The following is a 69,985-nucleotide window of genomic DNA, read 5'->3' on the forward strand; positions in this document are numbered from 1 at the left end:
AAATGACACAAAAGGAACCCAGCACAGGGCCCTTGCCCTCCAAGTCTTCACAAGCACCGGGAGGAGATAAGTCATGGCAACCCAGACCAGTGGGAGATAAAGGGGGTGGAGGAGGCGTCAGCTCAGGGCTGTGTCCCTGGAGGAAGAGTCCTCAGCCTGGGACAGCTGGTGGACCAGGGAGGCCCTTGAGCAAGGTCTTGAAGGACAAGTGTGTGGTCACCACTCGGAAAGCATTGACACTCAATTTCTAACCAAAAATAGCCTGTCATCCATGCTTCCTGCTACCATGGACTCCTAGGCCTCACTGCCTCCCCCAGTAGGGAGGACCCTACTGCTCAGCTGAACTTGCTCCTCAGCCGAAAAGGACGGGCTCAGAGAAGTTAAGGAACTTGCCAGATATCACACAGCCAGGAGCAGTGGGGCTGAGTCCTCTTACACCAGTTTTCCAAAAAGACCATCCAGAAACTAGAAGCTCACTGGCAGCTGCAGCTGTGTGCAGTCAGGCAGCAAGAAGTTCCTGAGCACAGGCTATCGGTGTCTGGCCAGTGGTAGGGAAGGGAGAAATAAAAGTTGTGTCCAGGCCAGGCGCAGTGACTCACGTCTGTAATCCCAGCACTTTGGGAGGCCAGGGCAGGCGGATCACCTGAGGTCGGGAGTTCGAGACCAGCCTAACCAACATGGAGAAACCCTGTCTCTATTAAAAAATACAAAATTAGCTGGGCGTGGTGGTACATGCCTGTAATCCCAGCTGCTCAGGAGGCTGAGGCAGGAGAATCTCTTGAACCCAGGAGGCAGAGGTTGCTGTGAGCCGAGATCGCGTCATTGCACTCCAGCCTGGGCAACAAGAGCGAAACTCCATGTCAAAAAAAAAAAAGTTGTGTCCTCTGCCCACAAGCCACTGCCCTCCTCAGCCTCCCTCCCTCTATCCCCCTCTGCCTGCTACATCCCAAGCCTGACAGCCTTGACCACAGACCCTTGGCTGAAGGCAGCTGAGGAGTAGGAGACAGTCAGCCTGGATGACCCAGGCCCTGATCTTGGACTTACAGGTCTGTCCTCAGCTCACTGTGTGACCCAGGACGAGTGTCTTGCCCTATCTGAGCTTCAGTCTCCACCTCTCTACAGCCACCAAATTGGACAAGACAGTCAGAGCCATTCCCTAGGACTCTCTGAGCCCAGCTTCTCATACCAGCTGCCCTGAAGCTTGCCAAGATTCCCCTCCCCTCCATGCCGCAGGTCCTGAGCTCACCTGTCTGTGCCCCAGGGCTCTTCTCTCAAGTTCCCCTCAAGTGCAGGGCACAGGCCTAATGGGGCGTAGCGGACAGTCCCTGCACTCATGGCCAGGAACACGGGGCATGTCCCTCGGGCGGGGCACCTGGTGTGCTCCTCAGAAGAGTCCATGCTTGGAAGGCCAGACTGAGGGTCCCTCTGGAGGGTGCTGGGAAGGGAGGTAGCAGGAGCCTTCTTCCCCCCACTAGGCTGAGCCTCATACTAACCTTTGCTATCTCCCCAGAGCAGCAGCCTGGGAGGGAGGCACCACCTCCCAAGACAGCCGCTATCTCCTTCAACCCCGTAATTATTAACTCCTGTGGCTCCTCAGGCAGCAGAAGACACTGGGCCCTCCTTCCTGGGCTCTGGGCCAGGGGAGATGAGACACCTCAAGACGAGGCCCCTTGTTTCAGCCAGGCTCCCACATGGTCTGCTTGTCCCCTTGCCACACAGGCTGGGGCGTTGGAAAGTGCCTGTCCAGCCTTGACCCTGTCATAGCTGTCATAGCTGCCTGTGGAGCCCTAGATAGGCCCTACTGCCTGTGACCACAAGCCTGAATATCCCCTTAAAACTTTGTTATTGGCCGGGCACGGAGACTCACGCCTGTAATCCCAGCACTTTGGGAGGCCGAGGCGGGCAGATCACCTGAAGTCAGCAGTTCAAGACCAGCCTGACCAACATGGTGAAACCCCGTCTCTACTAAAAATACAAAATTAACCAGGCATGGTGGCGCATGCCTGTAATCCCAGCTACTCGGGAGCCTGAGGCAGAAGAATTGCTTGAACCTGGGAGGCGGAGGTTGCGGTTAGCCGAGATCGCACCATTGCATTCCAGCCTAGGCAACAAGAGCAAAACTCCGTCTCAAAAAACAAAACAAACAAACAAACAAAACTGTTATTTTTTTATTTTTAAATTCTTTTTCTTAGATTTGAGATTTCTAGTTTTGTCTTTTTTTTTTTTTTTTTTTTTAATTTTTCAAGGCAGGGTCTCACTCTGTCACCCAAGCTGGAAGGCAGCCTCAAACTCCCTGGCTCAAGCCATCCTCCCACCTCACCCTCCTGAGCAGCTGGGACTCCAGGCATGTGTCACCATGCCTGGCTAATTTTTAAATTTTTTTTTTTTGTTTGGAGAGACGGGGTCTCACTACCCTTAAAACTTTTCACCACCACCACCCAGGAACAACTCTGTGGTAGCAGCTGGGAACACAGGCCTGGGGTCAGACAGGCTGGATTCAATCCCACTGTCAGACGGTGTGCCTTTGAGCACGTTAGCCTCTCTGTGCCTCAGTTTCTCCAACTATGAAATGGATTCTCACCCTCCAAAGCACACCAGGCCAGTTGCCACTGCCCAGATGTGCCCATTCCTCTTCTTTCCACATACTATCCCACCTGTCTGCAATCTCCACTGCATCCTGCCTCTGCTGGTAAGTTTCTCTTTTGTTCATACCCCCTCCTCTAGGAAGCCCTCCCCTGTGGGTTACTTTTTTCCTCGGCAGACACCAGAGCCCTCAGACACATGGTTAGCCCTGCATCATGACAAACACCCCATGGAACTGTTGGACACTCCCGCAAGAACTGAGTGGCCCTCTGGGCAGAGGCTGGGCCATCCTCGTCACCCTTCTCAGTGTCCCCTTGCCTGGTACACAGACCCCATCCATCTGTGGGATGGTGTGAATGTGCCACCGTGTCTTCATTTGACCCGAATTCTCATCCTAGTTCTGCCACTCGCTGGCTGTGTGGCCTCAGGCAAGTCACTTAACCTCTCTGGGACTCAGTTTCCTCATCTATATAAAATGGGAACAGTTCTCCCCTGTGAAGTAGTGAGTATTAAAGCAGATAACATTTGTGGCCAGGTGCAGTGGCTCACGCCTGTAATCCCAGCACTTTGGGAGGCCGAGGTGGGAGGATCGCTTGAGCCCAGGAGTTCAAGACCAGCCTAGGCAACAAACCGAGACCTCATCTCTATTATTAAAAACAAACAAACAAAAAAAACTCGTCTCTACTAAAAACACAAAATATTAGCTGGGTGTGGTGGAGGGCACCTGCAGTCCCAGCTACTTGGGAGGCTGAGGCAGGAGAATGGCATGAACCTGGGAGGCAGAGCTTGCAGTGAGCCAAGATCTCACCACTGCACTCCAGCCTGGGCGACAGTGAGACTCCGTCTCAAAAAAAAAAAAAAAGTTTAAAAAAAGAAGACAGCCAGGGGTGTTGGCTCGTGCCTGTAATCCCAGCACTCTAGGAGGCCAAGGCGGGTGGATCATCTGAGGTTGGGAGTTTGAGACCAGCCTGCCTGACCAACATGGAGAAACCCTGTCTCTACTAAAAATACAAAATTAGCTGGGCATGGTGGCGCATGCCTGTAATCCCAGCTTCTGGGGAGGCTGAGGCAGAAGAATTGCTTGAACCCACTTGGCCTGCCATTGCACTCCAGCCTGGGCAACAAGAGCAAAACTCCGTCTCAAAAAAAAAAAAAAAAAGAAGAAGATAACATTTGTGAAGTGTCTGCCACAGTGTGGACTGAAAGAAGTGTTCCCTATTCCCTTCTCCCTGGACTTCCCTCTTCTTTCTGGGTAGCCTCTGAGTCCCTGCTGGGGAGAAGCTGCCAGTTCCTCACACCCCGCCCCGCCCCGCCCAGCGGATAACAGTATCTCCCACTTGGGCTTTGGGCTTCGAAGCTCTCTCAGCCTAATGCAAACCAGATGCTGGCCTCCCTTTCCTGGCAATGAATTTTCCATGGCCTGCTCCCACCCCCTTCCTGTTTTTGCTCCTCTCTGATCCCCCTGCTCAATTCCTCTGTGTCCCCACCTTCCTCTGCTGGGCAACCTCTGGGCCCACCTGGAAACAATTAATGGAAAACAGGATGTGTGAAGGGGGGGATCTCCCCATCACCCCAACAAGGCAGGAGGGGAAGGGGCTTGGCCTGACTGGTGGCAATGTAGGTGGGAGTTGTTCCCTCCCTGCCAAGGCCCCACCAGCCTCTTGTTGGGGGGAGAGGGGAAACTGAGTCAGAGTTGCTGTAGACTGTATGGAAAAACCTGTTATGTTTTTGGACATTTAGACACAGCTTGGACTGGATGGGAAGCTGTGAGGATCTTGTCTTTGGCTGTAACTTCTTACAAAAAAGGCAGAGCCAGAAAAGGCCCGATCCTCTCTTCTTGCAGATGAGGAAACTGAGGCTCAGAGACTCATCCAGGGTCACTGGTGAGTCACAGCAAGAAGCAGCCGAGTCTGGGACATCTTGTCAGTAAAAGCTGCTGCCTGAAGTCACCTCCCCTGCTTGCTATCTCAGCGTCATTCCTGCCTGCCCTTCCCCTGCCTCTGCATAGAGCTCAGTCACGAGGGGAGGCTCACAAGGCCACCATCCGCTTGCCTGCGGCCCAGACACCTCCCCGCTGGCAGGCTCGAGGCAGCCACGCACACCTGGCTTGGCAGACTTTGAAGCAACTGGATTTTCCCCTGCAGGGCTGGGCGCTGCAGTAAGCCCCAGGAACATGTGTGCAGGTGGGCCCTTCCTTGACCCTGTGAACCTCCTCAGGTCAGCCAGTGCTGGTCCTCAGAGTGAGGGTTCCCCCATTTCCATGAACACAACAGCCCCAGGGCTCCCGAAAGCTGGTTCTGGCTGCCCCTCCCTCCGCCAGCTGTGCAGAGTGTTTGGACAGCGGGATGGAATGTTTTGCAGCCAAAGTCCTCCCTGGATCCCTGAGCTCAGATTTCAGGCAGGAGGGAAAGAGGACGCTGGCTCTGGCTCCAGGGAGAGGGGAGGCGACTCAGGAGGTCAAACTCGGGCCTGGAGGCTCCCTGCTCTCTCCCTAGGCCTGCCCAAGACCAGACCCAGGCCCCTTAGGGAAGGGCAGGACAGAGGGCGTGGAGGCGGCTGAATGGGGTCGCAGCTTTGGTCAGGCCAATCTGGTGAAGCCAGGCCCCAAGGACAGTCTGGGCTCAGGGAGGGGCTCAGCCCAGGACAGCACTTTGAGAACACTAAGATTCACAACAGACCTCCTTCGACCACCATCTCCATTTTATAGGGAGGGCAGTTGGGGTCCAGAGAGGGCAGGCACTTGTCCCAGGTGGCACAGCATGCTGGGTAAAGAGCTGGGCTGGCAGCCAGGCCTCCTGAAGCTAAACTTGCTGTTTTCACTGTCCAGGAAGTCTCCATCCTCACTCTCAGCCCCAGAGATAAAGCCCCAGCCAGTGATTCTTCATCTTTGCTTCTTTCCCAAATGACGCAGGCAAAATAATCTACTCACAAAGTCAGTTCACAAAGCAAGCACAGACACTGAGCTCCAGGCCAGCCTCTGAGAGACTGGCATTAACCTACTTGAGGACAAGGCAGAGGCCCTGAGAGACAGGATTCCTGGTCCATCTCCTGTTCTGGGGCCAGAGCTCCCCCAGTTCTCCACCACAGTTGCCCAGGCCCCTCAGGCAAAACGAATCCCTTCTCTGGCTGCAAAGACCCACAAGTTCTACCCACAAATATAAGGAAGCTAGTTTGAGCCTCAGTTTACCCACCTTAAACCTGGGAGGATTATCTTTGTTCCACTTGACTTATCATATTGTGGGGTGCTGATGGTGAGGGGCGGGAGATGCTGGTGAATCCCTTTGGAAATGTCAGCATTTCCCGGTAATGAAACTGACCTCAAATGAAGAAGGAAGGAAGGAAGGAGGGGATTCCTTTGGGCCCAGATGGGTGTGGGAGTCCGACCAAGGTGCCTGGGGCCTGAGCTGAATTCCTAGAGATGAAACCTGTTCGCCCACTCTCAGCTCCTCCGAAGGAAAGCTCAGCCACCTCCTGGAATTATTAGAGAACAGATAATCCACCAGAAACCTTGGGGGGAAACATGACTAGTGGAGGAGGGTGTGACCCCCAGAAAGCTGATGACTCCCTTCCAAGGTGGCAGAATGTGGGGTGAACTGGAGACTGTGCTAGGATCTTTCCGTGCAATCTCAGACTCCGTTCATCCTCGCAGCGGCCCCACGGTCCTCGGTGGTCCTTCATTGCTTTCTGTTCCCATTTTAAAGATGAGGAAACTGAGATTTGGAAAGGTTAAAGGATTTGGCCAATGGCTAACAAGTAAAGGAACTCGGATTTTAACCCAGGTTTGTCTGACTCCAAAGCTTGTTTTCCTATCCCTCCACCACTCACTGCCTCAGGAGGAAGGAAGGGTAAGGTGAGGCTTTTTAAAGAAAGTAGGGATTGAAGAATAAATAGGATTTAAATATCCATATAGAGCCGGGTGCCGTGGTTCACACCTGTAATTCCCAGCACTTTGGGAGGCTGAGGTGGGCAGATCACTTGAGGTCAGCCATTCAAGACCAGCCTGGCCAACATGGTAAAAACCCTGTCTCTACTGAAAATACACAAATTAGCCAGGCAGCTACTCGGGAGGCTGAGGCAGGAGAATTGCTTGAACCCAGGAGGTGGAGGCTGCAGTGAGCCAAGATCATGCCACTGCACTCCAGCCTGGGCAACAGAGCAAGACCGTGTCTCAAAAAAAAAATAAAAATCCATATAGAACTGAAGGATGGGCATTCCCTGCAGAGGGACCAACAGGTACAAGGGCCTGGAGGTGGAAAGGCAGAACACAGACAGAGAGGAACACCCTTCACTTTGCCAGGAGCTCAGGCTCATTTGGGGAACAGGAAAAAAAAGTCTGGAAAGGCAGCCTCAGATTAAATCCTGAAAAGCATTGGAGGAGAGTTAAAGAATTTGGACTTTATTCTAAAGGCTCCAAGGGGATGGTTAAACATTTTTGAGCAGGGGAGAGAAATGATCAAAGCCCTGCTTTGGGAAGATTAAATGGACAACCGTGTGCAGAAAAAATAGAAGTGAACACTTCTTACACATCTAGTAAAGGAGAGACTTTCTAAACTTGGAAACATTTTGGAGAGATCTTAACAGAAAAAGATCAATAGATCCGTCCGCATTCAAATGTGAAGCTTCTTTATGCTCCTCACTGCCAAAAAAAAAAAAAAAAAAAAAAAAAAAAAAAAAAAGCCGAAATTAAAAGGCAAATAACGGGCCAGGCGCGGTGGCTCAAGCCTGTAATCCCAGCACTTTGGGAGGCCGAGACGGGCGGATCACGAGGTCAGGAGATCGAGACCATCCTGGCGAACATGGTGAAACCCCATCTCTACTAAAAAAATTACAAAAAACTAGCCGGGCGAGGTGGCAGGCGCCTGTAGTCCCAGCTACTCGGGAGGCTGAGGCAGGAGAATGGTGTAAACCCGGGAGGCGGAGCTTGCAGTGAGCTGAGATCTGGCCACTGCACTCTAGCCTGGGCGACAGAGCGAGACTCCATCTCAAAAAAAAAAAAAAAAAAAAAAAAAAAAAGGCAAATAACTTGGGGAAAATGTTCCCAGGCAATGGCAACACGTTAATATCTTTAACATATAAAGAATTTGCAAAAATCTATAAGAAAAACACTGGGAGCTCAGTGGAGGTGTTCGCTCATTCATCAGATATCTAAGAACACACACGCCAAGTGCTGATGGCGCATTAGTGAGCCAGACGGACAATGTTTCTGCACTCATGAAGTGTACAGCTTAGGAGGGGATTATGCGTAGAGGGGGATTCAGACATCTAATGACAGCATGATATGGTTTGGGTATTTGTCCCTCCAAATTTCACATTGAAATATGATCCCCAGTGTTGGAGGTGGGCCTTATGGGAGGTGTGAGAGTCACGGGGGCTTGGTTCCCTCATGAATGACTTGGTGCCCTCTCTGTGGTAATAAGTTGCTGCAGGATCTGATTCTTTTTTTGAAATGGAGTCTCAGTCTGTCGCCCAGGCTGGAGTGTAGTGGCGTGATCTCAGCTCACTGCAACTTCTGCCTCCCGAGTTCAAGTGATTCTCCTGCCTCAGCCTGCAGAGGAGCTGGGATTAAAGGTGTGCGCCACCATGCCTGGCTAAATTTTGTATTTTTAGTAGAGATGGGGGTTTCACCAAGTTGGCCAGGCTGGTCTCGAACTCCTGACCCTGTGATCTGCCCACCATGGCCTCCCAAAGTGCTGGGATTGTAGATGTGAGCCACACCTGGCCGGGATACAGAAAACTTTTATTTCATCACTCTTTCTTGCCTGGTACTAGGCCCATGCAATGCCATGATCTTGGCTCACTGCAACCTCCACCTCCCAGGTTCAAGCGATTCTCCTGCCTCAGCTTCCTGAGTAGCTGGGATTACAGGCACCATGCCCAGCTAACTTTTGTATTTTTAGTAGTGATGGGGTTTCAGCATGTTGGCAAGGCTGCTCTCGAACTCCTGACCTCAGGTGATCCACCCGCCTCGGCCTCCCAAAGTGCTAGGACTACTGGCATGAGCCACCGCACCCAGCCAGATCTGATTCTTAAAGAGAGTCTGGGACCTCCCCCCATCTCTCTCTTTTTCTCTCTCTTACCATGTGACATGCATGCCCCGCCTTAACCTTCCACCATGAATGGAAGCTTTCTGAGGCCCTCATCAGAAGCAGATGCTGGTGCCATGCTTCCCATACAGTCTGCAGAACTGCGAGCCAGAGAAACCTCTTTTCTATACAAATTGCCCAGTGTCTGGTATTCCCTATAACAATGCACAACAGACTAACACACAGGACCACAGTTCAGGTACAAGGATAGGGGAAGTGCAAAGTTGTCTGGGAGCATATCCAGGAACTCCTAACCTAGACTTAGGGTTAGGAGTCTGGAAAACTGTCCTGAGGCAGGCATTTGGGAGTGGAAAGGGAGACCATTGAAAGAGTTGGGGCTGGCAAAAGAGTCAGGGGCTAGATCATGTGGGGCTTTGTATGTGGTATGGTTTGGCTCTGCCTCCCTGCCCAAATCTCATGTCGAATTGTAATTTCCAGTGTTGAAGGAGGGGCCTGGTGGGAGGTGATTGGATCATGGTAATGTATTGATGTATTTCCCCGCTGCTGTTCTTGTGATAGTAAGTGAGTTCTCATGAGATCTGTTTTTTTTTTTTTTTTTTTTTTTTTGAGACAGAATCTCACACTGTCTCCTGGGCTGGAGTGCAGTGGTGCGATCTCAGCTCACGGCAACCTCCGCCTCCTGGGTTCACGCCATTCTCCTGCTTCAGCTTCCCAAGTAGCTGGGACTACAGGCGTCTGCCACCACGCCCAGCTAATTTTTTTTTTTTTCTATTTTTAGTAGAGATGGGGTTTCACCGTGTTAGCCAGCATGGTCTCGATCTCCTGACCTCGTGATCCTCCTGACTCGGCTTCCCAAAGTGCTGGGATTACAGGCATGAGCCACCGCGCCTAACTGAGATCTGGTTGTTTAAAAGTCTGTAGCACCTCCCCCTTTGCTCTTTTCCACCTGCTCTGGCCATGTAAGAGGTGCCTGCTTCCCCTGCACCTTCAGTCATGATCGTGTTTCCTGAGGCCTCTCCAGCCACGTCTCCTGTACAGCCTGCAGAACTGTGAACCAATTAAACCTCTTTTCTTTATAAGTCATCGAGCCTTGAGTAGTTCTTAGAGCAGTGCGAGAATGAACTAATACAGTATGCTAGGTAAGGAGTTCAAACTTTATACATAAAGACAAAGAGGAGGCATTGAAGGATTTACACAGGAGTGTGATGTGAACGGATTTACGTATCAAAAAGATGGCTCCTACGGATAAGTGTGGAATTGGTTGGAGAATCTCTGCTCCTAGTGATGTGGTGGACTTAGAGCAGAGAGGAACCTTCCTGCTACAGAAAAAAAAAAAAAAAAAAAATTCTAGAAAAAGAGGCTATAATTCTTTGAGGACGTGTTGTCTATCAAGCTCTAGGCCTTGTCTGCCAAAGCCACTTCCTTGCCCACAAAGGAAAGTACATCCAAAGCTGGGAGCTTGGCTAGGAGAGAGGTTGGGGAGATGAATGTTGGGCATCTACATGGCGCTAGGACCCTCAAAATGCATGGAGCTAGGACCCTCAAAATGCATAGAGCTAAGAAAGACCCTCCAAATACATGGAGCTAAGACCCTCACAATACATGGAGCTAGACCCTCCAAATACATGGAGCTAAGACCCTCCAAATACATGGAGCTAAGACCCCCCAAATACATGGAGCTAAGTTAACCCCCCAAATACATGGAGCTAAGACCCTCCAAATACATGGAGCTAGGATCCTCAAAATACATGGAGCTAGGACCCTCAAAATACATGGAGGTAGACCCTGAAACTTTGTGGAGCTAGGACCCTCAAAATACATGGAGCTAGGACCCTCAAAGAGGGCTGAAGTGTTTCATGTTGGTGACACCCCCGGGTCCAGGCAGAAGCGGATTCAACTCCTCTTTGGAGGAATGTGTCCAAATTTAGATATGAAGGATTCAAGCAGTGAGTTCACAGAGATCACCAGCACATAAAGATGCTAGCCACTGTGAATAAGAATCACCAGAAACAACACACAACAGAGCTAGATGCTACGAGACTCCAGGTAGTGGTCTCCTATATATGATATTGAAAGGTTAACGTATGAATTTTTAGAATCTATTTTTAAAGAAAAAGAACATATACAAAATTTACAGAAAAAAATTTGTTTTTAATTTTTATGGCTACATTATAGTTGTACATATTTGTGGGGTATATGTGACCTTTTGACCCAAGCATACAATGTATAATGATCAAATCTGGGCCGGGCGCGGTGGCTCAAGCCTGTAATCCCAGCACTTTGGGAGGCCGAGATGGGTGGATCGCGAGGTCAGGAGATCGAGACCATCCTGGCTAACACGGCGAAACCCCGTCTCTACTAAAAAATACAAAAAACTAGCCGGGCGAGTTGGCGGGTGCCTGTAGTCCCAGCTACTTGGGAGGCTGAGGCAGGAGAATGGCGTAAACCCGGGAGGCGGAGCTTGCAGTGAGCTGAGATCCGGCCACTGCACTCCAGCCTGGGCGACAGAGCGAGACTCCGTCTCAAAAAAAAAAAAAAAAAAAAAAAAAAAAAAAAAAAAAAAAAAAAAAAGAAAAGGATCAGATGTCAGTGCAAATGGTATAGTATAAAACTGCAAAAGTCCCTAAGGGGCTTCGAAAAGCTCCTACATAGTCAAGGGAATAGAGGTGCACATGTGTGCCTAGGCCTGGTGCATGCTCAGAAAAGACCTGAAGGGGTCCTAAATTCCCACCTCTACCTGATCTTCAGGCTCTCTGCAAGCAGAAGACAAAGGTTAAGGCACAGCTGTAAATTGCCTGGCTTAAAGTTGAAGGTATGTGCCAACACACATACAGAGCCCATCAGAAAAGACTGGAAGATTTTTTTATCATTGTTCTAGGTATTTAAGAAAATCTCTGTCAAGTCATTAGGCAGAGGTTGTGGTGAGCCAAGATCATGCTACTGCACTCCAGCCTGGTGACAGAGCAAGACTCTGTCTCAAAAAAAAAAAAAAAAAAAAAAAAAAAAAAAAAAAAAGTTAAAAATAAATAAATAAATAAAATAAAATAAAAAGAATAGTTGGAAACGTCAATACTTCACTTTCAATAATGGCTAGAACTACACACTAGATAAGGAAATAGAAGACTTGAACAATGCCAACTCTACCCAATCATAGCAGAATATACATTCTTCTCAAACTACACATAAAACATTCCCCAGGATAGACCATATGTTAGACCACAAAATACGTCTTAATAAATTTTAAAGGATTGAATTCATATGAATTATCTTTCTGATCACAATGGAATGAAATTAGAAATAACAGAATTAAAAGTGAAAAATTCACAAATATGTGGGAATTAAGCAACACACTCAAATGCCCCATGGATCAAAGAAAAAAATCACAAGAGAAATTAGATGAGATGAATGAAAATGAAAATACAGCATACCGAAACTTACCGAATACAGCACAAGCAATACTCAAAGGGAAATTTATAGCTGTAAAAACCTACATCAAAGAGAAGAAAGATCTCCAATTAATAACCTAAACTTCCAATTTAAGGAACTAGAAAAAGTAGAATAAACTAAACCCAAAGCAAGCAAAAGGAAGGAAAGAATAAAAATTAGAGTGGAGATCAATGAAATAGAAAAGAGAAAAACAACAGAAAGAATCAATGAAAACAAAAGTTGATTCTTAGAAAAAGATCAAGAAAATTGACGAAACTTTAGACTGACCAAAAAAAAAAAAAAAAAAGAAGACTCAAATTACTAAAGTTAGGAATAAGGCTGGGATGGCTCACGCCTGTAATCTGAGCACTTCTGGAGGCCAAGGTTGGGGAATTGCTTGAGCTCAGGAGTTCAAGACCAGCTTGGACAACATAGGGAAACTTTGTCTCTGCTAAAAATAAAATATTAAAAAATTAGCCAGGTGTGGTGGCACATGTCTGTAGTCCCAGTTATTTGAGAGGCTGAGGCAATAGGATTACTTGAGCCCAGGAGATCGAGGCTGCAGTGAACTATGATCTTGCCACTGCACTCCAGCCTGGGAAACAGAGTAAGGCCCTGTTTCTTACTTTGTTGAGTAAGGAACGAAAGTAGAAAAATGGCTACTAGCTGGACATGGTATCTCATGCCTGTAGTCCTGGCTACTGGGGAGGGTGAGGCAGGAGGATTGCCTTGAGCCCAGGAGTTCAAGGTTGCAGTGAGCTATGATCATACCACTTCTCTCCATCCTGGGTGATAGAGTAAGATGCTGTCTCTAAAGTAAATACATAAATGAATGAATAAAAATTAAAAATAAAAATGTGACCAGGCATAGTAGTTATGCCTGTAATCCTGACACTTTGGGAGGCCAAGGTGAGAGGATTGCTTGAGCCCAGGAGTTCGAGACCAGCCTGGGCAAGATGGTGAGACCCTATCTCTACAAAAAGTTTAAAAATTAGGCTGGGCGCAGTGGCTCACGCCTATAATCCCAGCACTTTCGGAGGACGAGGCAGGCGGATCACTTGTCAGGGGTTTGAGACCAGCCTGGGCAACATGGTGAAACCTTGTCTCTACTAAAAATACAAAAATTAGCGGGGCATGGTGGCACTTGCATGTAGTCCCAGCTACTCAGGAGGCTGAGGCGGGAGAATGGCTTGAACCTGGGAGGTGGAGGTTGCAGTGAGCCGAGATTGCACCACTGCACTCCAGCCTGGGTAACAGAGCGAAACTCCATCTCAAAAAAAAAAAAAAAATCTGTAAAAATTAGCCAGGCACTGTGGCACATGCCTGTAATCCCAGCTACTTGGGAGGCAGAGGTGGGAGGCTCCCTTGAGCCTAGGAATTCAAGGTGGCAGTGAGCTATGATCACACAACTGCACTCCAGCCTGGGTAATAAAGTGAGATTCTGTTTCTACAAATAAATAAATACATAATAAAATAAATAAAACATTTTAAAAAGAAAAACTACCGACCTTACAGATACAGAAAGAATTATAGAAAAACACTATGAAAACTTGTATGATAACAAATTAGATAACCTAGAATAAATGAACAAATACCTAGAAACCAAAACTTCCTCAAGAAGCAACAGAAAACCTGAAGAGACCTCAAACACAAGAATGAATCAGTAATAAAAAACTTCCAATAGAGAAACGATTAGGAGCAAATAAAGAATAAACACCAATCCTCAAACTCTTCCAAAAAGTAGAGAAGAATATACTTCATAACCCATTCTCTCATGCCAGTATTACCCTAAAACTAAAGCCAGACAATATCTTACAAGGAAAGAAATATACAGACCAGGCCAGGTATAGTGGCTCACGCCTGTAATCCCAGCACTTTGGAAGGCCAAGGCAGGAAGATCACGAGGTCAGGAGATCAAGACAATCCTGGCTAACACGGTGAAACCCTGTCTCTACTAAAAATACAAACAAATTAGCTGGGTGTGGTGGCGGGCACCTGTAGTCCCAGCTACTCAGGAAGCTGAGGCAGGAGAAGGCGTGAACCTGGGAGATGGAGCTTGCAGTGAGCCGAGATTGCGCCACTGCACTCCAGCCTGGGCAGGAGAGTAAGACCCCATCTCAAAAAAGAAAAAGAAAAAGAAAAGAAATATACAGACCAATATCCCTTATGAATATAGATGCAAATATCCTCAATCAAATACTAGCAAATCCAATCCAGCAACATGTTAAAAAGATTATACGTAATGTCCATGTGGGATTTATCATGGAAATGCAAGCAAGGTAGTTCAACATATGAAAATCAATGTAAAGGCTGGGCATGGTGGCTCATGCCTATAATCTTAGCACTTTGGGAGGCCTAGGAGGGCAGATCACTTGAGGTCAGAAGTTCGAGACCAGCCTGGCCAACATGGTAAAACCCCGCCTTTACTAAAAATACAAAAATTAGCCAGGTATGGTGGCGTGCACCTGTAATCTCAGCTATTTGGGATGCCGAGGCAGGAGAATCGCTTGAAACCAGAAGGTGGAGGTTACAGTGAGCTGTGATCGTACCACAACACTCCAGCCTAGGCAACAAGAGCGCAACTCCATCTCAAAACAAACAAACAACAAACACCTGAGCTCAAACAATCCTCCCTCCTTGGCCTCCCCAAATGCTGGGATGACATGCATGAACCACTGCACCTGGAAAATTATGACATGATCTTATATGTAATAAACCCTAAAGAATCCACACAAAAACTATTACAGCTAGTAAATAAATTAAGCAAAGTTACAAGATACAGGATTAATATATAAAAATGAGCTGTATTTCTATACATTAGCAATAAACAATCTGAAAATAAAATTAAGAAAATAATTCCATTTACAAAATGGAACTTTATTATTATCAAAAAGAATAAGAGACTTAGGAATATTTTTAACCAAGAAGATGCAAGACTTGTACACTGAAAACCCTATAACAGTGGTGAATGAAACAAAAGAAGACCTAAATAAATGAAAAGACATCTGATGTTCATGGATTGGAAGACTTGATGTTGTAAAGGTGACTAAGTGATCTACAGACTCAGTCTAATCCCCATCAAAATTCCAACTGCGTTTTATGCAGAAATGGGCAAGGCGATCCTAAAATTCATATGGAATTGCCATGGACCCCAAATAGCTAAAACCATCTTGAAAAAGAACAGGCCGGGCGCGGTGGCTCAAGCCTGTAATCCCAGCACTTTGGGAGGCCGAGACGGGCGGATCACGAGGTCAGGAGATCAAGACCATCCTGGCTAACATGGTGAAACCCCGTCTCTACTAAAAATACAAAAAACTAGCCGGGCGACCTGGCGGGCGCCTGTAGTCCCAGCTACTCGGGAGGCTGAGGCAGGAGAATGGCGTGAACCCGGGAGGCGGAGCTTGCAGTGAGCTGAGATCCGGCCACTGCACTCCAGCCTGGGCGACAGAGCGAGACTCCGTCTCAGAAAAAAAAAAAAAAAAAAAAAAAAAAAAAAAAAGAAAAAGAACAAAGTTGGAGAACTTACACTTCCTGGTTTTGAAATTTCTACATAACTACATAATTAAAACAATGCAATATTGAAGTGACACATAGCTCAATAGAAGTGCTAGTCCAGAAATAAACCCATATACGTATTATCAATTGATTTTCAACATGTATGCCAAGACAAGTCAATAAGAAAGAATAAGCTTTACAACAAATATACATAGACACCTAGATAGCTACATGCAAAAGAAGAAAGTTGGACCTTTACCTCAAATGATATATAAAAAGTAACTCAAAATAGGTCAAATGCCTAAATGTAAGAACTAAAGTGATAAAAGTTTTAGAAGAAAACGTACGGGTAAGTCTTCATGACCTTAGATTTGACAGGGTCAAAATTTATTAAAATTAAAATTTTAATTTTTAAAATTCAAAATGAACTAAAAACTTTATGCAACAAGAAACCTCCTCAAGAACGTAAAAAAGATGACCTACAGAATGGTAGAAAATATTTGTCAGTCACGTATTTGATAATGATCTAGTATCCAGAATATATAAATGATTCTAACAACAACAAGAAGACAAACAATCCAACTGAAAAAATGGGCAAAAGACTTGGGTAGACATTTCTCCAATGAGGATAAACAAATAGCCAATAACCACATGAGAAGATGCTTAACACTGTTTGCCATCTGGGAAATGCGAATCAAAACCACAATGAGATACTACTGCACACCTACTAGGATGCCTTTAGCATAAATAAATATGTAAACACTACATATGTAAGTGGAAAAGGTGAATTTTACAGGACATGGATTGCAACTTAATATTAAAATTATAAAAAAAGACTGGAAGGAAATACATCAAAATGATAACCTTGTTTGGGGGTTTGTTTTGTTTTGTTTTAAACTGCTCTGTAGTTTCCTAATTGTTTATAACAAGCATTTAGTACTTTTGAAGTGTAAACAATAATCTTAAATCTCTCTTATAATTGTATAAAGCAGGTATGCATGAATCTTCCTCCCCTCCTCTCCCTCCCTCCTTCAAAATGAATTAAAAACTTTTTTGCATCAAGGTACCTCCTCAAGAAAGTAAAAAAGATGATGTACAGAATGGGGCCCTCCCTCCCTCCTTCCCTTCCTTCCCTTCCTTTCCTTCCTTTCCTTCCTTCCCTTCCTTCCTTTGTTGAGACAGGGTCTTGCTCTGTCACCCAGTCGGGACGGCAGTTCTGAGCTGGTGTGATCATAGCTCACTGTAGCCTCAAACTCCTGGGCTCAGGCAATCTTTCGACCTCAGCCTCCCAAAATGTAGGGAATATATGTGCGAGCCACTGCACCAGGCTGGATTCTACTTTGGTAACAAGCTTCCAAATGATGTAACTGGGCCCCAGACCTCAGATTGAGAAGCCGGGTTGTAGAAGTCAGCAGCAGGAAGGAATGGATGGACTAAGCAAATCAGCAAAGCAGAGGGGCCGACAGAGAAAAGGACGATGCTCCCAGGCCCCTCCCCTGGGAGCCTATATAATGTAGGACATATTTAAACGAAAAATTACTGACTTTTGTATCTGAAATTCGTATTTGCCCAACTGTCCTGCAGTTGTTTTTGTTTTTGACACGGAGTTTCGCTCGTTACCCAGGCTGGAGTACAATGGTGTGATCTTGGCTCACTGCAACCTCCATCTCCTGGGTTCAAGTGATTCTCCTTCCTCAGCCTCCCCAAGTAGCTGAGATTACAGGCGTGTGCCACCATGCCTGGCTAATTATTTTTGTATTTTTAGTAGAGATGGGATTTCTCCATGTTGGCCAGGCTGGTCTCGAATTCCTGACCTCAGGTGATTCACCCACCTCGGCCTCCCAAAGTGCTGGGATTATAGGCATGAGCCACCACGCCTGGCCTGGCCTGTAGTTTTATTTGCTAAGTCTGGTAGCCCTAGCATGGGTGGAGAAGGCTGTAGCTGTGGGAGCCCAGCTAGCCTGCATCTGAGGCAGGGAAAGGCAGCTAAGGCAGCCTGCCGTCAACCCATCGACCTGACAGATAGTGGCCAATGTGGCTTACTCCTCATCCAGCCTGCCCTTGTGCTGTCCTCCCCCACATCCACCCACTGTGACAGATGGAGGACCCTTCCTCTTCCCCAGGGGTTGTTTTGATGATTAGATGACATTTCTAAAGACAGCTTAGTGCACTGCCTGACACCCAGTAAGTGGTCAAGATGTGGAGAAATGATTATTTCTACTATTCTTGCCTTCTCACAGTGGCCACCGGAAGCGCTAAGCACGGTCAGTCAGCATTCAGTGCTCACCATGGAAGTGAACCGCAGGAGCCTCCTGGAGCAGTGGAGAGACGCTGCACTCACCTAGACAGGCGGCCTACTGTGACTTCAGGCCTTCTTTATACCTCGGTTTCTTTGTCTGCAAAATGAGCAGCTGGACGAGAAACTTACCATTCTTTCACAGCACGTCAAACTCAACATGCCCATTCGAGCTGAAGACACTGAGGCTACTCCCTGGGTGTGAACATTTGACAGCATCCAGGTCCTGTCGAGTTGTGTAGGAGAAGCCTGACCCATGATGTCCTTTCTGCTACTCACCTGCCATGAGCCCCAGTTCTGAGCTGGAGGGGTGGGGGTAGGTGGAAGGCGGATAGGGTCAGTGCCTCACCTGGCCAGCTTCAGCGTGGCAGAGTCCATGGGGGACCTCGCAGCCTTGTGTCTCTAGTTGGTCCGGCTCTGGTCTATTCCATGCTATTCCGTTGTCATGGGCAGGACTGGGTTTGATGAAGTTGGACCTAGGTGTATCCCAGCCTCTCCTGCCTTCCCTGGTTCCTGTCGTCTTTCTGTGGTGCTCAGGGCTTATGTGTCCATCTCTTTGAATGTTGAGTCTACTCCACCCTTCAGGGATCAGGGCTTCCTGAGCTCAGGGTGGAGGTGCTGTTGTCTGTCTGGCTTCCAGGCCCTGGACTGGCAGTGTCCCCCAACACCCCTGTCCAGCTATGCCAAGCCCCCTCCTTTTCTTTCTTGGCCTCTGCCCTGTTTGTTCTGTGACTGGCCCAAGAGAGGGGTGTGGGCTGGCAGGTGTCCCACATAGAGCCTGGAGGCAGCATCCAGGCCTAGCTGACTCACTCCAGGGCCCCCTGCCCACTGCCCCCAGTCAAGCTGGGTCCCCTTCTTCCTGCCCAGCTAAGGCAGGGCCTGGAAGGGCACCGTGGCAGGCCCTCTATGATGCTCCTGTTGCCATGGTAATCCTAGGTGAGAAGGCCATAGCATTCTGTGTCTGGCACCTCCAACCATCTCCCCAGCTCTGCTCTGCTGCCCCAAGAGATGGCTCTCTGCTGGGGAGCTCGAGAGCTTGGAATCTGCTGCAGTCAAAGTCTCTTCCATGCGGCCAGGTGCAGTGGCTCACGCCTGCAATCCTAGCACTTTGGGAGGCTGAGGTGGGTGGATCACTTGAGGTCAGGAGTTCAAGACCAACCTGGCCAACATGGTCTCTCCTAAAAATACAAAAATTAGCCAGAAATCACTTGAACCCAGGAGGCAGAATTTGCAGTGAGCCAAGATTGTGCCACTGCACTCCAGCCTGGGCAACAGAGCAAGACACTGTCTCAAAAAAAAAAAAAAGTCTCTTCCATGCAGGCCCCATCCTTTGGACCTCCCTTCAACCCCAAGAGAGACCACTACCCTAGCAGGTAAGACTCTACCTCTCAGAAACTGACCTCTACTGTAGAGCTGATAGTGGGAAAGGGCTCAGGATCCAAAATCAAAAGACCTAGTTCCTAGTATCAAGCCATTTATAGCTGTGTGACCTTGGACAAGGCAGGCCTTGAGCTTTAGCGTCCTCCTCTGTAAAATGTGGACAAACATGCCATACTGAACCATCCTTCAGTAATACCTCCATGACTTTCTGTGGGTTGTTCCCCTGATGTGTAATGCTCTTCCATTCTTCTCAGCTCCGTGAACTCCTACTCATGCTTCAAGACCCAACCCAGGCCGGGCGCGGTGGCTCAAGCCTATAATCCCAGCACTTTGGGAGGCCGAGACGGGCGGATCACGAGGTCAGGAGATCGAGATCATCCTGGCTAACACGGTGAAACCCCGTCTCTACTAAAAATACAAAAAATTAGCCGGGCGAGGTGGCGGGCGCCTGTAGTCCCAGCTACTTGGGAGGCTGAGGCAGGAGAATGGCGTGAACCCGGGAGGCGGAGGTTGCAGTGAGCTGAGATCCGGCCACTGCACTCCAGCCTGGGCGACAGAGCAAGACTCCGTCTAAAAAAAAAAAAAAAAAAACCAACCCAAATGCCCCCTTGTCGGTAAAAAATTTCCTGCCCTTTGTGCACTTGGCACAGATCTTAGGCCTTGCCATTGTGTGTTAGAGTTATTTAAGTGTTTCCATAATTTTTGGCTATGAATACGTATAGGCAGGAATCAGATTAGGTTCAGTCCTGGAAGGAGAAATGGTTTGGTGAATATTTTCTTTGCGGAACAGAAAGCAGAAGAGGGTGACCTTGACTGGGTTGGGTGCCATCTCTGCGGGGGTCAACCGTGGGACTCTTGTTCCAGGCACGGCTTGGGTCAATCAGCATTCATGACTTTGCTGTGTGCCTGAGCCGTGCCTGGCTAGCTGGGGACATTTTCATAGCCGAGACCCAGTAGGAGAGACCATGACTTGTGCCAGGGTGTGCCTGTCTCAGCTCTGGGGCAGGGCCAGGAGCAGCTGCTCATGGAATGTCTCTGGGGACATGCTGGGGCCTCTGGGAGGGGAAGGGAGACTGGGCATGCACTGTCGATGGTCCTGGTGGTACTTCTGGGATATTGCCAAGGAACCTGCGGTTCAGGGAACAGGGAGGAAGGACTCCACTGTCTCCAACTCCCTCTTATGGCTCTATGGCTGCTGGTCGGGGTCAGGGAGATGAAGGAGTGCCAGCTCCGTGGTCTACACTGATCCTGACCAGTGAACCAGGCTGCCCCAGCCAGAGCCAGCTAGTCAAGCACGCCCTCTAGTGGCTACCACAGGGAAGACAAGAACTTGTCTCCACAAAGGCAGGATTTTCCTTTACCCCTTCAGAGAGTACGGAATGGGCATCAATGTTCCAGGCATGTGCCAGGCATGTGTGTTAACTTTAGTTAAAACATACTTATTGGCCGAGTGTGGTGGCTCACTCCCGTAATCCCAGCACTTTGGGAGGCCTAGGTGGGAGGACTGCTTGAACCTAGAGTTCAAGACCAGCCTGGGTAATGTAGTGAGACCCTATCTCTACAAAAAAAAAAAAAAATTAGCTGGGTGTGGTGGCATGTGCCTATAGTCCCAGTGACTTGGGAGGCTGAGATGGGAGGATTGCTTGAGCCTGGGAAGTGGAGGTTGCAATGAGCCAAAATCACACCATTGCACTCCAGCCTGGGTGACCTTGTCTCAAAAAAAGATACATATATTTTTATATATTTATTTATATATTTATATGTATAAATAGATGTATACATATAAATAAATATATTTGTAATATTATAGACATATATTAATACTTATTTGTATATGTTAATATATAAACATATAATATATATTTATTAATCATCTTCTAAATGGAAATCTCTCTCTTGAGTTTCAGGATGTGTGGGTGGGGAAGGGAATACAGGATAGGGAAATAACCCCTTAAGCAGTGACTCAGCACAGGCTGTAAAATTAGAATCACCTGGAGAACTTGAACAATCCCAACACCTTGGGTCCATCCAGACCAATCAAATCAGAATTCATAGGGGTCAGGCACAGGCACCAGTGGTTCAGAGAGTTGACAAACACATGTCGCATCCATCATTCTCACTCAGCTGCCAAGGTAGGCATCGTTGTCCTATTTTGCACACGAGGAGACTGAAGCTGAAGTGAACCCGTTTCTTTCCCCGTTTCAGTTGAGGACAGCGATGGGGCAGCGGGGAGGCAGTAAATACTCCTACAAGGCTGCCTCTACAGAGATTCTTATAATAACAACAGCTTTATTGTTTGCCATGATTAGAAAAGTATTCAAGGTCATTGTGAAATAGTGTTTTTTTTTTTTTTCTAGGCAGATAATTATATAAAGGCAAAAGTGGTGTGTAGGGGTGGGGGACAAGGGGAGGGACAGCATTAGGACAAATACCTAATGCACATGGGGCTTAAAACCTAGATGACAGGTTGACAGGTGCAGCAAACCACCATGGCACATGTATACCTGTGTAACAAACCTGCACACCATGTATACCCATGGAACAAACCTGCACACCATGTATACCCATGGAACAAACCTGCACACCATGTATACCCATGGAACAAACCTGCACACCAGGTATACCCATGGAACAAGCCTGCACACCAGGTATACCCATGGAACAAACCTGCACACCAGGTATACCCATGGAACAAACCTGCACACCAGGTATACCCATGGAACAAACCTGCACATTCTGCACATGTATCCCAGAACTTAAAGTGAAAAAAAAAGTGGTGTGTAGAAAAATCACCTGCAATCTCAGCATAGTTAACTCTTAGTACATTTCAGAGAGAGGGTGACAGGAAAGGAAGGAGGCCAGTAGGTTTACTTTAAGGCACAAGGTCATATTATAAATCAGGGCTTCTGGAAATGTAGTCCCAAGACCACACACATTACAATCCCCTGCAGTGCTTGATTAAAATGCAACATCCCTAAAGCCACAGACTCAGACTCCGGAGAAAGATCCAGAAAACTGCACGTTTAATAAACATTTGGGCGAGTCTTATGGCCTCTAAAGACCAAGAACCACTGCTGCCTGGAGCTCTGCTCTCTTCACTGAACAATACAAGAGGAGTGTGTAGGTAGACACCCATCACTCCAACAGCTTAGGAGAACCCTTGAATATGGATTGATGTATTAAAATTTATTGAATCACATGCTGAGATTTTCACCAGCTGCCCGTGGGGATCTGGGCACTTATTCCCATCTTGCACTGGCTGGAAGCCAGCAGCATAAACTTAAGGGCTGTTCTGTCAACCCCCACCAGCCCCGGCAAGTTCTCACCCCCTCCCTACACCAGCCCCCGCAGGCTTCTCCTTCCATCTCTCTGAAGCAACCTACTAATGGGCCCTGCCAGCCAATCACAGCCAGAATAACATATGATGTCACCAGCAGCCAATCAGAGCTCCTCACCAGTACATGCAGAATTCTGTCATTTTACTAGGGTGATGAAATTCCCAAGCAACACCATCCTTTTCAGATCAGGGCACTGAGGCCGAGAGAGGAACTGAAACCCACCCAGGGTCACCACACACAGGTGGCAAGGCTGGGACCAGAAACCAGGACTGGTGACTGCAGCCTGGTATTCATTCTTTCCACAGCCCAGAGAGCTGTCAAAGACCCCAGGGCCTGGTCAGAGGCATCTCCTTCCTGGAGAGTTCCTGGCACAGGAGTTGAGGCTCAGCATAGCCCCTTAACCCCCAACTTTCTCTGCAAGGCCTCAGGCGTCAGAACACTGGTGGAGTAGATGCTTTGGCCTCTGGATTTTAGGGCCATGGTAGAGGGGGTGTTGCCCTAAATTCCAGCCCTGGTCTCAGTCCAACGCCCTCCAAGAAGAAATTAGAGGGGCCGTGGCCAGGCTGTGCTGGCCGTTGCTTCTGAGCAGATTACAAGGAGGGACCAAGACAAGGACTCCTTTGTGGAGGCCCTGGCTTAGGGAGTCAAGTGACGGCTCAGCACTCACGTGGGCAGTGCCAGCCTCTAAAAGTGGGCAGAGGCATTGGCCACAGAGTCCCAGGGAGTCCCACCAGCCTAGTGGCCAGACCTTCTGTGGGATCACTGGATCCACCTGGAACCCCACCTGTGAGTACAAGGTGCCCCAGGTGGACTGGGCTGGGGCGTTGAGGCCTTCAGGGTTGGATGGCCATCTTGCATATGTGTGTGGGATGTGCACACACAGGCAGCACATGCGTGGGTGTGTGGGCACCTGTGTGTCTGTGCAAAGGCCCTGAGGTGGGAATGAGCATGGTGTGCATCAGGTACAGCCGGCCAGTGCAGCTGCAGCAAAACACATAGGGAAAGAATGGAGGGGACATCAATCACTGCTTCAGTAAATTTTCATCAAGCGCCTTCTATGAGAACACAAGAGGAGCTTCCATTCTGAGGAGGAAACAGGCAGTAAACAGGTAGATATCCTGTATAATTTCAAGTAGTGAGAAGTGCTCTCTAGAAATATCAAGCAAGGTGAGGAGACAGAGAGCACCGGTGGCAGTGGGGCTCTATTTCCAGGTAGGATGGTTGGGAACATCCTTTCTAAAGGGAACCTGGAGTGGGAAGGAGCCATGCAGGTATCTCAGGAAGACCTTCCTCCAGGCAGGAAGATCAGCAGGTGGAAAAGCCCTGGAGCCACCGTAAACATCGTTTGAGCATCTCTACCAGCTAGGTTCCGTTATGGGAATGGGAATATGGTGGTGGACAGAGCTGCCTGGTGCCTTCCATACTTCTCACACTAGAGTGGTTGAGAGAGCTTGGGAGTTAATGAACAAGATGGGCTGAGAACACTGCCTAGCCCAGAGGACCTGAGCTTAGTGTGTAGACATTGCTGCTGTTACTGCCTTTGTCGTTGTACAAATTATTTATTTATTTATTTATTTTTAGACAGAGCTTTTGCTCTTGTTGCCCAGGCTGGAGTGCAATGGCATGATCTCAGCTCACTGCAACCTCCACCTCCTGGTTCAAGCGATTTTCCTGCCTCAGCCTCCCTGAGTAGCTGGGATTACAGGCACCCGCACCACATCTGGATAATTTTTTGTATTTTTAGTAGAGACGGGGTTTTACCATGTTACCCAGGCTGGTCTTGAACTCCTGACCTCAGGTGATCCGCCGCAGCTTCCCAAAGTGCTGGGATTATACGCATGAGCCACCGTGCCCAGTGATTACAGAAAGTTAAAGGCACATGGCAATGCACATGCCTATCTACATCTTCCCTTGCCAAAGCAATGGGCAGCCTCTGGGCTTAATTTCTTGGGTTTCCACCTCCAACAGGCAGTCAGAGCTGGCAGGGCCTTGGAGCCCACTTCATCCACCTCCCAGGGTCCCTATGGGAGAGTTGAGGCCCAGAGCAGGGAAGGGTCCTGGCAGGCTCTGACCAGGGTCTCTGATCCCTACCAACCCCCAATCCGTGTCCCTCTCTACTAGGACCCAAGCCCACCTGCTGCAGCCAAGTGCCTGGCCATGACCATCACCTACACAAGCCAAGTGGCTAATGCCCGCTTAGGCTCCTTCTCCCGCCTGCTGCTGTGCTGGCGGGGCAGCATCTACAAGCTGCTGTATGGCGAGTTCTTCATCTTCCTGCTCTGCTACTACATCATCCGCTTTATTTATAGGTAAAGCTGGCAGGGCTGGGGTGGGGGGCCTGGGAGGGATGTGGCGGGGGCTGGGAGCTCCTGGGGGCCTCCCAGCCTGCTCAGGGGCCCATGTACCAGTTCACTACAAGACCAAGCTGAGCTCCTTACCAGGTCCTGGGCACTGGAGCTGAGGCTGGGGCTGGGGGCTGGGGAGAGAAAAGAAGTCAGACTGAGAGGCTGCTCAACCCAGGCCAGCAGGGTTTTAGCCACCCTTCCTCCAACCCCAGGAGGAGCCCTGGAGCCCAGAATTTGTCTGGTGCCACTCAACTGGCCTGTTTTATTGAATCCCACACAGACTCATAGGCCCACATGGTACATTGAGAGAGAGAGAGAGAGAGAGAGAGAGTGAGACTCTCACTGTGTTGTCCAGGCTGCTCTCGAACTCCTAGGCTCAAGCAATCCCCCTGCCTTAGCCTCCCAAGGCGCTGGGATTACAGGTGTGAGCTACTGCGCCTGGTCAACCACATGGTACTTTTTTTTCTTTTTTTTATTTGAGACAGGGTCTCACTTTCAGCTCTACAGTAGAGGTCAGTTTCTGAGAGGTAGAGTCTTACCTGCTAGGGTAGTGGTCTCTCTTGGGGTTGAAGGGAGGTCCAATGGATGGGACCTGCATGGAAGAGATTTTTTTTTTTTTTTTGAGATGGAGTCTCACTCTGTTGCCCAGGCTGGAGTACAGTGGCACGATCTCGGCTCACTGCAACTTCTGTCTCCTGGGTTCAAGTGATTTCTGGCTGTTTTGTATTTTTACAGCCTGCACTCCAGGCTGGAGTGCAGCGGGGGCGATCTTGGCTCACTGCAACCTCTGCCTCCCAGGTTCAAGCGATTCTTCTGCCTTAGCCTCCTGAGTAGCTGGAATTATAAGCACACACCACCACGCCTGGCTAATTTTTTTTTTTTTTTCTGTATTTTTAGTGGAGACGGGGTTTCGTCATGTTGGCCAGGCTGGTCTTGAACCCCTGACCTCAAGTAATCCACCGATCTCGGCCTCCCAAAGTGCTGGGATTACAGGTGTCAGCCACTGTGCCCAGTCCACATGATACATCTCTTAAAAATTATTTTTTAATTAAAATGTTTATCTAAGGCCTGTAGCAGTGACTTATGTCTGTAATCCCAGCACTGTGAGAGGCCAAAGTGGGGGGAATCACTTGAGCCTGGGAGTTCAGAATGGGCAATATAGTGAGACCCCATCTCTACCAAAAATTTAAAAAATTAGCTGGGAGTGGTGGCATTTGCCTGTGGTCCCAGCTACTTGGGAGGCTGAGGTGGCAGGATGGCTGAAGCCTGTGAGGCTGCAGTGAGCTGTGATCGTACCACTGCACTCCAGCCTGAGTCACAGGCTGTCTCAAAGGCAAACAAAATAATGTTTATCTAAACAATAAAATGTAGGACAAATATAATCACAGAATATATGATAGCATTTTAAATTGAAAAAGCATTAGTGATTACATGGACTGTAAAATATCAAATACATAAAATTCTTGTGTTCCTAATAATGCTAGCAACAAAGCACATTTGGTTTTTACTAGGGCACCAAGGTACTTTAAAAAAAAGTTAGAGCCAGCCACAGTGGCTCACACCTGTAATCCCAGCACTTTGGGAGGCCAAGGCAGGAGGATCACTTGAGTCGAGGAGTTTAAGACCTGAGCAACATAGAGAGATCCTGTCTCTATAGAAAATTTAAAAATTGGCTGGGCGCGGTGGCTCACGCCTGTAATCCCAGCACTTTGGGAGGCCGAGGTGGGCGGATCATGAGGTCAGGAGTTCAAGACCAGCCTGGCCAACATAGTGAAACCCCGTCTCTACTAAAAATACAAAAATTAGCCGAGTGTGGTGGCACGTGCCTGTAGTCCCAGCTACTCGGGAGGATGAGGCAGGAGAATTGCTAGAGCCCAGGAGGCAGAGGTTGCAGTGAGCCGAGACCATACCATCGCACTCCAGCCTAGGTGACAGAGTGAGACTCCGTCTAAAAAAAAAAATTAAAAAATGATCTGGTCGTGGTAACTTATGCCTGTAGTCCCACCCAGCTTCTCAGGAGGCTGAAGCAGGAGGATTGCTTGAGCCTAGGAGGTTGAGGCTGCAGTAGGTCATGATTGTGCCACTGTACTCGAGCCTGGGTAACAGAGCAAGAGCCTATCTCAAAACAAACAAACAAAAACCAATAAACCAAAAACATTTATCTAAACAATAAAATAGAGGACAGATATAATCAGAATATATGACAGCATTTTAAATTGAAAAAGCACTAATGACTACAATGGATTATAAAATATCAAATACATGAATTTCTTGAGTTCCTTATAATACCAATAAGAAAGCACATTGGTCTTTGGTTTTTACTTGGGCACCAACGCATGCTGAAAAAAGTCAGACTTCATTTTTTAAAGCAGTTTTAGGTTCACAGCAAAACTGAGCAGAAGGTAGAGTTCTCATGTGCCTCTGCTCCTCCCCCTGCCCCCAGCCTCCCCACTATCAACACCCCCACACTACAGTGGCAGATTTGTTACAATCCCTGAACCCACATTGACACATCCCCATCACCCAAAGTTCATAGCGTACAGCAGGGTTCACTCTTGGGGCTGTACATTCCATGGGTTTTGATAAATGTGTAATGATGTCTCCACCATGGCAGCATCAGGCAGAGCAGTTTCACCGCTCTAACAAAATCCTCGGTCTGCCTATTCATCCCTCTTGTTAAAGCCAAACACTCTGTTTCTTTTTAGAGACAGGGTCTTGCTCTGTCACCCAGGCTGAAGTGCAATGGCAATCACAGCCCATTGCAGCTTCCAACTCCTGGGCTTAAGTGATCCTCCTACCTCAGCCTCCAGTGGCTAGGACTGCAGGCATATGGCCGTCGCACCCAGCCAATTTTTTTTTTTTTTTGAGATGGAGCCTCGCTCTGTCGCCCAGGCTGGAGTGCAGTGCTGCCATCTCGGCTCACTGCAAACTCCGCCCCCTGGGTTCACACCATTCTCCTGCCTCAGCCTCCCGATTGGCTGGGACTACAGGCACCCGCCACCACGCCCGGCTAATTACATTTTTAGTAGAGACGGGATTTCACCGTGTTAGCCAGAATGGTCTTGATCTCCTGACCTCGTGATCTGCCCACCTTGGCCTCCCAAAGTGCTGGGACACCCAGCTAATTTTTTGTAGAGATGGGGTCTTGCTATGTTGCTCAGGCTGGTCTTGAATTCCTGGTCCTGCCTCAGCCTCCCAGAGCTCTGGGATTACAGGCGTGAACCACCGTGCCCGGCCCAAACACTCTGTTTCGACCTGCTTTTAGGTCGAAACAACTGACCCCTGGCTGCATTCAAAGGGTCAGGGTGTCTGAAACTGGCCTCTGCAGCAGGACCTGAACTACACATCTCCCAGTGGCCAGTGTGAGGATTCTCCCCACAAGAAACCACTGGAGGGGGCCTCCTCCAGCCCGTCCGGGTTAGGGGCTGCACGAGGAGCATCATGGACCTGGCTCAGGCCTCAGGAGGGGACCTGGGCTGGGGAAAATGTGGGACAGCATCGAGGCAGTCCCACTCCTGCAGTAAGTCATGATTGTGCCACTGCACTCGAGCCTGGGTAACAGAGCAAAATCCTATCTGAAAACAAACGAACAAACAAAAACCAATAAACCAAAAACATTTATCTAAACAATAAAATAGAGGACAGATATAATCACAGAATATATGACAGCATTTTAAACTGAAAAAGGGCCGGGTTAGACCTGGGGACAGTCTCAGCCATCTCCTCGCTGCGTCCATACATGTCCACCCCCACACCCACCCCCAGGCTGGCCCTCACAGAAGAGCAACAGCTGATGTTTGAGAAGCTGACTCTGTATTGCGACAGCTACATCCAGCTCATTCCCATTTCCTTCGTGCTGGGTGAGTTCCCCCTTCTGGCTGTTCTGGGTCCCCGTGGCCGCCCAGGCTTCAGACAGGCCAGGGGAGGACCACGAGGAGCTGAGGCAAGGGGCTGTCGTGGGGGAAGCGGGGACGCCAGCGGCAGGTCGGCGCCTCTCTGTAGTTCAGGGAAAGGTGCGGACTGCAGCCAGAGAGACTGAAGTTAGACGTTAGGTAAGACGTCCTGCTGTTAGCAATGAAAACCCCATTTTCTGAGGGAAGCGCTGACATCATGGTTCCTGGAGCCCCTGCTCGGGAGGGGAGGGTGTCTGGCGGATTTCTGGGACCAGCAGGGGGACCCCCGCGAGACAGAACCCTTGGAGCTCTCGCGCCTCCATGAGAGACTCTGCCTGCCTCCCGCTCCTGAGCGCCTTCCAGGAGGGTTGGGGGCTAGGCCCGCTCGCAGCAGAAAGCTGGAGGAGCCGAGGCATCACCCGGCGCTGGGCCCTGGGCTCTGGCCGCAGCCTGGCCCCTCGCCCCTCTCCCTCTGCCCCTCCTGCCCAGGCTTCTACGTGACGCTGGTCGTGACCCGCTGGTGGAACCAGTACGAGAACCTGCCGTGGCCCGACCGCCTCATGAGCTTGGTGTCGGGCTTCGTCGAAGGCAAGGACGAGCAAGGCCGGCTGCTGCGGCGCACGCTCATCCGCTACGCCAACCTGGGCAACGTGCTCATCTTGCGCAGCATCAGCACCGCGGTCTACAAGCGCTTCCCCAGCGCCCAGCACCTGGTGCAAGCAGGTGGGCTGCTCCGGAGCAACGGGGCGGATGAGGCGGAGCCAGGGGCCATGATGGGCTCCGCCGCAATGGAAGATGGGTGGAGCCAAAGTCCCCCGGACTCGGGGATCGGGTGGAGCCAGGAGTGGGGTGGGGTCAAGATTTGGGGGTTCAATTGGGCGGGACAGAGTCAGGTGTCTGAAGGTGGGGCGAGGCCAGGAGCCCACCCTCCGAGAGTAGGAGTCTGAGGCAGGGCTAAGGACCCTTGAGGGATAATGGAAAGAAGGGTGATGGCTTGGGAACTGGTGAGGTACTAGGGTCTACCTCTCTCTGCCCTTGCCCCTTCTGATCTCCGGTTTCCACTCTGGAGGTATGGGACTTTGGTCTCTGACTCCCCCTCAGCCTTGCCTGAACTGGTCCTGGTTACTAAGACAGACCCAGCCTAGGCTTAGTGGCTCTCGCCTGTAACCCCAGCGCTTTCGGAGGCGAAGGTGGGAAGATCGCTTGAGCCCAGGAGTTTGAGACGCCCCTGAGCAACGTAGGGAGACCCCCATTTCTACAAAAATTTAAAAATTAGCAGGGCATGGTGGCTTGTGCCTGTAGTCTGAGGCTGAGTATCGGGAGGCTGAGGTAGGAGGATCACTTGAGCCCAGGAGTTCCAGGCTGCAGTGAGCTAGGATCACATCACTGCACTCCAACCTAGGTGACAGAGCCAGACCCAGTCTCTGGAAATAAATACCCTGCCTACATGCTCAGCCCAGAATAGCACATAGTAGGTGCTCAGAAATTTTGTTGTAGTTGAAAGAAAGAAGATGGCAAAGGAGTGCTGAGGTTCCTATAGGTCGGCAGGTCCTGGCCGGGCCTGCAGAAGGGATGCCAGCCATCCCTTCTACAGGTTCTCCCACCCACCGCTTTCTTCACTCCACTCTGCAGGCTTTATGACCCCGGCAGAACACAAGCAGTTGGAGAAGCTGAACTTACCACACAACATGTTCTGGGTGCCCTGGGTGTGGTTTGCCAACCTGTCAATGAAGGCGTGGCTTGGAGGTCGAATCCGGGACCCTATCCTGCTCCAGAGCCTGCTGAACGTGAGCCCGCTGTGCAGACAGGGCTGCCGCAGAGTGGGAAGGGTTGTGGTCCACAGGAAACAAGGTTTCCTGCAAAGAGAAGCCTTGAGCCCCCAAGAGTCTTCCCAAAGCCTGAGGTGGGGTTGCAGAATCTTTTCCAACAGCATTCCACAGCCCGAGGTGGTCCCTCCTCAGATGCCCCTCCTTCCTCTCTGAGTCTGTGAGGTCCTGGTTCTTTTTTGATAGATGAGGAAGCTGAGACACAAAGAAGTTTAGTGAGCTGCCCATGATCACACAGCCAGGAATGGACCATGAGTACCAGGCCCTGGTACTTGGAGAAGAGTGGGGGCGAGCCCAGGGTGGGGGCAGGTGGTGTTCAGAACCCCATCCCTCCCTGCTGTCCCCCAGGAGATGAACACCTTGCGCACTCAGTGTGGACACCTGTATGCCTACGACTGGATTAGTATCCCACTGGTGTATACACAGGTGAGGACTAGGCTGGCGAGGCTGCCCTTTTGGAAAACTGAGGCTGGAAGGACCAAGGAAGCAGCTGGGATGGGAAGGGCTCACCTAGAGGCTAAGTGGCTCCCCCAGGAGTTGGGTCTGCACTTTGAAGTTGGGTCTAGACTTTGCAGGGATGAGTTCTTAGAGACCAGGCTCCTGCCTGACCCAGTCCAGTAGAGGTGGTGTGATTATCCCCATTTTAAAGAGAGGTTGGCCAGGTGCAGTGGCTCACGCCTGTAATCCCAGCATGTTGGGAAGCTGAGGCAGGTGGATCACCTGAGGTCAGGAGTTCGAGACCAATCTGGCCAACATGGCAAAACCCCATGTCTACTAAAAATACAAAAATTAGCTGGGCATGGTGGTGCATGCCTGTAATCCCAGCTACTTGGGAGGCTGAGGCAGGAGAATCGCTTGAACCCGGGAGGTGGAGGTTGCAGAGAGTGAAGATCGCACCGCTGCACTCCAGCCTGGACGACAGAGTAAGACTCTGTCTCAAACAAACAAAAAAAAAAGTGGGGGGGGGTTAACAGAGACTCTAAGTCACGTGAGTGTGCAAGTCAGAACAAGGCCTCGGTCTCCTGTCTCAGACTCCCAGCCCCGGGAGCATCCTGATTTTAGGGTTCCCACCTAGCCCTTTGCTGCTGCACCCTCCTCCTCCTCCTCCTCCTCCTCCTCCTCCTCCTCCTCCTCCTCCTCCTCTTCCTTCCAGGTGGTGACTGTGGCGGTGTACAGCTTCTTCCTGACTTGTCTAGTTGGGCGGCAGTTTCTGAACCCGGCCAAGGCCTACCCTGGCCATGAGCTGGACCTCGTTGTGCCCGTCTTCACATTCCTGCAGTTCTTCTTCTATGTTGGCTGGTTGAAGGTGAGCCTCTCCAGGGCCCCTCTCGGCTGGAGGCATGGCCAGAGCGGTCATGGCCAGCAGCTGCCTGAGACGAGGACACATTGTCAGGAAAGGAAGGTCTCACGGGTAGAAAGCAGCGAGCAGGGCCCCGACCACAGCCCTCTGGTCTGCACATTTCCATGTTGTTACGTATGAGGAAACTGAGACTCCAGCGGGGCCTTCTTGAGGCCTGGGTCTGCTTCCAAGGCTGCACCCAAGGCCCAGACTTAGCAGCTTGAGGGATAGGGAGAGCTCAGTCAGTCTAAACATTTGCTGCTCCCTCAAGAGAATATTCTTCAAATGTTTGTCCGGAGAATAGGGGAATTCATGGAATTGGAGTGGCAGTGGCAGGCCCTGCTGGTGAGGATACTTCTCATCTCTACTTAAAACAAAGCCCTGAGGCCGGGTGCCTTGGCTCATGCCTATAATCCCAACACTTTAGGAGGCCGAGGCGGGTGGATCACCTGAGGTCAGGAGTTCGAGACCAGCCTGACCAACATGGTGAAACTCTGTCTTTACTAAAAACACAAAAATTAGCCAGGTGTGGTGGCACACGCCTGTAATCCCAGCTACTCTGGAGGCTGAGGCAGGAGGATTGCTTTAACCCGGGAGTCGGAGGATGCAGTGAGCTGAGATTGCGCCACTGCACTCCAGCCTGGGCAAAAGAATGAAACTCTGTCTCAAACAACAACCACCACCACCACAAAAAAAAAAAACAAAGCCCTAAGGTTCCCTAGCCCCTGCCCTTTACAAGGCAGATTGGCACCACCTCTCCTTATTCAAGATGCCTGTTGGGGTGTCTTGTTCCTCACCTCAAGCGGCTTGTCCAGGTATTCCCTCCCACCACTGCCAGTACGCCAAACAGGAGTTCTGAATCACAGTTTTCTCTCCAACTCTTTATCTTTCCTTCTTTCTGTTGCCCACCCACTCTCTCTCCCTTCCTACCTTCCTTTATTTTTTGGTAGTGGGGGTGTAAGTCTCTGTCTCTGCCCTTCCTGTCGCTGTGACTGACACACACACACACATATGCATGCATTCCTATTCCTCTAAATTCCCCCTGCCCCCAGTTATCTTTGGTTTCTACAGATCAAAACAAATCACACTTTTATGCTTGAAATTCTCCAAGGTGCCCCAGTGGCCTGCAAGATGTCCCCTGGACCCCGAAGGCAGAGGCGTGCCACCTCTTCGGGGCTTTGTCAGGGCATTTTAGAGATTGCTATCTAGGAATCTGCCCACCTAGACTGCCCTTTAGTTCAGCCCAGCTTCAGTATATATCTCTGTTGCAGGAATGAATAAAATCATGCAGCTCCAGGTAAGATACATGAGGTGAGATAAAGGTGGTGACTCAGCCGAGTGATACAGTCAGGGACAGCTGTGGGTGTTCAGGGAAGGACTGGCTCAGGATAGTTAGAGGGGCTGTGTCCAGAAGTGTGTGGGTGCCCACAGGTGTGGGGGGCTGGAGCCCTAAACTCTGGCTTTGAAGACAGTGGTCAGGCAGGAAGGGCATCATGTGGTGTGGAAATGGCAGCAGCTGAGGTTTAAGTGGGGAGGCTGGCTTTGAGGAGTTCTGCCTGAGGGTTTACAGAGCCTCACCTGTCCCCAAGGTGGCAGAGCAGCTCATCAACCCCTTTGGAGAGGATGATGATGATTTTGAGACCAACTGGATTGTCGACAGGAATTTGCAGGTATGGAGAGAGGGAGAGAGGCCATACCATGGACCTTCCCCAAAGTGGACCCAAAGAGAGGACCCCACTGTTCTGTAGGGAGGTCTCACAGTGAATGATCACCCCTTTCCCTCCTCCCTCCTGCAGCCAGCCATTCACTCACAGGATTCTCACCTCAATCTTTGAGGCTGCAGGCAGGCACCCATCTCCCCATTTCACAGACAGGGAAACTGAGGTCCAGAGAGAGGGAGAGATTCCTCCAAGTCATCAGGCACTTACAAGGTCCTGCCTGGGATGACCTTTCTGTGGGACTTCTGTCCCTGGTGACCAGGTGTCCCTGTTGGCTGTGGATGAGATGCACCAGGACCTGCCTCGGATGGAGCCGGACATGTACTGGAATGAGCCTGAGCCACACCCCCCCTACACAGCTGCTTCCGCCCAGTTCCGTCGAGCCTCCTTTATGGGCTCCACCTTCAACATCAGGTGTGGCCAGTGCCAGGGGGCTGGGTGGGAAGCCCCTCCTAGTGCAGGGGTCTGCCTAGGAACTTAGAATAGCACTAGGTAATACATACTGGGTGCCTCAGTAAGTGTCAGGCACTGTACTATGCTCTTTAGAAATAGTAACTATTTTTTCCTCCCAATAATTTTAGTTTGTTATCCCAAGTGTTCAGATGATTAAAGTACAGGTTCAGAAAGAGTAAGTTGCCCAAGGCCACATAGCTAGCAAATGGTGCATCTGCTACTTGAAGGGCAGCCTGTGATCAGTGATGCAGTGGAACGTTAGGACCTGGCTCCTGTCATCCAGAACTATGTTTTCTTTTCTTTTTGAGACAGAGTCCCGCTCTGTCGCCCAGGTTGGAGCGCAGTGTCGTGATCTCGGCTCACTGCAACCTCCGCCTCCTGGGTTCAAGTGATTCTCCTGCCACAGCCTCCCCAGTAGCTGGGATTACAGGTGCCCACCACCACAACCAGATAATTTTTGTACTTTTAGTAGAGACGAGGTTTCACCATGTTGGCCAGGCTGGTCTCGAACTCCTGACCAGTAATCTGCCCGCTTTGGCCTCCCAAAGTGCTGGAATTATAGGTGTCAGAACTATGTTTTCTGATAAGCTACAGTGCTTGGATGGGAAGTGGAAGTGGGGTTCCCTGGGATGGGGAAGGAGCAGCAAACATGTCCTAGCAGGCAGCCAGGCCATCACAGGTACCTCCTGAATTGACTTTGTCCTACCGAGTAAAGGACTCAGGCCACCCACAGCAGCCAGACTTATCCTCACATGGTCCCACTTCCCTGATTCCATCTGAATCCCTCTTGAGCTGCAGTGGGCTGAAGGGCTATCCCAGCTAGTCCTTTCTCCTCAGGACAAGAGTTAAAAGTGCCTTGGAGAGTGTTGGGCACATGTCAGGGTTCATACTCAAGGTTTTCTTCCACAGTATCCAGTGCTGTTCTCCGCTTGTTCTTTTCTCTTTCCGTTTTTTGTTGTTGTTTTTTTTTTTAACAGAGTTTTGCCCTTGTTGCCCAGGCTGGAGTGCAGTGGCACAGTCTCGGCTCACTGCAACCTCTGCCTCCCAGGTTCAAACAATTCTCCTGCCTCAGCCTCCTGAGTAGCTGGGATTACGGGTGCCTGCCACCAAGCCTGGCTAATTTTTGTAATTTTAGTAGAGACAGAGTTTCACCATGTTGGCCAGGATGGTCTCAAACTCCTGACCTCAGGTGAGCCACCCTCCTTGGCCACCCAAAGTGCTGGGATTACAAGTGTGAGCCACCGTGCCTGGCCGCTTGTTCTTTTAAGAACCAAGTATCCTACTAGACTGCAATCGAGTTTAACTAGAGTCTATAGTTTGAGGAAGAGTTGGGAAGGTGATCAAATGAAGGCTGGAGGCCTTATGGAGGTCATAAACATTTCTGGAGGATGACTTTGAGCCCTACATGGTCTGTACCCCAGCAGCTGAAGGTTGTGGGGGGGAAGGCTGAAAACAGAACAATAAAGCACAGACCTTGTCTCCAAGGAATGCGCAATTTACGGAGGGAGCTCAAACCCAAGCCTCAAACACTGGATACAAGGTACAAAGTACTGGACATCTAGGAAAGGGACAGAACATGGAACACAGTCACCTTTGTCTGCCTGGAGGCGGCTTCCAGCAGGGTCTGGAGCTGGGCCATGGAACATGGGAAAAATCTGAACTTGGGCAAGGGCAGGCCATACTCTGTGGTAGACAAGCTTTCCCTTGCAGGGTAAAGGTCTTGGGCTCCTGGGATGCCTGTTGCTAGGAAGCCAAATTTCCCTTTGTGGATGTCGCTCCCAGTTGGAACCACAAATCCCTGGCATTGCCCAGAGTCACTCATGGGCCTCATCTGCACCACTCATGCCAGGGCACCAGTGTTTCTGACTGCCTGGAGTGGGAGGTTTTAAAGGGGAAGTGAATGATGAGGAGGGCTTTACATGCCAGGCAGGGGTGGTTGAGGGGGTTGGGTGTTAACTCTGGTCAAGAGGGAGTCAACAAACAGTGAGGTGAGCTGGGCCTGGAGGGATCACCGGGAGGTACAGGACGGATCAGGAGAGAGGTGAGAGCTGGGGTATTGTGAGGAAGATGGTGTGGCCTTGGCTTGGGCCAACCGAGAGAGAGGAAGGGGTAAGGGAGAAGGCCAGGTGTTAGTCCTTTGTCCACTGGCCCAGCCCTGCATCTCCTGCTTCTTTCCAGCCTGAACAAAGAGGAGATGGAGTTTCAGCCCAATCAGGAGGATGAAGAGGACGCTCACACTGGCATCATTGGCCGCTTCCTAGGGCTGCAGTCCCATGATCACCATCCTCCCAGGGCAAACTCAAGGACCAAACTACTGTGGCCCAAGAGGGAATCCCTTCTCCACGAGGGCCTGCCCAAAAACCACAAGGCAGTCAAACAGAACATTAGGGGCCAGGAAGACAACAAGGCCTGGAAGCTTAAGGCTGTGGACACCTTCAAGTCTGCCCCACTGTATCAGAGGCCAGGCTACTACAGTGCCCCACAGACGCCCCTCAGTCCCACTCCCATGTTCTTCCCCCCAGAACCATCAGCGCCATCAAAGCTTCACAGTGTCACAGGCATAGACACCAAAGACAAAAGCCTAAAGACTGTGAGTTCTGGGGCCAAGAACAGTTCTGAATTGCTCTCAGGGAGTGACGGGGCCTTGATGGAGCACCCAGAAGTATCTCACGTGAGGAGGAAAACCGTGGAGTTTAACCTGACGGATACGCCAGAGATCCCTGAAAATCATCTCAAAGAACTTTTGGAACTATCAACAACCAACATACACGCTACACTAAAAGATCACGTGGATCCTTATTGGGCCTTAGAAAACAGGTCTGTCCTCCACCCAAACCAGGGGCACTGTATTGCCCTGTGCCCCACCCCAGCTTCCCTTGCTCTGAACCTACCCTTCCTCCACAATTTCCTAGGGTTCCATCACTGCCAGAGCATGCTGGACCTACGCCCAGCACTGGCTTGGGGTATATACTTGGCCACCTCCACAGGGATCCTAGAAGTGTTCGGGACCTTTTCTCACTTCACCCAAGAGCCTGGTATCACCAGGAAGACTTCTTGGGAGCAGGTGAAGGAAGCTGAGGTTGTGCTGACCAAAGTGCTGCTAGAGAACTATCCCAGGGCTGACAGGCCAGGCTTGGCTGAACAGATGTTATCACTGGCCCCAACTTACTTTGAGCAAGGGTGGCTGACCCAAAACCATGGGGTGGCAGTCAGCTGGATGACAGATGAACACTTCCCCATAACTATTTAGGGTAGTACCCAAGCACTACAGAAAAGGGTGGCCGGAACTGCCTCACTCCTACGATGGTGATGGTGACATTGAGGGTGTCCAGGGCCCTTAGGTCATTTTCTCACTGCCTGGGGGACCTCACCAAAATACTTCATGCTCCTTGGGGTCAGCCCAAAGCTGTCACAAAATCAGATGTTTCCCTTTATTCCAGATTTCCTGGGCACTCTCACCCAATTGGAAACACCCCACTTCAGCCCCAGTCATGTGGGGAGGAAGTGTATAACTTCCCGTTTCTGGATTCTCAGTTACTTTCAATCAGAACACCCAGCTATTGTAATTGAAAACTTAAAAGGGCAACAGTTTCAGTCTTGCTTCTAGGGCTAGACAGGAACTTGGCAAACATCTGTGGCTTGTTTAGCAAAAGATGTTATTTCAGAATCTTGTCTTGGGCTGGGTGTGGAGGCAGGCAAATCATGTGAGGTCAGGAGTTTGAGACCAACCTAGCCAACACAAAACCCTACCAAAATACAAAAATCAGCTGGGTGTTGTAGTGCATGCCTGTAGTCCCAACTCAGGAGGTTGAGGGGAGAATTGCTTGAACCCCGGAGGCGGAGGTTGCAGTGAGATTGAGCCACTGCACTCCAGCCTGGGCGACGGAATGAGACCATCTCAAAAAAAAAAAAAAAAAGGATCCTCTCAACCTTTGCCCTCCTACTGCAACATTTTAGTATTTGAAATGAAGGTTCCTTCCATATTCACACTGTTAATTCTCTCCCATTCTCACTAGGGATGAAGCATATTCCTAACTTGCTTCCCAACGGGCATGCTTCGCCAGCCAGGTCCTCTCCAGTGTGTACACCAGCAGGACACTGATCCAGTCACAGCCATACAGCTGTCCATACTGAAGAACATGTCCTGTGACAGCCTGAATCAAACGGTTAGCTTAACAGATAAAAATCAGTAGTCCAGGACTACTTCAGCCTTTAATGCCTTTCATTCATAAAAACTGTTGAAAGCTAGACTGAACCATCGGAAACATGTAGCTCAGACACTGGATTGAGTCAGGAACCCTTCCTTAGTCCTGTCTGAAATCCAAGACAGGCATACCTTAGTATACTGCCCAAACTAAGGCGTTTAATAAATACAAATACTCTTGTTTCTTTTTGATTAGTGTGATTAGAAATGAACAACGGCACTTAAGGAATCTGAAAGATGGACTGGATAGATTTCTGATTCATCCTAAGACCTCAAAGACAACACGTGGGTACCAAATTTCTTTATTTGAAGGAATGGTACAAATCAAAGAACGTAAGTGGATGTTTTGGTACAACTTATAGAAAAGGTAAAGGAAACCCCAACATGCATGCACTGCCTTGGTGACCAGGGAAGTCACCCCATGGCTATGGGGAAATTAGCCTGAGGCTTAGCTTTCATTATCACTGTCTCCCAGGGTGTGCTTGTCAAAGAGATACTCTGCCAAGCCAGATTCGGGTGCTCCCATCTTGCGCAAGTTGGTCACGTGGTCACCCAATTCTTTGATGGCTTTCACCTGCTCATTCAGGTAATGTGTCTCAATGAAGTCACACAACTACAAAACAATGGGGAAGACAGTTAGTGGGCAGCTTTCCCAATCCCTAAGGCAAATCATTTCCTCCATTTATTTCCTGGGTTTCCAGTACTTACATGGGGGTCATTTTTGTCAGTGGCCAGTTTGTGCAGTTCCAGTAGTGACTGATTCACATTTTTTTCCAAATGTAAAGCACACTCCATCGCATTCAGCCCACTCTCCCAGTCGTCATAGTCTGGTTTCTGAATGAGGAGGATAGGGTAATGCATCTCTACCAACTAACCTACAAACCAGCAAGCCCGTCATCTCTAACCACCACGCTTTGGCAAAAGGGACATTACTATTTGCCTAATTTAGTTTAGATGGTAAGCCTAAAAAAACCACAAAAGGCAAAAGCCCAGTGTATCATCACTTTATCAGGGCAACTGCTAGTTTAAGTGATTTCTGATACCCAAACACTGCTAGATGATGAAGTATGACACCCCTAGGATCTTTTGTTCACCTTAATATCCTGAAGGAAGATTCGGCCACCTCGTTGGTTCTGCAGCTTCATCAGTTTCTCGGCATGTTCCCTTTCCTCATGAGATTGGTGAAGAAAGTATTTGGCAAAGTTCTTCAAAGCCACATCATCGCGGTCAAAGTAGTAAGACTGAAAGGAGAACACTGAATGTGTTATATTAGGGATCCCCAAAGACAGGTAGCTGTGACAGTCTACACTGAGGCAAGATGGTCTAGATGGTCGGCCTAGGCTTCCTTTCTCAAGGCGCAGCATGAAGGGGTCAGTGCCCAAGGAAACTGGGGGCAGATGAGCTACTGGACTGAACCCAACAGTAATCTTTCTAATAGAAAACTGAAACTTGATCCTTCAAAGTTTACTTCAAGGAACCTTTAGATTATGGGCATTGCCTGGGGTGATGTCTTAAGGATCTGTATTAGTGCACAGAAAACTTTCTTTCATTGTCTGGTGAGAGGGTGCTGGGGTACTGACCCTGCACTTAGTCCTTTTCTCCTCCCTGTTCCTGGATTAACCATGTTAAAGCATGGTTAAAACAAAGAGCTCAGGAGCCTGCCAGCTGTACCGCGGATTTATTTATAAAATTAAAAACCCCTACTGGGCGCGGTGGCTCACGCCTGTAATCCCAGTACTTTGGGAGGCCGAGACGGTTGGATCACGAGGTCAGGAGACCATCCTGGCCAACATGGTGAAACCCAGTCTCTACTAAAAATACAAAAAATTAGCCGGGCGTGGTGGCGTGCGCCTGTAATTTCAGTTACTCAGGAGGCTGAGGTAAGAGAATCGCTTGAACCCGGGAGGCGGAGGATGCAGTGAGCCGAGATCGTGCCACTGCACTCCAGTCTGGGCGACAGAGGAAGACACTGTCTCAAAAAAAAAAAAAAAAAAAAAATTAAAAACGCCCATGCAAGGTGACAACTGTGGGCAGTATGTTGATGCAAATATACTTTTATAATACTTATATCACAAAAATTTGATTTTCAGTTTTAGACATGTGATGTAGTCAAGTACTTCTGAAAGGCAGTGACAGTCACAGAAATACAGGCCTGTTTTCAAATCCATTTGGAACACATTCTTGGGATAGTTTGGACAATCACAGGCAATTCTAAGGAAGACTCCCACGACACTGCCTAAGACCAAGATTTGGGAAAACTGATTCCACTGATCACTGAAAAATTTATTGCCCAGTAACTGTTGGTGGATTTTATCCAAGAACTGGAGATTTATTACTTAGTCGGCCACACCTCTTACAATAAGATACATAAAAGATAAAAATTAAGTTCCCTAGACGCAAGGTCAGGTGACACTGCAGAAGGGGCGATTTCTAGAGATACGCTTCAATGCAAGTGGAACTTAGAGATAAGCGGAGCCGAGAGGTGGATAGGGCTGCTCCAGAGGGATCTGCCCACAAGATAAGCCACTTCGCGCCAGCCCCCAGGGTTGGCTGTTCGACACCGTTACCCAGCAGGCCCGCCATACCTAGGGGGCTGGAGCGGGATACCTAAGCAAAAAACGCTGGGCTTCAGAGCCAACTGCCGGAGGCAGAGGAAAAGATGGGAGTGTAAAACTCCACCTTCCTAACCGCAGGATTGATCGCACGGGCTGACAGTTTTGCAACCCCAGGATTTCAGGACACCCAACTCTCCTTAAAAAAAGAAGGGTGTGCAGAAGCGGCCCTGGCCTAGGAGGGAGCCTTCCCAACGTACAGCTGAGAAGAACCAGCTGCCCCGACTTTCTGCGCCAGAGAAGCCCTCGGAAACCTCGAGCAGCCTCCATTTTCCAGAAGGGCGCAGGGAGGCGGGGGATCCCGCGGGTGGCCACACCCCCGGCCCGCCCCAGCGCGCGCCCCGGGAACCGCGCCTGACCCCCGCCACCGCCCCGAGCCGCCCGCGCTCACCATGGACAGGTAAACGTAGGAAGCGTAGAGCTCCAGGTTGATCTGGCGGTTGATGGCGGCCTCTGAGTCCTGGTGGTAGTTCTGGCGCACCTGCGAGGTGGACGCGGTCGTCATGGCGGAGGCTAAGGACAGGCGGCGGCGGCGGTGGCTGCGCGGCGCTGAAGCGGCGGCGGGGGCCTTGGGGCGGTCCGAGGACGCGGTGAAGAGGTGACGGAGGGCTGGCTATGGGCGGCCGGCCGGGACGGGGGACGAGCGCCGGGTTCCGTCCAAGCACTGTTGAAGCAGGAAACCCCGACGACTCTCGGCGAAGAACGTCTGGCGCAGCGGGTAGCTTGCGGTCTCTTATAGTGGCGGCGGCGTCAGGCCCGCCCCAGCCAATCAGCACCGCCCGCCCCGCGCCCGCTCCTTCCGGTGGGCGCGGAGCCCCGCCCCTGCGGTGGGGGAGGGGCGGCCGCTAGAGGCCCTCGGGCGCTCTGGCGGAGCTCGGGAGCGGGGACCGGTACCGGACTGCTTCGGGGACAGTGGTGTCGTCTCTGTGCCCCTGGGGCCCGTTTAGTGGAGTTGGAGGGAAGCTGCGAGGAGGCGCGGGAAGTCCACCTCAGAGCCCCCCGCTCTAGGTGTGCCCGGGCCTTGGAACCAGCGGGGGCGGGGTGCGGGGGCGCATGGGGTGACCCTGATTTGGCTCCCATTTTCCCGAACGAGCACCCTGAGGCTCCTGGCCCGGGGCATGGTGTTAAAAATCATAGCTGCGGGGAAGCCCTTGTGACATCTTGCTGCAGATTGAGAAGGTGGAAGGTGGATACGCGGGCCTTAGGTGGTCGAGCGCACTTTCTCTTCCTCAAGAGTCCAAGAAGGAGCGCGGTGGAGAAGTGGGGCTCACGGCGGGTTTCGGGTCCGCCCCTGCCCTTCTGATCCGGCGACCACGTCTGCCTTTGGCTGAAAGCAAATATGGCTCCGAGTGCAGTTTCTACAACAAAGGCTGGGTGGGCCGGGTTTCCGTAGGGATGGGGACCGCCTCCCCCGAGTGTCTTGGGAGTGAGCCACCGGGGCCTCGGAGAGAATCGCTGGAGTCGCTTCGCACCCAAGGGACACATCTCCGGTTAGAAAGGAGAAGCGACGTGGATCTAAAGGCGAAGCCCATGCTGAGGCCTTTTCAAAATGGCCTCTTATCAGCCACACTCACAGGAGCTTCAGGCTTCGGTGGCCCTGTAGGACAACCCTGGGGTGTCATTGGAGAGAAGCTGACGGGGTTGATGGCGGGTGACAGGTGAAAGAGACCCCGGAGGGGCGGGGCCAGTGTGTGTGGCATGCAGTTGAGTCCCAGGCACAGTGTGGATGTGAATTTATGGGTGGCAGAGCTGGAGCTAGGCCCTGCCCCTATCTAGGTCTTGGCTTCGAGGTCCACTGTTCTGTTGCATCTTTTGACGCATCGGTGGAAGAACTATTAATTTCAGGATACTCACAAACCTGTAGCTGGAAGCTAGATTTCCAAACCTTATTTTAAAAAAGCAACTACTGAAATATTAAAAACAAATTGCCGACGGAATTAGGGTGATTTCTTTTTCACGGGTTCATTAAAAAATGCACCTATGTTACCTACAGGAAACACGTTTTAGTGCTGCTAGAGCTACAAGAATAAGGTAAACGGATGCTGCTAGACCAGGAGTACCTTACCCAGTCTGGGATAGGAGGAGGTCAGGGAAGCCTTCCCTAAGCAAGACCCCTGAGCTAAGTTTGCAGAAAAAGTTAAAAGGAAGGTGAAGTGCAGGAGCGAAACAGGGAAAGGAATTTGGAGCAGAGTGAACAGCATATGCAAAGGTGTGGCAATGTGGAAATGCATGACCTGTTCAAGCTGCCTTAAGAAAGTATGTTGCCTGGGGCTGGGCACTGTGGCTCACGCCTGTAATCCCAACACTTTGGGAGGCCAAGGCGGGCGGATCACTTAAGGTCAGGAGTTGGAGATAGGCCTGGCTAACTAACATGGCAAAACCCCTCTCTACTAAAAATACGAAAATTAGCCAGGTGTAGTGGCATGCGCCTGTAATCTTAGCTACTCTGGAGGCTGAGGCGGGAGAATCGCTTGAACCAGGCAGGCGCTTGAACCTGGGAGGCGGGGGTTGCAGTGAGCCGAGATCGCGCCTTTGCACTCCAGCCTGCAAGACAAAGCAAAACTCCGTGTGAAAAAACAAGAAAGAAAGAAAGAATGTTGGCCTGGAAAGTACAGTGCATGTTGGGGGACACTGGATAGGGTGGAGAATAGGGGCAAGGTCGGGCAGGGTTGTGTTCCATAAAAAGAGGTTAAACTTGATCCTGGAGACAACATAGAGACACCGCATTAGCTTTGTTTTTAGAAACCTTACACTGGAAATCTCTTAGAATAAGAGTATAGCAAAGTCACCACATATAGGATCCAAAGCTTTCCTTGATAGCAGTAACCACCAGTTAGAAAATAGGGGGAAAAAATGGAAAAGAAACAATGTTTTTCGGTTACATTGACAACAAAAGCTTAAAGTACCTTGGAATAAAGTTAACAAGAAATATATAGAGAAAACTATGAATGCTTACTGCTGGACCAAAAAAATCCAAAAAGCCTAGCATAAATGAAGAGGTACCATATTCCCAAATGGTTGGTCAGTCTTCATTTTGTAAAGATGTCAGTTTTCCCCAAATAAATGTAAATTCACTGCAATTTCCATAAAAGGCAGTTTTTTGTTTTTGTTTTTCCTCAGCCATTACTGTCTCTGGGACAGTATTTTTTTTTTTTTTTTTGAAACTTCACAAAATGGCTCTAAAGTTCATTTGGAGGAGTCAGTGTGTTGATAGATTTGCATTTAGTGCTATAATAAAAGTACAGTAAAGTGCTATAAGCAGTATGGTACTGGCACAGGAAGAGATGACTAGATTAATGTGACAAAATAGTCCTGCCCACCTATGTATGAGAAGTTGGGATATGCTAAACTGTTGTGTCAAATTAGGGAAGAAAGAATGGGTTTAACAAATTATGTTGAAACAATTGACAGTCATGTGGAGAAAAATGACTCACTGAGTATTTAAAAATACATTCCAGATAGATTAAAAATCCAAGTCTTAAAAAAAGTATAAAGTTTTGAGGAGAATGTATAGAAGATTTTTATAATTTTGGGGTAGGGAATGTTCTGAGGCTGTCAGAAGCCATGAAAGTACAGTTGGCAGATTTGCCTACTTAAAAATGAAAAGCTGTAAGACAAAAGATGTTGTCAGCAAGGTTAAAACAGGGATGACAAATTGGGTTGATATTTGTAACTCATATAAGTGATGAAGATTAGGAACTGTAATATATATTTGTATGTTTAATGAAATACTATATATGTATCACACTTTTTTTTTTTTTTTTTTTTTGAGATGGAATTTCGCTCTTGTCGCCCAGGCTGGAGTGCAGTGGCTTGATCTCGGCTCACTGCACCCTCCACCTCCCGAGTTCAAGTGATCCTTCTTTCACAGCCTCCCAAGTAGTTGGGACTACAGGCACCTGCCACCACGCCTGGCTGATTTTTGTGTTTTTAATAGCAACAGGGTTTCACCATGTTGGCCAGGCTGGTCTCGAACTCCTGACCTCAAGTGATCCACCTGCCTCGACCTCCCAAAGTGCTGGGATAACAGGCATGACCCACCCCACCTGGCCTTATGAGACCCTTTCGATTGCCTACGCTGGTGCTGTAGATGGTAAGCTCCTGGAAGGCAGGCAATTGTTTCTATCTTGTCTCTGCACTCCCAGTTTTTTTGCAAGGTGCTTGTTACTTGGTGCCCAGTATATGTTCCATGAACAGATGGATTCATGATTGAATGTGGAGGATGGATGAGAGTGAGGCTAGAGGGCTGGGCACCAGTCGGGAGGCAGCAGCCTTAGTTCTTAGTGAGCAGAGGCGATAGAACACAGATTTGACAGATCTGGAGAAGATCAAATGAACAGACTGATTGGCGAAAGTGGGGGGCCAGGGGTGGGCAGTGGGTAAGAGATCGCCCAGCTTTCTGATTTGGTAATCCTGGCTGCTGCTGCCATTCCCTTAGCCAAGGAGTGCAGGAGGAAATGCAGGTTTGGGGGAAGGCCAGCTTGGTGTTGGACTAGATGTCTGGGATGTTCAGAGGGACAAAGCCAGCGTGAAGTTTTGGACCCATCGGAGGGAAGTCGGTCTACTGCAGGGAGTAGGTTTCCTGAATCAGTGTTGGCTCCATGCGTGGCTAAACACGCATGTAGCTGCAGTGAACATCGCAGCAAGACTGAGGGACAGCTTGTGCTGTAGAAGGTCACTGGGAGGAGGCTGGCTGGGAACAATGGAAGGGGCATCTATTGGTGGGGGAGTGTTATTTGTGTGTGTGTGTTTATATGATTGCTTGTTTCCCCTACTTTCTGGTAACTTGAGGTGTCAGAACTGCAATCTCCAAGCCTTTCTATTCTTCCGAAGCTGTGGCCTGGTCTTTGGACCTTTGTTGACCAGGGTTCTACCTCCCCCACCCTCGTTCAACCCTGCTCCTCGTGACTTGGAGGCGACGGAGAGTTTGGCTGGTCTCCCAGGACAGCCGCCTCCCAGGGCCAGGAGTGGCGGGAGGGACCTCGGATGAGAGAAGAGCCAAGCCGGTGGTTTCTGGAGGTTCAGCACATCCTAGAGCTGGAGGGGGCGGCGGTGGGGGTTGTGGTGGAGAGTTGCTGTCCCACCGTGACTCAGCATTCTGCTAGGCTGGGCTTGGGCTCAAAAAGTGCTTTGTCATGGAGGAGAGGAGCAGTCATAAGACCTGGAGGGCTGTGGCTTCACTGTGGAGGGAGGGAGGGAGGGAGGGAGAGTGTCCCCCTCCCCTCATTTCCTAATGGGACAAAGACCAGAGGCTGGACTGGGAACAAAGGGGTTTGAGATCACCTAGGAGGGCCTCTGATGGTGTTTTTGCTGGCAAGCCGTGGTGTCACTTTTCCTACCTATCTCCTGCTCAGTGCCTTCCCGCTGTATGGGGAATTTTCAATAGATATTGAGTCTCTTTCCCTTCTAGGGACTGTTACTGTGTGGTCACAATTTAGGATCTACAGCTAGGAAATCATAGACCCCCACAAATTTTAAGGCTTGGAAAGGACGTTAGAGCTTCCAAATCATCATGTTTTACAGATAAGGTGAGGCTTATCTGTAGCCTCAGAAGAAGGTTATGCTTGCCCAAAGCCATAGAGTCACTGGCTGAAACACAAGCTGAAAACTAGGACAGGGCACATGACGGAACCCCGTGTGGCCACTAAATACAGTAAGTGTGTTTAATAAGTGTGTTTAATGTGTGTGTGCAGGAACGCTATGTGAAAAGGCAGACCCCAAACCGTTCCACAGACTGATTGCAGCAAAGAAAAACCTCAGGGCTGGAGACATAGATGAGGATTGGGAGAGAATCGGTTACGTGGTATTTTAACTGAAGAGCTCATGTTTTAAATGTCTGGGATTCCCCCTGAAGTGAAGTAAAGCAGGAAATTCAAGTTTTGAAATTCCAAACAAGGAAAAACCATACTAAATCAGTATTCTGGTACATTTCTGGATGATGCAATCATACTCACAGAGCTTGTCCTTAAATCATTTCTTGAAAACCCTTGAAGCCATTCAGACTCAGAGTCTAGGTATTCGGAATCCCCTGCTTCCAGAAGGTTAACGAGAACCACAGCCTGCAATGTTTGAGGACAACTGTGAATGGAAGGCAAGGCCCATTTTTGAACGCTAACTCAGGCCTCACTGCACTCCAGACTTCTGCCAGAGACTTTATCGCATGGGGCCCCAGCTATGTGTTTACCTCTTCTGGCTGGACTTTGAACTTAACTTTAAGCTGTGTCCCCAACCCTGGTACAGCCCAGGGGTCCTCCCAGTTCTAGCGGTTTGCAGCTCTGTGCCTCTTCTCTGGAATGGTCTTGCCCAGCAGAACATGTGCTCTCTACCTTTGGACTAGCGGCTCCTGGAGATCAAGGGTCTTGCCTTTAACAGTCCCCAGCTGCATCCTTCCCAGTGAGCCCCTGGGATCTGCACACGGTGAAGAGGCCAGGTGGCCTCTCTGAACTTTGATTCCTGTATTATTTACGGTATCTGAAGACAGCCCTCTCCCATGCTACCTTGAGCACCCGCTTTGGGCACCCTCTTCACCACAGTTCCCATTGCACCCTGTCAGCTGGGACCCAGCCACATGGCATCCCCACATCACCACATGTCCAGGCTCAGCTGTGCTCACCCTGGCCAAATCGGGAGGCCCAGCTCAGCGCAGGTGACAGGTGGGAGCCATGGCTAGCAGCCTTGGGAGGAGGGTGAAAAAACAGAAAAATGTCTTGCATGTCTGGGCAGGGACCTCAGCAGCCAGAGGCGTTGGCAGCCAGGGGCTAGGAGTGCCTCCTCGTGGAAATGGGTACTGTGCCTCAGGAGTTTTCACCTTGTAGACACTCACTATGGTGGAGGGGAACGAAGGCTGCACAGCACAGTCCCTTGGGCACCGGGGCAGAGGGAATAGGGATCAAGAGGGTCTGAGAGATCAGCAGCCAGGGACTAACCCAGCTGGGAGGCAGCAGAAAGAGGCAGTCGGAAGGAGCAGCTAGGGCTTTCCTGCCCCCAGAGAAGAGGCACAGTCCAGGAGAGCTAGTGAGTCTTGCTGGGCCAGCAGATGGGGCCTAGGTCCGCAGAGGGAAATCCTGAGTGTTCTGTGAGAGGGGCAGGACCCAAAAGATCTCACCCTCAGCATGGATGAGGCCTCCCTCCAGCCTGTGGCTGTTCCCACTGTCCCAGGCTCCTTATTTCCTGCCTGAACCACCTCCTGCAGTCCCACTCTCTCTAACTTGTCTCTTTTCCGTCTGTCCCAGCATTATGAAATGCAAAGATAAGCACTTTGTGGTTACAACTTCTTAAAGGAGGCTGGTACAGTGGCTCACACCTGTAATCCCAGCACTTGGGAGGCCGCGGCAGGTAGATTGCTTGCCCAGGAGTTTGAGACCAGTCTGGGTAACATAGTGAGTCCCCCTCTCTACAAAAAAAAAAAAAAAAAAAAAAAAAAAAATAAGCCGGGTATGATGGCACAGGCCTATAGTCCCAGCTCTTTAGGAGGCTGAGGCAGGAGGATTGCTTGAGCCCAGGAGTTTGAAGCTGTAGTCAGCAATGATTGTGTCATTGCACTCCAGCCTGGGTGACAGAGCCAAACCTTGTCTCTAAAAAAATAAAAAATAAAATAAAACTCCTTCAGTGCTCCCCTTGGGATAGAATTGCAATTCCTGGGTGTGGCCTGGCCACTTACCCCCAGGCTTCTCTCTAGCCCTCCAGGGTTCCCCTCACACCTTGGGACTTGGCGCAGCTGGTCTACCTGCCCAGATGGCCTGCCCCTCACTCTTCTGCATGAAAAAGTACCCAGCCTTCAAGACCCAGCTCAAATACCCTCCCGAAGCTCCCTGCACTGCCCTGCGGAGCTGAGAATTTCCATTCTTTATGCCCTCCAGCGCTCCGAGCGCGTAGTCTCCACTGCCACACAGTACTGCAGTGACCTGCTCCGTACCGTCTCCCTCACTGCAAGGGAACTTCTGCCCTGTTTATCTTGGCCGTGCTTTTGCCTTTCCCACCTCAGCACCTGGCAAAGCACTCAGAGTTTCATAGGCTCCCAGACTACCGACAAATACCTGCTGGATTTAAGTTGGACTTAGCTCTTAGCCCAACTCTTACTCATCTTTTCTGTTACTGAGTGTTAGGCTGCGCCACCACTACCCCGTGCCTCATAGGTTTTTTGTTTTTTTGACAGTCTTGCTCTGTTACCCAGGCTGGAGTGCAGTGGCGCCATCTCAGCTCACTGCAACCTCTGCCTCCCAGGTTCAAGTGATTCTCCTACCTCAGCCTCCTGAGTAGCTGGGACTACAAGCACACACCACCATGCCCAGCTCATTTTTGTATTTTCAGTAGAACAGGGTTTTGCTATGTTGCCTGTGCTGGTCTCGAACTCCGGGCCTCAAGCAATCTGCCCACCTCAGCCTCCCGAAATGCTTCCGTGAGCCACTGGGCCCGGCCAGGTTTGGTTTTTCCATCTTTACTTCATTAAGACTACCAGCTGTCTCTGCCTCCTGTATGGAAGATGCTGGGAATCAGTGAGTCTTTCTGGGGTTTCAGGATTATTCCCAGGCAGAGACCTGAAGACACTGTGAGGCAGTCAGGGCTGGGACCGGTGCAGCCACGGGGATGGCAATGTCACAGTCACAGGCTCAGTGGCTCTGAGGTCCAATCCCCGTGGCTTGCTTTTGTGACCACAGAGTGTTTCCTCAACTGCAGGAATCTGTGGGCTGTCACTAGGGACCAATGGGGAAGAAAGGCAAGAAGGGTTGGTATAAAACCAGCTTGCTACTGCAAAACGATGTCCTATCCTTCCTGGCAGTGGGCCAGTGCATTGTTGGAGTTGTCATTCCATAAACATAACGGAGATTTTTACATAAAGTAAGTTGACACCTTTGGCGCTGACACTGACAGCCCCTCTGAGTAAGTAGGGCAGGTAGCCCGTGCTGGCAGCAGAGGTTCCCTTTATCCAGTGAGGAAACTGGAAGTCAGAGAGGTTAAGAGATGGCCTTGCCTAAGATTGCACAGCTGGTAAGAGACAGGGCTCTGACCGGAACCTGGACTCTGATTGTGGCGCAGTTTTCTAAATCTGATGCCCTGACACAGCCATGACGGCAATTCTGAAACTCAGCACATACATTACCCTTAATCTCGAGGCATGCAGAAGGAAGAGCTCCAAGATTCTACTTGCTTAGGCTTCTGAAATATTCCTGTAGCTGGAGAGCACTTCCCACAGTCCTGAATCCTGAAGGCGAGCCAGCACCCAACTTCAGCCAGCTTCAAGCCACCAGAGTTGGCGGAGGGCACTTTCAAAGTAGTTGCTGTGTTTCTACCAGCAGCAAAGTTATCATGGGTGATCTTTGAAATTAATAGGCTGATTTGATTAATAACTGAAGTCTGTTTGCTTGGTGGGAGTTTTGTGGTTCTTTGGAAGGCACGGGATCTCATGGCAGGGCTTAGAGAACTGGACTTGGTCTTGAGTTATCTGGACTTGGTGCTAATGGCTGGCAGGCCCAGGAGATGCCTGGGCAGCCTGGAGACTGGTGGCTGTCCAATGGCATTCCAAGCAGGGCAGTCCCACACCTTAGGCCCACACCGGAGAGCTAAGTGTATTTCTGGAGCATGTGATTTCCAGGGACCATAGCTGGCTCCTCAGACCCTCAGTACTCCCACTGTGCTTGGCTGGTCCTCCCAGGGGTTGGGGGCTTCTGCTCAGCCACAAGACACACCATATTAGGGAGCGGTGGGAGATGCTTTCCTGAGGGTTTCATGGTGCCTCATTCCTATGTAGGATCTGAGAACCATATAAACTTGCCTGAAAGAGTCTCGGGGCCTTTGGAGCTGAAGCTGTTCACATGCCGGGCAGCATAGGATGACCCACTTCCAAACTGGGGCAACACCAGCTCCTCCCCTGGGGCCTTAGCCCATCCTTGCTTTTCTGTGCGGAGGGCTCACCCACCTTTCTGACAAAGCTTCTGATGCTCAGAAGCCAGTCGGCCTGAGTCAGAGCCAGGAGAGCCTTCCCATGGGAAGGGGCTTTACATGCTATTACCTTTCTCATCTGTTTCCAGCTGCACGGATGATATTCTAACCCCCTGTCAAACATCCCTGCCTTTTGTAATTTGAAAGCATTAGATGGGCCGGGCGCGGTGGCTCAAGCCTGTAATCCCAGCACTTTGGGAGGCCGAGACGGGCGGATCACGAGGTCAGGAGATTGAGACCATCCTGGCTAACATGGTGAAACCCCGTCTCTACTAAAAATACAAAAAATTAGCCGGGCGAGGTGGCGGGCGCCTGTGGTCCCAGCTACTCGGGAGGCTGAGGCAGGAGAATGGCGTGAACCCGGGAGGCGGAGCTTGCAGTGAGCTGAGATCCGGCCACTGCACTCCAGCCTGGGCGACAGAGCAAGACTCCGTCTCAAAAAAAAAAAAAAAAAAAAAAAAAAAAAAAAAAAAAAAAAAGAAAGCATTAGATGGAACCAAGTGGCTCTCGTTTTTTTTCCTACTATTGACTCACCTATCCAGCTGCCCTTTTGATATCATGGGTGTGTATGTGGGTGGACAGGGGTGTGTATGTATAGTGGCAGGAATCCGGATGTTTTGCTTTTTGCTTTTTACTGGAATTGATTTCTCCAGATCCATACCTACTTCCCAATATCCACCTCCCTTCTGGACACTAGATCCAGATTTTCCTCTGGGGATCTATTTCCTTCCTTCCAACCTCTGTGATGTGCTATAATGGGAACTGCCTCCATCCCTAGATTCAGGGATAGACATGTTTTGTTTTACTTGCAACAAATTTTTCAGTCCACTTACCTTTTACATCGGGGGTCCCCAACCCCCGGTCCGTAGACTGGTACCGGTTCGTAGCCTGTTAGGAACCAGGCTGCACAGCAGGAGGTGAGCAGCGGGCGAATGAACATTACCTCCGAGCTCTGCCTGCTGCCTACCCGAGCTCTGCCTCCTGTCAGATCAGCAGCGGCATTAGCTTCTCGTAGGAGTGTGAACCCTATGGTGAACTGCCATGACAGGGATCTAGGTTGTGCGCTCCTTATGAGAACCTAACTAATGCCTGATGATCTGAGGTGGAACAGTTTCATCCTGAAACCGTCTCCCTCCCCCACCCCTTGTCTGTGGAAAAAATTGTCTTCCACAAAACCGGTCCCTGGTGCCAAAAAGGTTGGGACCACTGTTTTACATCATCTAAATGGCAACTGATTCTTGCATGCGTCACAGAATTTTCAAGACAGGAAGGAGCCTTTGAGACTGTCTAATACCTTCAATCACTCAACTAATGTTTTTATTTTATTATAACTATTTTAAAAATAGAGACAGGATCTCAAGTCTGTCACCCAGGCTGGGGTGCAGTAGCACAATTGTAGCTCACTGCAGCCACCAACTCCTGGGCTCAAGTAGTCCTCCCACCTCAGCCTCCTGAGTAGCTGGGATTACACCTGAGTAGCATCCCACCACACCTGGCTAATTAAAGCAATTTTTGATGGGGTCTCACTATATTGCCCAGGTCCCAAACTCCTGACCTCCAAAGATCCTCCTGCCTCAGCCTCCCCAAAGCTTGTGATTACAGGCCTGAGCCACTGCACCTGGCTTCAAACATTTTAAAATGCCAGCTCTGTGCCAGCCCCTGGGGTCAGATGAAGAAAATGATATCTGGGGCCAGGGATTGGGGGGACCAGATCACGGTTACAGGGAAAGTCAGTGGCTGAGCCAAGGACCAAAACCTAAGCCTTCTGACTCCCACACCAGCCTTCTTTCCTCATGCTTCTCTGCTTCCTGAGATTAAATTCTTCTGGCAGTGCTCACATACGGTTATGTGATTATGAAAAAACACAGGGAGCTCTGTGCCAAGCAGCTATCATTGGTTTCGTGGGCAGGGTTGCAGAGAAAGAGAGAGGAGAAGGACAAAGGAGCTTCACTCACCCCTGCGTGCCAGACTCAGCTCTCTGGCGGGGGCGAAACAGGTTCGCGGGGCTGCCTGAGGGCTTGTCCTCTGGTGTCCCTCCTCTGGGCCCCATCGGCCCTCTGCTTCATCCACACCAGCCCCTGGGGTGCCCCACAGCACCCCTGGTCCCCCGCCTCTGTCGTTTGCTGAAGTCTTTCCTCCCCTCGCTGTTCACTTTTATCTATCAAAGGCCCACCCTTTCTCCAAGCTGCAGTCCAGATCCTGCCTCTGCCGAGAAGTCTTCCTGGATTCAGAGCTTGACTCTTATTTCTGCTAATGTTTATTCCTGTGGCCTTTACTGACTGACAGGAGGCCCTGTGCCATTGCATCACCACAGGGGAGGCTCATAGGAAGGCATCATAGAAGACTCATAGGAAGCTGGTCTTCATCTCTGCTCCCAGGAATGGGACCAGGCCCTGGCACCTGGCAGAGCCTCAGCTAAGACTCTGGTTGGATGTGATTGAATCACTGTGAGAAAGGGGAATCCTTGCCCTGCGCAAAACAGGGGGTAAAGTTTGGACCCCCTGCCCTGCCCCATCTCACAAGCATTGTGAAAAGGTCTTGAGCTTTGTCTGACTGGGTCTTGCTTGAGCCAGTACTGCCTCTTCATTCCTTGAGAGATGGTTCTTTGCGCTTAACTCCAGGTAAGGGAGGGCCCGTCCTGCAGTTTCCCCTTAAGAGCCTGGAGTGGGAGCCTCGGGAGTTAGAACTGGTCTCTGGAGTTTGCCTTAAGCCCAACCAGCTTGGTCAGCTCTTTAGCCCAAAACTCCTGTATTCCAAGGGCAGGGGTCCTCAGGCCCAAGCTCCACCCAGTTGGGTGGGTTAGACTCAGACTCTTTTCTTAAAATGAATCAAGTAAGAATAAAAACTAATACGTATTAATAAAAGCAGATACTTCTTGACCCCTTACTACATAGGCCAAACGTCATTTGACAGATGAGGAAATTGATGCACAGAACTACAAAGTAACTTGCCCAAGGACACACCTGCAGTTCCAATCCAGAGCCCACACTCTTAACCGCTCCTCGTCCCCACCCACTGTCCAGATCATTCGGCTCCATCCTGTCATCCACTTGTCATTCCACTGTTTGCCCAGGACCTAGTATGGCGGCTCCCATATGGGGGTTTAGTAAATGCTTATCAAATGGGTGCTTATTGAATTTGAGATTTCTGTTTGTTTACCAGGTTATCCCTAGCAAGGCATGGAGGGAATAAGAGGGAACAACAAAAATGCTGGATGCTGGGCTGGGCATGGTGGCTTACACCTGTATTCCCAGCGCTTTGGGAGGCTGAGGCAGATGGATCACCTGAGGTCAGGAGTTTGAGACCAGCCTGGCCAACGTGGTGAAACCCTGTTTCTACTAAAAATACAAAATTAGATGTGGTGGTATGCACCTATAATCCCAGCTACACGGGAGGCTGAGGCAGGAGAATCGCTTGAACCCAGGAGGCAGAGGTTGCGGTGAGCTGAGATTGCACCATTGCACTCCACCCTGGGCAAAAAGAGCGAAACTCTGTCTCAAAAAAAATAAATAAAAATGCTGGATGCTGCATCTCTGTCTTGCTGTGGGATCAGTCCTTGGCACAGACATCCCACCCAAGCCAGGCTTCTTGCATGCCCTTACTCTCTGCCATTCCCAGGGAAGGAGGATATATTTCTGAAAAGGTCCTGAATTTCAGATGGGCTGTCATCACAGTCAGTGTTAGGATGGAAGGGCTGAGCGCAGTTGCCTCCAGATCAGCCCCTGTGAAAAATACTCCAGGGAAAATCACTCTGGAGAGACATGGCTTCTGAGATGGTGCCCTGGGTGGATGGAGAACAGAGCTGGGAGGTCGCACATCAGTCAGGATGATTTTGATTTCAAGCAACAAAACTCAACCCACAATAGATTAAGCAACAAGGGGGATTTATTGGCTCGTGGAGTTGAAAAGCCCAGAGGAGGTGGACTTTAGACATGGTTCCATCAGGGCTTGGGCCCCGTTTCTCTGTGGTTCTCTCAGATCTGCTCCCCTCCACAGGGCTTCATCCTCCGGCTGTCTTCCAGCAGCATCCACAGTTGCAGGCTTCCTTCTTCCAGGGGTAAAATTAGGACACCCTGCCCTGCCCCATCTCACAAGCACTGTGAAAAGGTCTTGAGCTTTATCTGACTGAATCTCGCTTGAGCCAGTACTGCCTCTTGGAGTGTCTGATTCTAAATGGTTGTTTAAGCAAATTAAGGAAATGGAGTTGATGTCCACTTCTGAATGGCATTGGGCCGCAGGGCTCACTGGAGACAGGAAGAGTTTTTACCAATTGCTTTCTGCTCTTGCTTGCCTGCCGCTTGCGGTGTCTGATTTTACCAGAGTACGGTGACCTCAGCTGGGACCCTCAGGCCTGTACCATTCAGAGTTCAGAGCTGTTTGTGGATCTGTGTGAAGACCTCTAGGAGCCCAGCACTCAGATTTGGGAGGCCCCACTGCACATCAGGGCAAACACGTTAAAACATGCCCACATTCCGCATGCAGCATTGTAACCGAAACACAGGTTCAGTTGCTTGCCACTTGTAGAGTCCAAATAACAAGAGTGAGGTCCTGGTATAAGTAAAGTGACTTTTTATTTCAAAGCTAGCTTAGGGGAAGAGGTACAGGCTTCTTGCCTTAAGAGTACCACCTTGGGGCTGGGCGTGGTGGCTCAAGCCTGTAATCCCAGCACTTTGGGAAGCCAAGGCTGGTGGATCACCTGAGGTCGGGAGTTCAAGGACCAGCCTGACCAACATGGAGAAACCCCTTCTCTACTAAAAAGACAAAATTAGCCGAGCGTAGTAGCGCATGCCTGTAATCCCAGCTACTTGGGAGGCTGAGGCAGGAGAATCGCTTGAACCCGGGAGGCGGAGGTTGTGGTGAGCTGAGATCACGCCATTGCACTCCAGCCTGGGCCACAAGAGAAAAACTGTTTCAAAAACAAAAACAATCAAAACAAAACAAAACAAAAACAAAAAAGACCACCACTTTGGGCTGGGCGCAGTGGCGCATGCCTATAATCCCAGCACTTTGGGAGGCAGAGGCAGGCAGATCACCTGAGGTCAGGAGTTCGAGACCAGCCTGGCCAACATGGTGAAATGCTATCTCTACTAAAAATATAAAAATTAGCCAGGCGTGATGGCGGGCACCTGTAATCCCAGCTACCTGGGAGGCTGAGGCAGGAGAATCACTTGAACCCAGCAGGCAGAGGCTGCTGTGAGCTGAGATCGCGCCACCGCACTCCAGTCTGGATGACAGAGCAAGACTCCTTCTTAAAAAAAAAAAAACAGAGAGAGAGTACCACTTCGCTTTTGGAGTGGAAAGTGGGTGCTTTTAAAGGGGGCCTGGCACACAGACATGAATGGCACACAGGGGAGGAAGCAGGCAGGTGGGGGGCTGTGTACTTGCTTTGGTGCCTTATCTGCCAGGTGGCCGAGTTGGCGTCTTTGAGGACAGAACTGGGTTGTGAAGGTGGCCGGAACTCTCCAGGTGGGAGAGAGTTTCATAGCAGGCATACTTTGGGTTGTAAATGGACCGTTGTCTCTCAAGGCAGTCCTCTGGTGGAAGAGAGTTCTACCCTGGGGCTTCTAAGCACATAGTTAGATGAACTTGCCCTGTCGGGAGTGTCTGGTGAAGGGGAAGTGAAAGTTTATAACTGCATTTCTAAAGGGACAAGTGGGATGTAGGGAATAGGGAAATAGAGGAAAGAGAAGAGAAAAAATAATTTAAAATGACTCCTTGCTTCCTTCCTCTCTCTCTCTCTGTCTTTCTTCTTTCTTTCTTTTTTTTTTTTTTTCTGACAGAGTTTCACTCTTGTTCCCCAGGCTGGAGTGCAGTGGTGTGATCTTGGCTTACTGCAACCTCCGCCTCCCAGGTTCAAGTGATTCTCCTGCCTCAGCCTCCCAAGTAGCTGGGATTATAGGTACCCACCACCACACCCGGCTAATTTTTGTATTTTAAGTAGAAATGGGGTTTCACCATGTTGGACAGACTAGTCTCGAACTCCTGACCTTAGTTATAAGCGGAAAATAATTAAAGAAGGCCTGAGCTCAATTGCAGTTGAGTAGATGACAGCTTTATAGTTCATAAATATTTACTTTTATGAATTTTGCTGTTTTCTTTTTAAATTTAGGAGCCAGTACATTTTCTTCGGCCCTTGTAAAGCTCCTAGGCACTAGGCCTGGGCCTGTCATGCGTAATAGAGAAACCTGCCTATTTGAGGCCAGTGATGGTGATTTGTGTGTGTGTCCCTAAAGGAACACCAGGCCTGGAGCCAGGACTGTGGAAGCTGGTCCCAGCTCTGCCATTAACTAGCTGGGTGACCTTGGATAAGCTGCCGACTTCTCTGGGCCTCTGTGTAGTCACTTGTCAATTGGAGATAATGTCACCTCTATTTGTCGCCTGTGTTCTTTGCTGAAGGGGCATTTCTTCCGGCTGGGGAGGCTGGAGGGGCTTAACTGAGTCTTGCCATAGAGCCAAGTAAACCCAATTTCTCTGGGATCCATCTGACACTGGTTGGCTGCCCACTGTGAAGCAATCTTGCAGCCAAGCTCTGGAGAAGTAGACACGGCTAAGCCAGAGCTTGTGTTCACAGGAGCCCAGAAAGATAGGCTCAGCAGAGACGTGTGGAAGGGGCACAGTGGGATTCAGATGAGCAGCCTGAGAGCCTGAGAGAGCCATGGAAGAGCCTGACAATGGAAGGGCCCCTTCCTTGCTAAGGAAGGTAAAATACCCAAACCAAGTCAATTCAGCAATGATCCAGGCAGGAGCCTGGGGTGCAAGAGTGAAAGGGCCAGGGGCTGTAGCTGCCTCTTAGCCCCAGTGTGGTGACTCCCTTCTGTTTTTTGTTTTGTTTTGTTTTTGTTTTTGTTTTTTCCTTTTTTGAGACAGGGTTTAGCTCTGTCACTCAGGCTGGAGTGCAGTGGCACATACATGGCTCACTGCAACCTCGACCTCCTGGGCTCAAGCAATCCTCCCACCTCAGTCTCCTAAGTACTGCTGGGACTATAGGTGTGTGCCGCCACACCTGGCTAACTGTTTTTATTTTTTTTATTTTTGAGACGGAATTTCGCTCTTGTTGTTCAGGCTGGAGTGCAATGGCGCAATCTTGGCTCACCGCAAACTCTGCCTCCCGGGTTCAATCAATTCTCCTGCCTCAGCCTCCCAAGTAGCTGCGATTACAGGCAAGTGCCACCACACCTGACTAATTTTGTATTTTTAATAGAGACGGGGTTTCTCCATGTTGGTCAGGCTGGTTTCGAACTCCCAATCTCAGGTGATCCGCCCATCTCTGCCTCACAAAGTGCTGGGATTACAGGCATAAGCCACCGCGCCCAGCCTGTTTTTTGATTTTTAGTAGAGAAGAGGTGTTTCTATATTGCCCAGGCTGTTCTTGAACTGCTGGGCTCAAGCAATCCTGCTGCCTTGGCCTCCCAAAGTGTTGGAATTATAGACGTGAGCCACCGCACCGGCTCTCTCTTAACAACTTTTAAGTGTACATCACAATATTGTTACCTATTTGTACATTGTTGTACAAGAGTTCTCCCAAACTTTTTTTCTTCCATGACTGAAACTCTATCCCATTGAGCAAAAACTCCCCATTTCCCCTTCCCTTAGCTCCTGGAAACCACCATACTACTTTGTGTCTCTATGAATTTGATTACTTTAGGTACCTCTTGGAGGTGGAATCATGCGACATTTCCCGTTTTATGATTGGCTTATTTCACTCAGCATGATGTCGTCAGGGTTATCATTGGTATAGTATACGACAGGATTTCCGGTTTTTAAAAAAGGCTGAATGACATTTCATTGTATGTATATACTGTGTTTTTTTAATCCATTTATCCATCCACAGACATTTAGGTTGCTTCCACATCTTGGCTATTGTGGATAATGTTGTAATGAACATGGGAATGCAGATATCTCTTTGAGATCCTGTTTTTCATTCCTTAGGATATGTACTCAGAAGTGGGATTGCAGTATCATATGGTAGTTCTATTCTTAATTTTTTGAGGAGCCTCCATATTATTTTTCATAGCAGTACACCATTTTACAATCCCACCAACAGTTTGCAAGAGAACCCTCCCGGGTTCAAGCGATTCTTCTGCCTCAGCCTCCCAAGTAGCTGGGATTACAGGCACCCACCCCCACGCCCACCTGATTTTTTTTTTGTAGTTTTAGTAGAGACAGAGTTTCACTATGTTGGCCAGGATGGTCTCAAACTCCTGACCTCATGATCCGCCGACCTGGTAATCTGCCCGCCTCGGCCTGCCAAAGTGCTGGGATTACAGGCATGAGCCGCTGCACCCGGTCCACTTTTTGTTTTTTGATAGTAGCTATTCCAATGGGCATAAGGTGATAGCTGATTGTGGTTTTGATTTACAATTCCCTGATGATTAGTGAGCATCTTTTCGTATGCTTGTTGGTCTGACCATTGAAAGAAAAACAAACAAACAGAAAGAAAAAACAAAAACAGCGTCAACAAAAAAGTCCCCACACAAAACCATCCAAAGGTCAGCAGCCTTGAAGATTGAAGCTAAACTCATGAAGATGAGAAAAAAATAAATGAAAAATTGCTGAAAACTCAAAGAGCCAAAGTGCCTCTCCTCCCACAAATGATTGCAACACCTCTCCAGCAAGAGCTCAGAACCAGGCTGAGGCTGAGATGGATGAACTGACAGAAGTGGGCTTTAGAAGGGGAGTAAGAACCAACTTCGCCGAACTGAAGGAGCGTGTTCTAACCCAATGCAAAGAAGATAAGAACCATGATAAAATATTAGAGGAGCTGTTAACCAGAATAACCAGTTTAGAGAGGGACATAAATGACCTGATGGAGCTGAAAAACACAACATGAGAACTTCACAGTGCAACCACAGGTATCAGTAACTGAATATGCCAAGTGGAGGAAAGAATTTCAGAGCTTGAAGACTATCTTGCTAAAATAAGACAGACAGAAAAGATGAGAGAAAAAAAGAATGAAAAGGAACAAACAAAACCTCTGAAAACTATGGGATTATGTCAAAAGACTGAATTTACAAATGATTAGGGTACCCGAAAGAGACAGGAGAATGGAACCAAGTGGAAAACATACTTCAGGATATCATCCAGGAGAACTTCCCCACCCTAGCAAGACAGGCCAACATTCAAATTCAGGAAATCCAGATAACCCCAGTAAGATACTCCACGAGAAGATCAACCCCAAGACACATAATCATCGGATTCTCCAAGGTCAAAATGAAGGTAAAAATGTTAAGGGCAGCCAGAGAGAAAGGCCAGGTCATGTCAAAGGGAAGCCCATCAGACTAACAGTGGACCTCGCAGTGAAAACCCTACAAGCCAGAAGAGGTTGGGGGCCAATATTCAACATTTTTAAAGAAAAGAATTTCCAACCCAGAATTTCATATCCTGCCAAACTAAGCTTCATAAACGAAGGAGAAATAAAATCCTTTTCAGACCAGCAAGTGCTGAGGTAATTCATCACCACCAGGCCTGCCTTGCAAGAGCTCCTGAAGGAAGCGCTAACTTACCAACCACTACAAAAACACGCTGACATACAAAGACCAATGAAACTATGAAGCAACTACATCAACAAGTCTGCAAAATAACCAGCTAGCATCATGACAACAGGATCAAATTCACACAATCTTAAATGTAAATGGGCTAAATGCCCCAATTAAAAGACACAGAACAGCAAGCTGGATGGAGTCAAGACCCATCAGTATGCTGTACTCAAGACACCCATCTGACATGCAAAGACACGCATAGGCTCAAAATAAAGGGATGGAGGAAAATATACCAAGCAAACAGAGAGCAGAAAAAAGCAAGGGAAGAAAATTTACCAAGCAAACGGAAAGCAGAAAAAAAGCAAGGGTTGCAATCCTAGTTTCTGACAAAACGGAGTTTAAACCAACAAAGATTTAAAAAAAAAAAAAAAAAAAGAAAGACAAAGACATTACATAATGGTAAAGGGTTCAATTTAATAAGAAGAGCTAACTATCCTAAATATATTTATGCACCCAACACAGGAGCACCCAGATTCATAAAAAAAGTCCATAGCGACCTACAAAGAGACTTAGATTCCCACAGAATAATAGTGGGAGGCTTTAACACACCACTGTTAATATTAGACAGATCATCAAGACAGAAAATTAACAAGGATATTCAGGACTTGATCTCAGCTCTGGATCAAGTGGACCTGATAGATATCTACAGAACTCTCTACCCAAAAACAAGAGAATATACATTCTCCTCAGCATCACATGGCTCTTACTCTAAAATTGATCACAGAATTTGAAGTAAAACACTCCTCAGCAATGGAAAATAACTGAAATCATAACAAACATTCTCTCAGACTGCAACGTAATCAAATTAGAACTCGTGATTAAGAAACTCGCTTAAAACCACACAACTACAAGGAAACTGAACAACCTGCTCCTGTATGATTCCTAGGTAAATAATGAAATTAAGGCAGAAATCAAGAAGTTCTTTGAAACCAATGAGTACAAAGAGACAATGTACCAGAATCTCTGGGACACAGCTGAAGAAGTATTAAGAGGAAAATGTATAGCACTAAATGTCCACATCTAAAAGCTAGAAAAATCTCAAATCTACACCCTACCATCACAACTGAAAGAACTAAAGACCCAAGGTGAACAAACCCCAAAGCAAGCAGAAGAAAAGAAATAACCAAGATCAGAGCAGAACTGAAAGAGATAGAGACACCTTTCAGCCAGGCACAGTGGCTCAAGCCTGTAATCCCAGCACTTTGGGAGGCCGAGGAGGGCAGATCATGAGGTCAAGAGATCAAAACCATCCTGGCCAACACGGTGAAACCCTGTCTGTACTAAAAATACAAAAATTAGCTGGGTGTGGTGGCGCGCACCTGAAGTCCCAGCTACTCGGGACGCTGTGGCAGGAGAATTGCTTTAACCTGGGAGGCAGAGGTTGCAGTGAGCTGAGATCACTCCACTGCCCTCCAGCCTGGTGACAGAGCAAGACTCCATCTCAAAAAAAAAAAAAAAAAAAAAAAAAAAAAAAAAAAAACTTCAAAAAAATCAGTGAATACGGGAGCTGGCTTTTTGAAAAAATTAAGAAAATAGATTGCTAGCTAGACTAATAAATACAATAAAAAATGATAAAGGGGATAGTCACTGACCTCACAGAAACACAAACAACCATTAGAGAATACTATAACCACCTCTGTGCAAATAAACTAGAAAATCTAGAAGAAATGGATAAATTCCTGGACACATACACCCTCAAAGACTGAACCAGGAAGAAGTTGAATCCCTGAATAGACTAATAACAAGTTCGGAAATTGAGGCAGTAATAAATAGTCTACAAAAAAAGCCCAGGACCAGATGGCTTTACAGCTGAAAATTCTACCAGAGGTACCAAGAGGAGCTGGTACCATTTCTTCTGAAACTATTCCAAACAATTGAAATGGAGGGACTCTTCCCTAACCCATTTTATGAGGCCAGCATCATTCAGATACCAAAACCTGGCAGAGATACAACAAAAAAAGAAAACTTCAGGCCAATATTCCTGATGAACATCGATGCGAAAATCTTCAATAAAATACTGACAAACCAAATCCATCAGCACATCAAAAAGCTTATCCACCATGATCAAGTTGGCTTCATCCCTGGGATGCAAGGCTGGTTCAACAAGTGCAAATCAATAAACATAATTCAACAGAACTGAAGACAAAAAACACATGATTATCTCAATAGATGCAGAAAAGGCCTTTGATAAAATTCAACATCATAAGTGGCTCTTATTATTTTGTGGTAAAATTAAGTGTTGAAGGAACATACCTCAAGATAGTAAGAGCCATTTATGACAAACCCACAACCAATATCGTACTGAATGGGCAAAAACTGGAAGCATTCCCCTTGAAAACCGGCACAAAGACAAGGATGCCCTCTCTCACCACTTTTATTCAACATAGTATTGGAAGTTCTGGCCAGGGCAATTAGGCAAGAGAAAGATATAAAGGGTATTCAAATAGGGGAAGAGAAGAAGTCAAACTGTCTCTGTTTGCAGATGACATGATCCTATATCTAGAAAACCCCATCGTCTCAGCCCAAAAGTGTCTTAAGCCGATAAGCAACTTCAGCAAAGTCTCAGGATACAAAATCAATGTGCAAAAATCACAAGCATTGCTATACACCAACAACAGACAGAGAGCCAAATCATGAATGAACTCCCATTCACAATTGCTACAAAGAGTAAAATACCTAGGAATACAGCTAACAAGGGAAGTGAAGGTTTCTTCAAGGAGAACTATAAGCCACTGCTCAAGGAAATCAGAGAGGACACAAACAAATGGAAAATAATTTTATGCTCGTGGATAGGAAGAATCAATATCATGAAAATGGCCATACTGCCCAAAGTAATTTATAGATTCAATGCTATTCTCATTAAACTACCACTGACATCCTTTGCAGAATTAGAAAAAAACTACTTTGAAATTCATGTGGAACCAAAAAAGAGCCTGTATAGCCAAGATGATCCTAAGCAGAAAGAACAAAGCTGGAGGAGTCTTGCTACCTGACTTCAAACTATACTACAAGGCTACATTAACCAAACGGCATGGTACTGGTACAAATACAGACACATAGACCAAAGGAACAGAATAGAGATCTCAGAAATAAGACTGCACACCTAAAACCATCTGATCTTGGACAAACCTAACAAAAACAAGCAATGGGAGAAGGATTCCCTTTTTAATAAACGGTGCTGGGAGAACTGGCTAGCCATATACAGAAAACTGAAACATGACCCCTTCCTTACACCTTATAGAAAAATTTACTCAAGATGGATTAAAGACTTAAGTGTAAATCCCAAAACTATAAAAACCCTAGAAGAAAATCTAGGCAATACCATTCATGACATAGGCACAGGCAAAGATTTCATGATGAACATGTTAAAAGTAATTGCAACAAAAGCAAAAATTGACAAATGGGATCTAATTAAACTAAAGAGCTTCTGCACAGAAAAAGAAACTATCATCAGAGTGAACAGACAACCTACAGGTTGGGAGAAAATTTTTGCAATCTATCCATCTGACAAAGGTCTCATATCCAGAATCTAAACAAATTTACAAGAAAAAAAAAAACTGTTAAAAAATGGGCAAATGAATGAACAGACACTTCTCCAAAGAAGACATTTATGTGGCCAATAAATGTATGAAAAAAAGCTCAACTTCACTGATCATTAGAGACATGCAAATCAAAACCACAGTGAGATTCCATCTCACACCAGTCAGAATGGCGATTATTAAAAAGTCAAGAAATGGCCGGGCGCGGTGGCTCAAGCCTGTAATCCCAGCACTTTGGGAGGCCGAGACGGGCGGATCACGAGGTCAGGAGATCGAGACCATCCTGGCTAACACGGTGAAACCCCGTCTCTACTAAAAAATACAAAAAACTAGCCGGGCGAGGTGGCAGGCGCCTGTAGTCCCAGCTACTCGGGAGGCTGAGGCAGGAGAATGGCGTAGACCCGGGAGGCGGAGCTTGCAGTGAGCTGAGATCCGGCCACTGCACTCCAGCCTGGGCGACAGAGCGAGACTCCGTCTCAAAAAAAAAAAAAAAAAAAAAAAAAAGTCAAGAAACAACAGATGCTCTTGAGGCTGTGGAGAAAGAGGGAACGCTTTTACACTGTTGATGGGAGTGTAAATTAGTTCAACCATTGTGGAAGACAGTGTGGCGAGTCCTCAAAGACCTAGAACCAGAAATACCATTGCTGGTTATATACACAAAGGAATATAAATCATTCTATTATAAAGATACATGCATGTGTATGTTCATTGCAGCACTATTCACAATAGCAAAGACATGGAATCAATCCAAATGCCCATCAGTGATAGACTGGATAAATAAAATGTGGTACATATACACCAAGGAATGCTATGGAGCCATAAAAGGGAACGAGATCATATCCGTTGCAGGGATGTGGATGAAGCTCGAAGCCATTATCCTCAGCAAACTAACACAGGAACAGAAAACCAAACACTGCATGTTCTCACTTACAAGTGGGAGCTGAACAATGCGAACACATGGACACACAGAGGGGAGCAACACACACTGGGGCCTGTGGGGTGCAGGGGAGAGTGACAGCATCAGGATAAACAGCTAATGCATGTGGGGCTTAATACCTAGGTGATGGGTTGATAGGTGCAGCAAATCACCACGGTACACATTTACCTATGTAACACACCTGCACGTCCTGCACATGTATCCCAGAACTTAAAATTAAATTGAACTTAAAGAATAGTTTAAAAAAACAAAAACAAACCAAAAATGCCTTTTAAAAAATTTAATTTGTTTGAACCAGGATTTAAAAAGTTCTGTAGATCTGGCATGGTAGCTCACGCCTGTAATCCCAGCATTTTGGGAGGCCGAGGCAGGCGGATCATGAGGTCAGGAGTTCGAGACCAGCCTAGCCAACATGGTGAAACTCCGTTTCTACTAAAAATACAAAAATTAGCTGGACGTGGTGGCGGGCGCCTGTAATCCCAGCTACTTAGGAGGCCGAGGCAGGAGAATCATTTGAATCCTGGAGGTGGAGGAGGTTGCAGTGAGCCGAGATCACGCCATTGCACTGCAGCCTGGAAGACACAGTAAGACTCCGTCCCAAAAAAAAAAGAAAAAACATTTCTGTGGCTGGTTGATATGTCTCTTTAGACTCTTAACAGACTTCCTGACCGGGCACAGTGGCTCACGCCTGTAATCCCAGCACTTTGGGAGGCTGAGGCAGGCGGATCACGAGGTCAGGAGATCGAGACCATCCTGGCTAACACGGTCAAACCCCATCTCTACTAAAAACACAAAAAATTAGCTGGGCATGGTGGCGGGCGCCTTTAGTCCCAGTTACTTGGGAGGCTGAGGCAGGAGAATGGTGTGAACCCGGGAGGCGGAGCTTGCAGTGAGCTGAGATCGGGCCACTGCACTCCAGCCTGGGTGACAGAGTGAGACTCCGTCTCAAAAAACAAAAAACAAAACAAAAAAACAGACTTCCTTCCCATCTTCTTTCTCCACCCCCACTCCCTGATCTGGAGCTTACTATCTTTGTGGTATTTAACATGCTCCTCTGTGCCCTGAATTTCCTGTAAGTTGGTAGTTAAATCTAGAGGCTTGATCAGATATTTGGGGCATATTTTTTTGGCCCAGTTACTTTACAGGTCATGTTTTGTTCTTCCATCAGGAGGTACGTGTCTCTGTCTTTCTGCTTGTTAGCAGTTGTTGCTCTCTTAATTTATTAGGATTTGCAAAATGGTGATATTCAAACCTATCATTCCATCTTCCCTTACTATGTGAAATATTTCTGTAGAATCTTCCCTTTATGAACTATTTGGCTAGACTGAAGAATAGTTCTTTTAAAAAGGCTGAAGAGGCCAGGCACGGTGGCTCACGCTTGTAATCCCAGCACTTTGGGAGGCCGAGGCGGGCAGATCGCCTAAGGTCAGGAGTTCGAGACCAGCCTGGCCAACATGGCAAAACCCCATTTCTACTAAAAATACAAAAATTAGCCCGGCGTGGTGGTGCACGCCTGTAATCTCAGCTACTTGGTAGGCTGAGGTAGGAGAATGGCTTGAACTTGGGAGGTGGAGGTTGCAGTGAGCTGAGATTGCACCACTGCACTCAAGCCTGGGAGAAAGAGCGAGACTCCATCTCAAAAAAAAAAAAAAAAAAATGGCTGAAGAAATGCTTGATTTCCCCACCTCCTTCCCCCACATATAATAAGTTAGTTTTCTAGTATCCACTAAATTTTAAAAATTATGAACTCCTGGATTTAAAAGTATTTGATTAACTATAATTCGATTAACTATAATTATTATCTGTATTGATTTTCAAATTATCTCAGTTTGGGTCCAGTGGCAGCCTGTTCACCTTGACCGTGAGTCCTTTTGACATGGCCTCTATAATAGAGATCTTTGATGAGTTATTTGCTTTCTGGTATGATGAGCTGTTCCAGGCTTAAACTCACTTTGTACATTTACTTCTACTCCCCAGGCTTGCAATCAGCCATTTCTCCCAGGAGTCCTGGTTCCTTTGGTGGAAATATTAGGTTAGTGTCAAAGTAATTGAGGTTTGCCAAAGTAATTACTTTTGCACCAATCTTAATAGCATTTACAAATCACCATCTGGGTACCAGAAGCACTCATTGTTTCTGTGTTCAAGATTGTTAGACTTTTTCAGAGGACACAGATAGGACCATTTAAAAAAATTTTTTTAAGAAGAAAAATGAGTTCATTCTGAGACTTTCAATTCAAATGCAGAATTCTAGGGTTTTTGCTTCATCTTAAAGATTTTACATCTGAATTGCCTTTCTTCTAATGCCCCAAATATCTATTCTCAAGTACAATTACAGAATTATTTATTTATATTTTTCTCCACGACATACACAGCAGTGTTAAAGTAATAATCCCTATTATTACAATTATTGAATAATTGAATACAATTATTATTGAAAACAGCTTAATATTTTGATCTTGTAGTTTTCTTCATGTAGTAAATCCCACCAGGAATATATGGTCCAATGAATGTACTTTAAAGCTCCTTTGGAAGAGCTCCTCTCTGTGTTTGTGCTGCCAACCCATTCAACCCATTACACAGTTAGGAGCATTTACTTCATTTTGCTTTCAGTTTTTAGAATTGCTTTTTAAAGTTTACTTTAGTTTTATAATTATGTAAAATATATGCATGGTCAAAGTCAAATCTATAAAATAAGATATATTTAAAAGGATCTAGGCTGGGAATGGTGGCTCATACCTGTAGTCCCAGAACTTTGGGAGGCTGAAGTGGGGAGGATCACTTGAGCTCAGGAGTTCAAGACCAGCCTGGGCAATGTAGCAAGGCCCCATCTGTACAACAATTTAAAATTTTTTATTTAAAAAAGCTAAGTGTGGTGGTGCATGCCTGTAGTCCTAGCTACATGGAAGGGTGAGGTGGAAGGACCGCTTAAGCCCAGGATTTCAAGGCTGCAGTGAGCTGCTATCATGCTACTGCATGGGTGACAGAGCAAGACCCTGTCTCAAAAATAAATGAATAAATAAATAAATAAATGGATCTAGTGTCCATTTTCCCCCTACTCTATTCTTTCTTTCTGTTAAACTATCAATATTTGGTATTTAATTATAAGAAAGTATTTACTTTTTTTTTTTTTTTTTGAGACAGTCTTGCTGTGTCACCAGTCTGTAGTGCAGTGAGTGGTGTAATCTCGGCTCACTGCAACCTCCGCCTCCCAGGTTCAAGCGATTCTCCTGCCTCAGCCTCCCGAATAACTGGGACTACAGATATGCGCCACCACGCCTGGCTAATTTTTTATATTTTTGGTAGAGACGGGGTTTCACCGTGTTAGCCAGGCTGGTCTCGATCTCCTGACCTTGTGATCTCCCCACCTCAGCCTCCCAAAATGTAGGGATTACAGGTGTGAGCCACCGCGCCCGGCCCTGTATTTACATATTTCTGTTTATATTTGTGTCTTTCCTTCTTAGAGAAACAGATCCTAAGGTGTCCTTAGGATCACACTGTATTCGCTTGTAGAGATCTTCCATGTTCTTTTTGTGGCTGCAAAGTACCCCATTGTGTAGATGTGCTATTGTTTATTTCTCAAAGTCCTTATTGATGGATTTTTGGCTTTTTCCCATGCTTTGGCTTTTACAAACAGAGCTGCAATAAACAGCATGTCTCTGTGCCTTTTGTATTGTTTTCAATGTATCTTTAGTATAGATTCCTAGATGTGGGATTGCAGGATCAAAGGGCAAATGCACTCACAATTTTGCTAGATATTACCAAATTCTCTTCTACAGAGACCGTACCCCATTTTGCATTTCCCACCAGGAATATGTGAGAATGATGGTTTTCTCAGAGCCTGGAAAAGTGAGTATACAGTAGTAAGCTTTTGGATTTTGGCCAATCTGATCAACAAGAAATAGTTATTTGGGGCAATTTGTGTTTCTTTTACTGTAAGCAAGGTTGAGTGTCTTTCTATATAGTTTTGAAATATTTGCCTTTCTTTCTCTGTAAACTGTATTTTTAGTGCATTTTTCTTTCAGGTTGTTGGTCTTTTTAATCTATATTGGAAACTCTTCATATACTAGGAATATCGGCCCTTTGTCTGTGATGTAGGTTGTAAGGTTTTTTTTTTTTTTTTTTAAACCAATCTATCATTTTTCTTTTTAATTTTGCATATGTTTAAAATTTTCATTTAATTTTTTTTCTATATAAAACTTGAATTCCTTGAGACCTGTTCATCTTTTCCCATTACTGTTTCCAGGTGTTGAGTCAAAATTAGGAAATTTTTCCCCACTCCCAAATTATAGGAGAATTGGTCTGTGTTTTCTGTTAGACTTGTATGGTTTCATCTTTACATTTGAATCTCCAACCCCACTGGGCGCAGTGGCTCACGCTTGTAATCCCAGCACTTTGGGAGGCCAAGGTGGGCAGATCACTTGAGGTCAGTTCAAGACCAGCCTGGCAACTTGGTGAAACCTTGTCTCTACTAAAAATACAAAAATTAGCTGGGTGTGTTGGTAGGCACCTGTAATCCCAGCTACTTGGGAGGCTGAGGTAGGAGAATTGCTTGAACCTGGGAGGCAGAGGTTGCAGTGAGCCCAGATTGCACCACAGCACTCCAGCCTGGGTGACAAAGTGAGACTTTGTCTCTAAATCAATCAATCAATCAATCAATCCCCAACCCCTTTGGAATGCACTGTGGTCCACAGCATGAGGAATGCTTCCAGCTGGTTCTGAGTCCACGAGGCTCTCCTGCTATCCTGACACCAGCTATGAAGTCACCCATTCTTTCTGGTTTTATTTTTTTTTTTGAGACGGAGTCTTGCTGTGTCGCCCAGGCTGGAGTGCAATGGCGTGATCTCAGCTCACTGCAACCTCCGCCTCTCAGGTTCAAGTGATTCTTCTGCCTCAGCCTCCCAAGTAGCTGGTGTTACAGGCGCATGCCACCAGGCCCAGCTAATTTTTGTATTTTTAGTAGAGGTGGGGTTTTATCATGTTGGCCAGGCTGGTCTCAAACTCCCAAAGTACTGGGATTACAGGCGTGAGCCATTGTGCCCTGCCAAAGTCACCCATTCTTTCCCATGACTTGGGATGCTG

General features: G+C 48.4%; 3 protein-coding genes, 1 long non-coding RNA gene and 1 pseudogene across 8 annotated transcripts in view; 2 read left to right on the forward strand and 3 right to left on the reverse strand.

Moving 5' to 3' along the window:
* RAB3IL1 (RAB3A interacting protein like 1) overlaps window positions 1-1,482 on the reverse strand; it is a 22,649-nt gene extending 21,167 nt beyond the window's left edge. Inside the window, exon 1 of the mRNA XM_030917200.1 lies at window positions 1,247-1,482. Coding sequence (XP_030773060.1) covers window positions 1,247-1,398 — 152 coding nt within the window. The 5' untranslated portion in view covers window positions 1,399-1,482. The remainder of the gene's footprint in view (window positions 1-1,246) is intronic.
* Window positions 1,483-22,714: 21,232 nt separating this feature from the next.
* Window positions 22,715-38,525, forward strand: BEST1 (bestrophin 1). Of its 4 annotated transcripts, none has more exons than XM_010384914.2 (10): window positions 23,134-23,348; window positions 28,673-28,767; window positions 29,290-29,523; window positions 30,433-30,587; window positions 30,975-31,052; window positions 31,780-31,932; window positions 33,555-33,635; window positions 33,946-34,097; window positions 36,315-36,953; window positions 38,153-38,525. In XM_010384914.2, exons 2-10 carry the CDS (start codon window positions 28,701-28,703, stop codon window positions 38,169-38,171), a joined length of 1,578 nt encoding a protein of 525 aa, XP_010383216.2. In that variant the 5' UTR covers window positions 23,134-23,348; window positions 28,673-28,700; the 3' UTR covers window positions 38,172-38,525. The 4 variants fall into 4 exon arrangements, with proteins under 4 accessions (XP_010383217.2, XP_010383216.2, XP_030773613.1 ...); XM_030917754.1 differs by lacking the exon at window positions 23,134-23,348 and adding an exon at window positions 24,720-24,871; XM_010384915.2 differs by lacking the exon at window positions 33,555-33,635 and having other exon boundaries at window positions 22,715-23,348.
* LOC115893549 lies at window positions 25,447-31,979 on the reverse strand. The gene is made up of 3 exons (XR_004053572.1): window positions 31,858-31,979; window positions 30,481-30,821; window positions 25,447-25,499 (listed from the first exon to the last, which is right to left on the reverse strand). It is a non-coding gene; the product is annotated as an uncharacterized LOC115893549 (long non-coding RNA).
* A 100-nt stretch (window positions 38,526-38,625) lies between the features above and the next one.
* On the reverse strand, window positions 38,626-42,359 carry FTH1 (ferritin heavy chain 1). 2 transcript variants are annotated; one of them, XM_030917755.1, is made up of 5 exons: window positions 41,517-41,534; window positions 41,344-41,482; window positions 39,435-39,581; window positions 39,049-39,174; window positions 38,626-38,953 (listed from the first exon to the last, which is right to left on the reverse strand). In XM_030917755.1, exons 2-5 carry the CDS (start codon window positions 41,455-41,457, stop codon window positions 38,789-38,791), a joined length of 552 nt encoding a protein of 183 aa, XP_030773615.1. In that variant the 5' UTR covers window positions 41,458-41,482; window positions 41,517-41,534; the 3' UTR covers window positions 38,626-38,788. The 2 variants fall into 2 exon arrangements, with proteins under 2 accessions (XP_030773615.1, XP_010383219.1); XM_010384917.2 differs by having other exon boundaries at window positions 41,344-42,359.
* LOC104679451 lies at window positions 41,456-43,147 on the forward strand (annotated as a pseudogene).
* The last annotated feature ends 26,838 nt before the right edge of the window (window positions 43,148-69,985 follow it).

This window comes from Rhinopithecus roxellana, chromosome 15 (assembly GCF_007565055.1).
Source record: "Rhinopithecus roxellana isolate Shanxi Qingling chromosome 15, ASM756505v1, whole genome shotgun sequence".
Taxonomy (NCBI): Eukaryota; Metazoa; Chordata; class Mammalia; order Primates; family Cercopithecidae; genus Rhinopithecus; species Rhinopithecus roxellana.

Coding starts and splice junctions, on each gene's coding strand:
- BEST1 (XM_030917753.1), top strand. CDS start 28,701: ATGTTTGAGAAGCTGACTCTGTATTGCGACAGCTACATCCAGCTCATT. Junction 30,588..30,974: donor TGCTCCAGAGCCTGCTGAAC/GTGAGCCCGCTG, acceptor GCTGTCCCCCAG/GAGATGAACACCTTGCGCAC. Junction 34,098..36,314: donor GGCTCCACCTTCAACATCAG/GTGTGGCCAGTG, acceptor GCTTCTTTCCAG/CCTGAACAAAGAGGAGATGG.
- FTH1 (XM_010384917.2), bottom strand. CDS start 41,457: ATGACGACCGCGTCCACCTCGCAGGTGCGCCAGAACTACCACCAGGAC. Junction 39,582..41,343: donor CCTACGTTTACCTGTCCATG/GTGAGCGCGGGC, acceptor TTCTCCTTTCAG/TCTTACTACTTTGACCGCGA. Junction 39,175..39,434: donor TCTTCCTTCAGGATATTAAG/GTGAACAAAAGA, acceptor CTCCTCATTCAG/AAACCAGACTATGACGACTG.